The following is a 72,089-nucleotide window of genomic DNA, read 5'->3' as shown; positions in this document are numbered from 1 at the left end:
TGAAGTGACTCTGTCTGAAAAGATCCAGACCGAGGCAGTCAGTGCATTAACCCAAGACAGAGAGTGTAGCTCTTTGTCTCGTCTTGCACAGATGACCAAGCTCTGTTTGGGCAAAGCCCAGATCGAGTTGGTATGCTCCATGGCCTGAGACAGAGAGATTGGGCTCTCTGTCCCACCCGACAATGACTAGACTCGGTTTCAAAAACTTAGACTGAGTTGGTCTGCATACACTCATTGAGACAAGGTTTTTCTTCTTTTTTGGCTTGGCTCGATCTAGGCATGCCCAGACTGAGTTGGGCTCGATTTGAGCCCTGTCTTGCCCTCGACATGACTGAAGTTGGCATGGGTGATCTCAGATTGTATCGATCTTTTCTTAATCCCATGGTGTCACCAACCCTTTGCAGTTGTCGACCTTATCATCGTAACTACCGGTGCTGGCAACCACTATGGTTGCCAGTATCGTCAATCTTATCATAAAAAATGAAAGGAGCGAAAGAAAGAAACATAAGAGGAGGGAAGCTTACATCTTGACAATGCTCCCTAGGGCGGATAGCGCCAAATCTCTCTCTCTCTCTCATCTCTCCTTCTTCCTACCACTCTCTCTATCTCTCTCATTGCTAATATGAGATGGAGAGAGGAGACACATGAGCTTTTATAGGCTCATGAAAAGTGAGGAGGTTTCATTAAATCCTCAATAAGGAGGGACTTCTCCCTCTCTCGGACTACAGCATGAGTGGGGGAGGGGAAGGTCTCCTCGTTATTGCATTTTAAAATTTGGGGGCCTTTTCCCTCTCTACTACACAGTTATGTGGGAGTGGGAAAGGCACCTCTCTTGACCCAGTAGAGCCAGGTGGGCTCGAGCCTACTTGGCCAGCTAGGTCAGGTATTATAAAATGCCATCAAGTTAGCTAGATAAGTGTGTGCAAAATAAAAGTGTGTACTCCCCTATGAGCAAAGGACACCTCACGGATTTTGCCAACCAGAGGCCTGCCAAAGTGTGTGGTTGGTGATGAGAGGTTTTCTCTCAAATTACTTTACATCTTTACGGTCCATTGCTTCATCCCACAAGAACTTTATGGTCCTTGTGGACATTGTGGACGGTGAGGATGTCAAATCACATATCACTTGTCATTTTTCTAAGGTCAAAGCAAAAAAACATGTGTGTGTCAATTGCTTCTAATTATTGAACATAGTTTTGCACAATAGACAACCCTAGTTGAGCACATGCTTTTTTTTTTTTTTTAGATGATCAAGGAAAACCCTCTTTTGAAAATAAGTCAGTTAATGGGATCAGCCTCCCTGCTAAGTAAACCTCTGTCAAGAGGACACGACTACCGAGCCTTAAGTGTCCGCACATGATAACGCAATGTCAGCCTCCAATGCACCAGCCAGATTGTGCAATCAACTGGACACAGGACCTGCTGCCTAGTGGGGCACGTGTCAAAGAAGCCCCATTGAAGACAATAGTGCTGTCTAATAATTACTTAGATATCCAGACCAGATTTCACTCGAAGTTACTCTCATAACCCAATGGTACCTTGTACAACTGGTGGAGGTTCACCTAACCCCAGCTTGCCTATCAAAAAAAACAATCTATCTAGTATGATTCTATTTAGACCACGATACCATGTGATTGGTGTACACTATTGTTTGCATGTATTTAACATAAATTATTTATCATGTTTGATTGGTTGGTAACTGCTCACACTTTAGCTGCAAAATAATCATGCTAAAAGGTTTGGCCTTTTTTTTTAATTGTATTTTTAAATTCAGGCCCCCGCCTCACCCTTTTTGGATCGAGGTTAGAGGACATGAAACCGGGATAGAGGCAGGGATGAAGGTTAAAATCAAAACTCATGCAGGGATGGAGGTGAGGATGGACTTACGCCGACCCACCCCATCCACGTCCTAATCCCCGCCTTACCTTGCCCCATCCCATCCCGTCCCATTCTGTCCTCAATCCTTCTAAGGGATGGCAATGGATCGAGGGGAAAATGGGCCCCGCCCTGCCTTGCCCTATTTGAACTGAGGATGGAGGACATGAAGCGAGGATGGAGGTTAAAATCCAAACCTGTGCAGTGGTGGGGGACCAGATTTTGAGACCCGCCCCGGTCCACTGCCATCCCTAGTCATCTCTTGAAGAGTTTGATTCTGATACATGGGTGGGATTTTATAAGGTTCAAAAAATTAACGATCCAAAATCTTTGTAAAATTTTTAGGCTCCAAAAAGTATTTTTTTATCAAAAATACATGATCCAGGTGTGGATTCCTCATAAACCGACCATGTCCGACACAATTATGGTGTTGGAATTGCGGAAAAAAACATCAAAAGGGCAGAAAAGCCCATTTAACAAGTATTATTTCACACCTAACACATGAGCGGCTGCCAAGTTCTCTTACCATGTTAGTAAATTTGATCATCTTCAACATATAATAGTACTTACATTTCAAGATAATGGAAAAACAATGGCCTATAATTCATGAGAAAGAGAAATATTATAAATGACCAAAAACAATAGGATTTTTCATTGTCTTATATTTAGCAGCATAATTTTTTTTATGGCACATGAGGGCACGTTTGATATAGTTTATCCAGGATTGGACAAAATGAACAAAAAAGACCGAACAGAATGCAGGTTTTGTTCGTTCCATAACAACTGTACCAAGTCTAACGTTTGTTTGAACCATACTCGGATGATGAATTTCAAATGTCCGTTGTTTGATAATGATCTGCAAACAACTTAGACAACCATGAATAATGGGTCAGATTACTTCGTTTTGAATCGTATTACCCAATCCGCCCAACCATATGAGTGTTTTAACATGTTTATTATAGATTTTAACTTTAAATATTGGATTGGATCTAAATACTAAAAATTGTTTGAGACAACCCGAATTCACATATGCCTTAATATTTAACGCAACAAATGGTAAATTACATATGACAAGAAGTGTATTGCGACAAACAGTAGATATGGTAATATGTGCACAACTTGAGATTAAAAACATGCTACTTACGAAAGAACATACAAACGATAGATGATTTTAAATGGTGCAGGGCTTGTTCCGCGCAGCTGTTATTGTAACCGGAGCAGCTAAGATATCGTCTAGTTCCTATCAAGCACCAAAAGTCTGTTGCTGCACCATAAATCCAAGGTCTAAATTTAAATAATATCGTGCATGACACATTCCACCGATTTGAATCAATAATTCATTGTTGTTATATGGCAGGCTTGAGCACATGCCTATGACCTTCGTGGTGCACTTTTACGAGTGTAGTTGGTCTTTTTCAAATGCTGGTACGTGATATGCTAGTCTTGTTTATATTTCAAATAACGTTTTGAATCCTTGTCACGTGGATACGGATACGGACACGTGACACAGTTCAGGAGGATATATTTTACCAAAAGTAAAACATGAGTAAATGCATTTTTATTATTTAATATGTAAAAAAAGTATTTTTATTATACTTATAAAACATAAATGGTGTAGGACACATGTCATGGTGCATGTGTCACGTACGTCGTGCTATGTCCGCTTAGGACCCTAAACAATGTATCCGTGTGATTAAAGTATTTGTAAGTTGTTAATTTGGAACCACAGCTCACCAAAGATGGTTGTAACTAGGGGTGTCAATGGATTAGGATCTGACGTGGAACAAACCCTATAGGGTCAGGGTTTGGTGATAAATACAGAGGTCTGATTAGAATCAGGGTTGTTTGGTTAGATTATATGGAGTCAGGTATGATTTGTGAAGTTTCATACCAGACCCAACTTTCGATTAACATCTATGATTTTTCAATGTAAAAAAGATAAAAATACAATATTTTACTGGGTTCAGATCGGGTATGGTTCATGTGATCCCTATAGTACCTAGGTATGATTTTCCATATGGTAGACCCGATTGGACTCGGATTCCGGTCCAGTACAAGCACCTCAAAGTTAGATTCAGGTTTGAAGCCACCTTGATTCAAATCAGATCTGACCGGCTGACACCCTAGTTGTAACTAGAGAAAACTATATACCATGGCTAGAAGCTTAACAAAGTTAGGGTTATAATCATAATTCAGATTGTAGAGATGTAATCACTGTTTTCTTAAGAAAAATGCTTCATTCGTCTTTGCAATGCCTTGTGATTCTTGGATTCTATCATTATAAATCTGCGACCCTTCCCTCTATACACCTGATTATTCCTTTCCTTCTAGATGGCGCACCACATAGAAATAATCCAACACCTCTAAACGGAGGCTCATTGTTTGCTACTGGTGAGTGTGGGAGAGCCAATGAGGTCTCTACTCGGGTCACCTCTATCGAGACCCCACAAGAGTTATAGAGATTCACTACAAGAAAAAACTCTTTTACTGGTTCATCCCCACCTGGTGCGCCAGTAAAAGGGCATTTTAAACTATTTTATGTAGGGCCAATGAAAATGGCTGTTATATATAGTGACGCTAGATGTACCACACTAGTATAATGAACTTTTCCTGGCGCACACAAAAAGTGTGCTAGTAAAAGTATTTTTTTTCTGATGCAATAGAAATTTATGTCAGAAAAAAGGTTTTTATGGTGCAAATAAAATGTGCGCCAGTAAAAAAACATGTATAAAAAAATGCCATTTCCACTCATTTGCTCTCTCTCTCTCTATGTGGTGTTCGATCATCAAACACAGTCGACGACTCTCTCTCTCTACGACATCCAACTGTTTGTCTCTCTTTTTGTGAGATTTGACCAAAGGTGTTCGATCTCTCACCCATGCTAATCTTGTTTTTAATGTATGTTTTACGTTTTAGAAGTTTTGCATTTTAGTTCAAAGTTTTGTAATTTAGTATGTGAATGCATGCTAAATTTAATTTTTTCACGTAGGGTTTAGATTTTAGGAGTTTTGCATTTTAATCCATATTTTTGTAATTTATTGAGTGAATGCATGTTAAATTTACTTTTTTATGTATGCTTTATATTTTAAGGGTTTTGCATTTTAATCAATATTTTTTTAATTTATTGAGTGAATGCATATTAACTCCAATTTTTTTAAACATGTATCTTTAAATTTTAGGGGTTTTATATTTAAATCTATATTTTTTGTTATTTATTTAGTGAATGCATATTAAATCTGTTTTTTCAAACATGTATGCTTTAGATTTTAAAGGTTTTGCATTTTAATCCATATTTTTGTAATTTATTTAGTGAATGCATGCTAAATTCAAAATTTTCTCATTTATTATTTAGATTTTAAGGATTTTGTATTTTAATTATTATTTTTATAATTTATTTAGTGAATGCATGTTAAATCTATTGTTTTTATTTATTTATTATTTATAGTTTAGGGGTTTTGTATTTTAATTACCAATTTTGTTAATTATTATTTGAATGCATGCTAAATTTAAATTTTTTTGTTATATATGATTTAGATTTTAGGGGTTTTATATTTTAATTCATAATTATATAATTTATTCAGTGAATGCATGTTAAATATTTTTTTTTCTTACATATGATTTAGATTTTTGTGGTTTTATATTTTAATTATTGATTTTATAATCTATTTAGTAAATACAAGTTAATTTTTTTTCTTATATATGATTTAAATTTCAAGAGTTTTATATTTTAATTTTTTATTTTGTGTAATTTATTTAGTGAATGCATGCATATTCTATTTTTTATATATATGATTTAGATTTTAGGGTTTTTGCATTTTAATTACTAATTTTATTATTTATTAAGTGAATGCATGCTAATTCTAGTTTTTTTTTTCATGTATGATTTAGATTTTAAGGGTTTTGCATTTTAATTCTTAATTATATAATTTATTTTGTGAATGCATAATAATTCTATTTTTTTTCTCATGTATGATTTAAATGTTAAGAGTTTTGCTTTTTTTTAAATCTTTTTATTTATTTTGTGAATACATGTTAATTTTATTTTTTTCTCATTTATGTTTTAGATTTTAGGGGTTTTACATTTTAATTCTTAATTATATAATTTATTTTATGAATGCATGTTAATTCTATTTTTTTCTCATGTATGATTTAGATTTTAAGGGTTTTGCATTTTAATTCTTAATTATGTAATCTATTTAGTAAATACACGCCAAATCTGAATTTTGCATCTCATATATGATTTACAATTTAGGGGCTTTGCATTTTAGTCCATATGTTGGCAATTAATTTAATATATGTGTATATATTTATCTATATAACTAGATTATCAGGGTTTTCTAATTTTATAGTTATATATATATAACTATATATGTACATATTACTTTAACGTTTTTTACATAATAACCAGTTAGGCAATACTTTTTGAAACTGAGCATATATGAAGAAGTGTGTAGGTGTTATGGGTGAAAGAAGTTGGATCTAAATTAGAAGATAATTTTAAGTTTTGTTTTAGTTGCCTTCTATGTAAGTTAGGATTGTATTTGGATACAAAAGTTGATGATGATATGTCCTCGATAACCTTCATTTTATAGAAGCGACCTTAATCCCTATTTAAAAAGATATAAGAATTTCTTAGAAGTTGTCGAGAACAATAATGTTATTTGCAAGAAAGATCTTAAATACGGATGTCAAAAGTTTGTCAACATCTTGTGGCAATCAATGTAGGATGTATTCGATCATATAATATGCAACAGATTTCTAGAATGCTATGTCAACTGACATTTTCATGGCGAATCAATTAGATCACGTGCAAGTGATCCCCCAGTTGATAACAGATGGATTTGGAGTACATCTAAATCTGACAATCAGTGATAATGTAAAGATACTTGCTAGTGAAAGTCTAGAGAGAGATGCATGTTTCAAGTTGCTAAATGACAACACATAGAATTTATACCCTAGATGCTTAAAGTTTACTAAACTATCTAATCTCATGTGTGCAATCACCTAAGGATTATTACTAGACGAACAAAAGCATTGAAAATCTAGGATTGAGTTACGAAAAATAGACACCTGCCCCAGAAATTGCATGTTATATTGAAAAGAAGAAAAATAAAAAGAGAAATGTGTTCACTATGAAATTTTAAGAGAGAGAGAGAGAGAGTGAAGGTGATGTGACATGTCATAAAAAGGTTACCAATATTCATACGAAGACTTTGCAGTACTTTTCTTTTATTTTGAGGCTGCAGAGGTTGTTTATATTAACAAAGACTACTTCGAAAATTAGATAACATGATGAAGGTTGGGTCAAAGATGACACTTTAAAACATCATGAAAACTCATATATATATATATATATATATATAAACCTTTTGATCTTTTGTATTCATTATTTTCACCTGATAGTCGTAATGTTAGACTGGGATTGGCAAGTGATGGTTTCAAAACCTACAAAACTTTGAGTATCACTTATAACATATGGTCAATCATTGTCATTTCCTACAACTTGCCTCCATGGATGTGTAGGAAACAATCATACATAATGATGTCAATGCTTATTTTTGAACTACAATCTTTCGAGAAATACATCGATGTATTTTTGCAACCTCTTATTGAGGAGTTGGCATTGTGGGTCGTTGATGTTCACACTTATGATCCATCAAATAGCGTGTACTTTTAGTTACATGCTACTTTGATGTCGACTATCAATGATTTCTCTGTATACACAAATCTACCATGGTGAAATACAAAAGTAAAGTTATCATGCTCGTTATGCCACAAGGACATGTGTTTTATGCTGCTAAAAAACAAGAAAATGAGTTATATGGGGCATCACATGCACTTGCTTACAAATCATAGATATTGACGAGACAAACACGTATTTGATGACATAGTTGAAATGAATACAACTTCAGCTCTTCTTTTAGGCACAAATGTGTTGCAATAACTGACTAATGTATATATTTTAGTTGATGGTGAACTTAATCTTTCATGAAACTAAAATGAAGATTTTTTTTATTTTCCTAAATGGGAGCATGATTTGTTTCATCGTAACTTGAATGGCATGCACATCGAAAGATCATATGTGATAACATCATTGAAACATTATTGAACACTGATAAGAAGACAAATGATCATCGCAATGATCAACTCGATTTACAAGCAATGAATATAAGACATGCACCTCATTTATGAAGGCGTGTTAATTCTACTAGAGTGTCCATATCCGTTGCATGTTTTTCTATAAGCAAGAAGGATAAAATTACATTATGTAAAGTGTTGAAAATATAAAAGCTTCAAATGGTTATTCAACAAACATGTCACGATGTATACTCACGAAAGAACATAAGATTTTTGGTCTATAGAGTCATGATTGTCATGTGTTATTGCATCAATTTTTTCCTTTGATGCTAAGAAGGATGTTACCCAAGAAGGTCACTGCAATGCTTATTGAGTTCTGCATATTTTTCAAGAATGTGTGCTCCAAGGTTGTGAACGAGGATGAGTTGCGACAACGAAAATAGCATATTGTTTTGATATTGTGTCAACTAGAGAAGATTTTTGCACCCTTATTTTTTGATATCATGGTGCATTTACCAATTCATTTAGCATGAGAGGTTAGGTTGGGTGTGCCAGTTATATACCGATGGATGTATCTTATCGAAAGGTACATACAATAATATGTTATAAATGCAATACTATTATGATTTTTCAACCAATTATATCTTCTAAATGATTATAATTGATGTGTACATATTTCAGGTACTTATGTAAGTTGAAAGTATATGTGCACAACAAAAGTCAACCTGAAGCCCTAATCATTGAGGGATACCTAGCTGAAGAAAGTTTAAGATTTTGCTTTAGGTATTTACATGGCGTGGAGACCAGGTCCAATAGGCCAGAAAGAAATCATGAAAAAGATGTTGATGTTGCAGCTAATAGTAATTCAATGTTGCAAAGGTGACGTACATTGGGCACAAGTGAATTGTTTAATCTCTCGCCTCCAATATTGAACCAAGTACATACATACATTCTATTCAATCATGAATATGTATTGCCATGTCTTCAGTAAGATTATGATTATTTAATATTTAATTATTATTTATAATTAAAAAAAATAAGTTTATAATGTTTTGGCAAAATTTTAGACTTGTAGGCAACACTTAATATCGCTTCAGAGTCCATACTCAAGGGATTAGTGTGAACTTGAGCTCATTCAGAAGGAAAAATTTACAGATTAGGTTTAGGGTCACGTGAGAAACTATTACATTGTCCTCTCGTGCATATTTTTTATTATGTCCATGAAATAAGATATGTAATTACATTTTTAATATAATAGATTTGTCAACTACATGATGAAGTTACCAACAATGAAGTACAAAAATGAGATAATATGGCTTTCTCAGTATCATTAAAAAGTTATAAGAAGATACACAGATTTTTTCATAAATGGTTTCTGGTTTAATAAAAAATGACACAAAGAAAGAAAGAAGTCCCAAAATAGTGGTTTCGTTGTCAATGCTCAAACTTCAAGTTATTCAAGTGCAAGAGATAAAAATCTGACATTTGGTGATGTCATCTATTATGGATATGTTACTAACATCATTGAGGTTGAATATCCTAAAACTATTCAATTTATTCTATTCAAGTGTGAATAGTATGATGTTCTCAGTCCTCGTGCAAAAAGGATAAAGTTGGATGAATTTGGTTTCACATTTGTCAACATAAATTTACATTGTATGAAAGATGAACCCTATGTGTTTGCATCTCAAGTAGAACAATTCTTTTATGTGCAAGATCCTACTGCTGTAGATTAACATGTTGTCATTAAAACAAAACATCAAGATTTATTTGATATGTACAACAAACATTTAGGTTAATTGCATGACATTACGACGATGAGCCAAAATCATATTAGGTTGGTGAACCACATGCTATTGAAGTTGTCCAAAGTGTAAATGACGTTGTTGATATAGATTGGTTTATGATAGATATCCCTAGAACAAACATTGAAAACCAAATCGACATACTCATAGAAGAATGTCTACATGATTGTGATAAGTTTTTATTTATTTAGTGATATGTTTGTGGTTTATTGTGATATCCATATTTTTGTAATATATTATTGAATGCATGCTTATTTTGAATGTTTATTTTGTCATAAATGTTGTTAACTTATTGTTAAGTTTTTAACATATGCTTCTTAGTCATGTTTTATCAGAAGCATCAATGCATAAACAAAAGCATAAGGTTGACATTAATACGTATGACCAACTCATAGGGCGAGAGACACAAATGCTAAGTATCTTTATAGGAACAATTGCTCGAGATCCTGACCACATACCTTTATATTTTTTTGCTGACATGCATTACTAGATTCTTATAAGTTGGATGCTTGAACTTTAGTGTTGATATATATATATATATATATATATATATATATATATATATATATATAAATTTATTCATTCAATTATAGGTGAGATACATATATTGTTATTGCAGAAAAAGTTTGACATTCTTGAGATGATGAAAGCATGGGCATTTAAGGAATGCACAAAATCTTGAAAAAACTTCAAGTACATGTTTAGGAAGATCTTCAAGTAGTGTAGTATTTTCAATGAGCACCTGACAATGCATTCACCTTACATCTCTTATCATCAATGGTTATAATTGATGCATTATTTTTAACTATAAACCTTTAGGTTAAGAGATGCCATCATTTTCTTATTTCATGAACTATAAAATTGTTTATACATATTTGAAACAAAACTCGTTTCATTTTTTGTTAGTTGACATTGCCTAACATGTGAATTCATGATTTTTCTCTAATATACTAAGTTTTTAAGCTCAAATATGAATGTTTGAGTTATGAAGGGTTGAATGAAGAAATATATGTAGTTGTATATGTATGCTTAAAATGTTGTGTTTTTTATAGGGTTTTAAATATGAATATTAGAGTTATGGAGATCGTTGAAGGAAGAAATATATATAATTATGTATATGTATGCTTTAAATATTATATTTTTGCATGATTTCAAATGTAAATATTAAAGTTATGAATAGTTAAATAAATAAATATATATAGTTGTGTGCGTATGTATGCTTTAAATATTATATTTTTTGTAGGACTTAAAATATGAATGTTGAAGTTATAGAGAGTTGAAGAAAAAAAAACATATACTTATGTGTGTACGTATCCTTTGAATATTATGTTTCTTGTAAAGCTTCAAATACGAATATTGAAGCTATGAAGGGTTGAAGAAAGAAATATATATAGTTGTGTGTTTATATATGAGCATGTTTATTTTTGAATAAATGTATAAGTGAATGATTATAAGAGTTTGTTCATATTAAATACAAATATATATATATATATATATATATATATTTATGAGTTTATTTGTTTATAAATGAATAAAATGTATGACCCGATTCATTTAGAATGAATAAAATGAATGCATTTATGAGTATGTTTATTTTTTAATGTAAATATATAATGTTCATTTGGTGATGAATGAATGAATAAATGAATAAATGATTATAAGAGTTAGTTCACATTGAATGCAAAAAATAAATGTATGTATAAGCATGTTTATTTATGAATTGATGAAATAAATAAGTATATTCATTTTGAATAAATAAAATGAATGTATATATGACCAAATTCATTTTTGAATGAATGTATATATAAACATATTCATTTGGTGATAAATAAATAAATGAAAGACTTGGTTAATATTGAATTCAAAAAATAAATATATGTATGAGCATATTCATTTATGAATGAATGAAATGAATGAACAAGTTATATGACGAAAAAAATAAATTAACCAAAAAAAAATTATGCTAAAAACGGTAAAAAACAGACCTTTTCTAGTGCTAAAATAGCATCGAAAAAGAGCTTTCGAGCCATTCAATGACAGAAAAGACTTTTTTCTAGCACTAAAAGGCAGTACAACCTTTACCAGCAACACCACATACATACGGACACTATTTTAGCTCCAACAAAAGTCGGTTTTCTTGCAGTGATTTGAAGAATGTGCAACTTCAAAAGAAGTGAGAACCAGATAAAATGTGAGAACTGTACAGGCCACATATCATCATCACAAATACGTTGAGTTTTTGAAAATCTCATGATTGCAATTTATTTATAAAACACAATAATCATGATATTATTTTAAGATTTTCAAAATCTCTCCTATTTTTCAATATATTGTGATATTATCATGACTTATGTGTCAAGAAGACATTTTAAAAAACAACAGAAAAAGAGGTTGAGCGCACTTTTCAAAACAACATTTAAAAGTTGTAGATTTCCCAAAAAAAGAGTATGTTAATGAGCAAGCAGTTATCCACGTTGGCATGTTTTTTTCTAAATGAGTGAGGAACAGAAAGGGTATAACCTCCCAAATAGAGGCTGAAACCGACTATTTCTTGTTCGCTTGTTTTATTTATCCTCCTAAGTTCATACTAAAGTTTATCTTATTTACATTAAGATGATATTTCACTAATCCACATAACTTCATTCTAAGCATATTTTATTGACATTAAGGTAATGTTTCACCAATTCACATGTATTTATTATAATTTTTTTACTAATATTTTCTTCTTATATATTATTTACAATAATTTTTAACAACCGATATTTTTTTCAAGAAAATCAAGAATTTCAAAAATTTCCTGAGATATTTCATTGCCAAAAACACATTTGTAACTATGATAGAAACTTCGTTTCTCCAAGTTATCATGTGTTGGGGCTCAATCATGTAAGAGGAACCATGCGAACCGCTTAGCTCAGGGGAAGGTCCAGGAGCCCAAATGCACCTGCTGGGGAGGATTGCCATGCACGGATGCCAAAGGGAGAGGTAGCATCAAGTGGTGCTGAAAATGTTATCTTTTTTTTTAAAGGCAAGCCGGGGTTTGGCAGACCCTTAGCATTTATACAATTATACCATTGGGATTTGAACTTGAAACGTCCCATCACAGGTGACGTTCACAAGCTGCTCCTACCAGACAAACAGCAACAAACCAACCAACTTTTTGTGAATATCATGCTATGTTTGCTATTTTATTAACGGCTAGTGGGCTAGGCTAACAGTGAAGTGGGGAGCAAAGGGGGGTAGGGGGGCTCACAAAGCAAGAGTTGAGGGAAGCCCCCTTTTTTGTAATCCATCTTTGTGGTTTAGATAGTTTATTTTGGCTTGTTTTCTAAATATTGAAGCACTTTTCTAGATTATTATTAGAAAAAAGGTGATACTCAAAGCTATTTTTCTTATCACGTGTTTTTTACATTAATCAAAATTTTGAGATTTTTCCTTGTATTCCCTTTATATTAAAAAACAAAAATCCCAAGAAATTGCCTTAAAATGACCATATTTCATGCATAAATCCCTGCACATAAAATTAATTGGATTAGAGTTTAATACATATTCAATTGAATTTGATTTGGAGATGAGAACATCCTACTAGGTTAGATCTGAGTAGGGATGTCAAGGAGTCGGGTTTGTATAATGAATTGAACTAAACTGTTGTTTCATTAGGTTCAATCCAAAGGTTCCCACCTACAAAAAGACAGGACTACATCATGTGAAAAAGCAAAAAAATGTAAAATCCATAACAAATACAAATACAAATACAAATAACAATAATTACTAATCTTGAAATTGAGTCGTATATGAAATAACAATTTTTATTTCTTTGCTTTGCAAAGTCGTGAGATATTTTTTTTTCTTATTTTGAGATATATTATATTAAGTGAAAATAAGAAAGAGTCATTGTTTTTTGTTCCAAAATGAATTCAATTGAAAAGGAAAAGCAATGATCCAAGTTGGATTGATTTTGACATCCAATTCTTCTTTCTATATATCACATAGTTTTCCATAAAATAGAATTTCATCTATGAATGAAGTTACAAGACAGAGTTGGTGTTACTATACCAGTTGTTCAATTAATTTATTAGTTCATAATCACGAGATGAGTAGATGTCACAAATGATGAATTTATAGTAAGGTAAATTAACTATTTGTTTTTCCTTCGTTGCAACACATTTGTTAGTCATATTTGTAATGAAACAGCTGATCAATCAAAAGAAAAAATATTAAATTAAGATTAATTCTTTCAATTGGGATTTCTTATCATTTTGTCTTACAAAACAGAAACTTAGTCAAGTGTTTTATAAACATGTGTATAATATATACACGACAACAAAGAGTATTGAGAAGGATAGTATAGGGTAGCGACATGGTACTTTAGCCTTGTGAAAACCTTGCAGAGTATGGTATGGAAGAGGTAGCATCTCTCTCTCTCTCTCTCTCTCTCTCTCTCTCTCTATATATATATATATATATATATATATATATACTCCGCAAGTCGCTACCCTATACTATCATTCTCAATACTCTTTGTCGCTACCCTATACTATCATTCTCAATACTCTTTGTTATCGTGTATATATATATATATATATATATATATATATATATATATATATATATATATATATATATATATATATATCCGTATCCCTTTACCGGCGATCTCCCACTCCCTGGCTCTCGCAAACCGAGCGATGCTCCGCCGCTCCGCCTCCTCCAAGGCCATGCCTTCGCTGAGAATCTCCCTCCCTCTCCTGCTCCTCCTCCTCCTCGTTGCCATCTCCCTCCTCTCTCTGCCCCTCCCGGACCTCCGCCTCCTCCTCCTCCGACCCTCAAACCCTAACCAGAAAACATTAATCTCCCCAAACCCTAGCTTCGATCAAACCCAAAACCCTAATTCTAATTCTAAGCCTAATTTCAGATTCGTCGTGAAGGTGCTCGCCTACGACCGGCTCGATTCCCTCGCTCGTTGCCTCCGATCGCTCGCGAATGCCGACTACGGTGGAGATCGCGTCGATCTCCACGTCTTCGTCGACCATTTCAGGGCCTCCGGCACGGGGAACGATTCTAGGGTCTTGGATCAGAGGCTCGAGGATGCCAGTCGGATGCTCGGGTTCGTCGATGGGTTTGAGTGGAGGTTCGGGGACAAGCTGGTCCACTACCGGACCGCAAACGTCGGGCTCCAGGCGCAGTGGCTCGAGGCATGGTGGCCGAGCTCCGACGACGAGTTTGCCTTCGTTGTTGAGGACGATCTGGAGCTCTCGACGGTCTACTACAGGTACCTCAGGGGGCTGATCGCTACTTACTATTACGATCCGTCGAATTTCGATCCATCGATCTATGGTGCGTCTCTGCAACGCCCGAGGTTCGTTGCTGGTGAGCACATATTTTTCCCCTTCCCTTTTTATTTTCTGACATTCAATCTTTACGATTATCAGTTCGTTCATTACGTGATTCTCTCTTTTTCTTTCCACAACTTAGTTTTTACGAGTTTTAGATCGTTGTTTTTGCAATTCCATCTGGGAATCGTTTGATTGACAGATTTGATTTATTTCGGTGCTGTTTCCATTAGTCCAATAGACATTGTTTGAAAAATCCTCGAGACAAACTTTTACTTTAACAACTGGATATTTAGTTGAAGAAAATTTCCATTTGGTCGTTCATATGATTCAATTGCATTTTTTTTATTTAGTTCCTGTGAAATTTGTTACTAGATTTGTGATTTGTCTGTTAAGAAAATGGTGCTTTGAGAATTCAATCAACAATGTTGTTCCACATCTTTTGTCGTGGTGTTACCATGTGAGTTATCTAAATTGGCGATTTAGTTGACTAGATTAATTGAAAAAGTGGAAATTTAGTTGAATAAATTAACTGAATTTAGATAAGTACTTTATCTGTTTTTTTGGTCAGAGCATAGACAAATTGGATTAATATTTTGATTTTATTGAAAATTGTCGTAGAAGAATGCCACTATGTTTAAGACAGTTTTGTTACTGTGCCTGGGATTTAGAGAGCCTTTATCTTTTCCTGACTGGATTCAAGCTGGAGCCAGCTCCGCCAGAGTTTGGATGATCTGTTTGCCACTGGTGTGTGACCAGACAGACTACGGGGGGTGACCATGGTATGCCTCAGAACAGGACATGCCAAGAGTCATGTAGGTGAACACCTTGCACCAACACCATGGTTATGTCTGAGTCCAAAACATTCAACGCTAGGCCTACATGCAATAGGTTGTTTGTTGAGGGTTTGATAGGGATTTAAACATCTCATTTGTTTTGCATGGCATTGAATTTTTTCTTTAAGGTTGTGTTGAGACGCCTGATTCTTAGTGAGTTAAGTCACCAAGTTCTGACCTTATTGATGTAGATATGCTGGTCTGTATGTTGATCGACATTCAACTTCTAAACAGTTGAATTTCATGCTATCCCAGTCCAGACAGGTAGGCACGCCCTTAATCACTTTTTAAATGCTGTTATCACTGTATTATGTTGCCATTGTTGTGAGTTCTAGAAATTGAAGGGAACTGCCTAAGACTGAGCCGAAGAAATGATAATTTGAAGTGTTTGAAAACTTTGCCAATTCAACCTGATGCTCAGTTGACTCAGCCGGACTCAGTCCCTTACTGTGTTAGCCCAGTTAATGACCCGAGAACCCCTAAAACTCTCTCTCTCTCTCTCTCTCTCTATATATATATATATATATATATATGTACACACACACACATCTGTTAACAATGTTATATAATAAACATATTATAAAAAGTCACCTTGTATACATGTGTCTAACTGTATATTACGATGCATATTATGTATAATATATTAGTAATACAATATAAAACACATAGTATCTACATATTTTATATAAGATATTGTCTTGACCTGACAAAGTCATGAGTAAACCTATGCTGGGTCGTGTCACAAGTCATTGGGTTTTAAAAAACTATAATAATTTGCACCACTAATCTATATATCTAGGAGAAAGGAAGTCAGAGGCAGCCATATAAGATTTTGATATTCAAAAACTTGGCAGTGGTCATGCATTGTATGTGTCCTGTGCAAAACAAAGTTAAGATGAAAATACCAGGACAGCCATATCTAGGTTGGCAAGATCAATAGTGCCATGAATGTGCTGATTTAATGGAGAACCCTGTATGCACAGTTTTGTCCATTTCCAATAAGCTGTCAGTTATCTCCATGATTTGCTTGGCTTTCACTACTCATCCTGAGTCACTTACCAACTCATCTTGGTCATGCCATAAGGTGCTGGCTTGCATACAGGTGCCCTCATCACCTTATCTTAACCAGAGTTATCGGAAGCTTCTTACATAGGTGGGAAGTCTGCTTTCCGAAAACTCGCTTCGGAAGCGTGATACTCGTCGCTTCTAAAACTTGATGAGAATCTCGATTCCCCCACGCTTCTCCTATGCTTTCCACACACCTTATCTGTTCTTCTTATATTATATATTCTCTCATTCTACTTTTCATGTTTTTTATGTGTTTCCTCCCACTCTTCTCACTCACTTCCATGTGCTTTCTCTAAATTGGCAGTCATCATTTATAGATTTTGTTAAAACTTTATTTTTTACACTAAAAAATCATTAAATTTAAGAATAGTCACTTTTATTTTAGTTTTTATTTGTGTTCCATTTCAATTCTTATATTGATTTTTTGTTTTATTCCTCGCTTTCAGCTTTCCTTTTCCTGTACATTTAAAAATGCATCACTTCTCGCTTCTGCTTCCTGTATCATTTCCCACTTCCTCTTGATCTTAACATGTTTTGTGCGTGCTGAGGTGCATATAGGTCACACTATGTTGCCTGGTTATACATTGTATCTGGGCTCCACCTTTGCAAGTCAGCCAACACGGCTTTGACCAACCCAGCCTTGTTTCCTTGTCAAATTGAAGGCGTGGATGAGTCAAATGTAGCTTTACTTGTTTGGTGTTGTAATAGAATATTGGGTTCTTTAAAAACAGCATATCTTTCTTGGATTTTTTTTTGGGGTTTCTTCTGCAAAATGGTCCCTGCCTAATTGGCTTTTTGCAAAAACATCCCTGCCTTTGTCATCATTAGTGCAAATTGATCCTTCTGTTAGACTAACAATGGTCAGACATTAACCATGGTTAGATGGCTATGCTAAATTACTATTATATCCTCATGAATTAGAATCCCCAAACTCGACAGTGGCGTCTTCTACCAATAACCTTCTCTCTAACCCAGCATTCTTTGGTGGCTTCTCGGTAGCTCTCTCTCATGAAGTGAGAAAGCCTAACACCCCCCGTCTCTCTCTCATATCAAAGAGGCGTGGATTCTCTACAAATTGGATATTATCATCACTGCTTTTGGTTTTTATATGGAGTTTAGGTTTTTAAATTAGGGGTTGTTCGTTTCTGCAATACCAGAAACTAGTAGAGAAGAAATGCTTTAGTATGGGGTTTTCTTATCGACATTGCAATGGTGTCCCCAATGCTAGGGTACTGGTTTCCCTTGACCGGTAGTTACAGCCAATATGAGGAATGAAATATTTCTCCCACTGTTTGCCATGTTGTGCGGAAATTTGGTCCATTGATTGGATGAAGATCTGAGAGCTTGAAAACTCTCTTTAGATTGTGTTTGATAAGGTGCACATGAAGCAGGTGGATATTATGCTATAGAAATTTACAAATTGAGTACTTTTCTCTTTATGGTTCGTGTTTGGGTAATGACTTACATGAACCGACTTTTCTCTTCTATATTTTTTCAGTTAGAATTTTAAAGTTTAGCACATTGAGGAATTTATTCATAGGACTTGTATTTTTTCTTTTTGTGATTTTGGTAGGTTAACTTCAGCATGATATAGATCCTCTAACTGTTGAAGCTACCAGGGATTTAAGACCTGAGAACCAATTGACAACAGTCATTTTGCTGCAATATACAGCCATTTTCAAGTATTTCTAAATTAGTTCCTGTTTTGTTAGTTGTTTTCAAAATGGTCCTTCTATGAGGCAAAACCATCATTTTATCTACCTTTAACGGTTACCATCAGGGAACCAGACTGCTGTTAGCCTTAGGGACGTTGTTGCAAGGGTTAACAAAAAGTCAGGGTTGTTTTTGCCAAAACGTAAGGGAGGGACCTTTTTGCAAAAGGCCAGTAAGGCAGGGACCGTTTTGCAAAAAGCCTTTTGTTTTTTCCTCCTTTCTTTCTAATGCATGTCCTTTTCTGTGCTGCTGAAGTCCATTTCTTTAACAGTAAAGCTGTATGTCAAAATTCATAGTGAACATATAATGTCTTAATGTTCTATATTGCTATTTAGCTGATCCCCATTGTTATACAAGGTTTTATGTTTTGCATGGTATATGAATTACCTTGTTGCATGCCAGCCAACCTTCTATTACTTCACTGAGATCAGGAAAACATGGGAACAAACTGCAGTTGGATGACGGCACTCGCATATTCTTATATCAGATGGTTGGAACCTGGGGTCAGCTTCTCTTCCCTAAACCATGGAAAGAGTTCCGTCTATGGTATGACATTCACAAGGTGAAAAATATCCAGCCAATTCTGATGGGCATGGTAACAACAGGATGGTATAAGAGGATCGGCCAAAGAATATGGACTCCATGGTTCATAAAATTCATCCACACTCGTGGTTACTACAATATATATACCAACCTTTTGCAGGAAAGAGCCCTGAGCATCTCCCACAGAGAAGCTGGTGTAAATTATGGAAGAAAGGTTGGACCTGACTCAAACTTGATAAACGGCAGCAGTCTGGACATTGACCTATGGGACATGCGGCCTGTGAGATCTCTCAAGTGGTTTGATTTTTGCTTCAGAGAAGTACTTCCAGGGAGAACTGTAAAGACCCTTGATGAATTGGGTTCTCTTCTTCACTCTGTGCAGAGAGGCAGGACCATTATTTTCTTGAGTTTGTACAATGTTGCACCAGCAATCTCAAGGAACTTATTGTGCCAGTTTGAAAGTCTGAATATTCGAAACTACATCATATTAGGTGACGATTACAAGTTTCTAAATGATCTTGCAAGAAGGGGACACCCCGTCGTTAATACTGAGAAACTGATTCAAGATGTCAAAAAACATGTTTTGCCAGGATCTTGGAGTTCAATATCAGGACAAAGAAAAAAGGCTCTGGTTACAACCTATGCGATCAGGAAGTCTGTTGAGACTGGTTACAGTGCTTGGCTGATCACTGGAAATATGTTTCCTATTAACAATCTGTTTTCCAACTTCACTCGTAATGTGCACGAATTTGCTACTGCAAATGACCTGGAGCTATCATTTTTTGAGAGCTCAGCCTCGATCATGAAAATCTTGGGTGAGAAATTTGTCCATAAGCTGTCAACAATGCCAGATTCTTTGATAGGTGGTGAGCTACCTCCAAACAAACAACATTTTGGGTACTTGGCTGCTAGATTCTGGAAGGAAAATGGTCTAGCAATGCAAAGTATTGATGTTTTGGATTTTTCTCATCAAATAACCCACAATCATGAAAACCAAACCAATTTGGGAGCTGAAAGGAAGATGATATTTTGGTCTCCTGATGTGAATTTGAATGTCGTCAAAGGCCATCTCAAGGATTTGGGCTTGTGGGTGATTGATGAGGAGCTATCATGTACTTCAGTGGTGTGCCATCCATCATAATGGTTGATGAAAACACGCAGGTTGCACTCGTGGATGCATTTTGGTGCAGGTCATGACAATGGTCAATGGTTGGCAGGTGTACCCAAGCATGTCCTTGCAGATTGAGAATTGAGATCACCTCATGGCAATGGATGGGCGCATGCCTGTGTTTTTCTTTTTCCTGAGAGCCGATTAATCCAACTGGAGTGTCGCACAGAATAGCACAAAATGTTGCCTCTGTTGGCAGAAGATGGGCCCGAACATTTTTCCGGAATCCATATTTATGCTTGTTCAATGTCTTCCTTTTATTTGTTGTATTCTTCAGGAATAATTTATGCTGCACAGGTCCAGCAAAAAGAAAACAGAAGAAATCAGACGGTTCTTCATTGAATTTCAATGTCCATTGAGCTTTGATCGTCTTTGGAACCTTAACTTTGCCTGTAACATGGATGGACCAAGCCTGGACTTGAACCCACAACCTGATTTGATTAAATCCTGTAACACATGCTTATCAAGTTTAACTATGTTTGCCCTGTTTTAACTATATAATATCAATTCAATGCACCTTAAACCTTGATTTCTATTTAGCCAAGTTTGGGTACAATATGAGCTATTGATTTTCGATCATCCTGAACACACATTTAAACACAAAAAAAATGTTTAATCTAATACACATTTTCGACTAAGTAAGCTATAGAAAATATTATGAGTTTGTAAACACAAATAAAATGCTGCATATTGTGTGAAGACAAAGATAGGCTGTGTGAGAATGATAAGGTACGCTATGCAATGAAAAAAAAAACAAGGAGAAGAAGAAGAAACAATACTTTATTATTATTGTTTTTTTTTTAACACAATAAGATGTGCTTCATTGTTGTGTTTCTATTTTTTTCACGTATATCGAAGAGGTGAGCCAACCTCAAGTGTGATGCATATATATGTTTGTAAAGAGTACACATGGGATAAGTCTTGTGGTGCGGATATTATGCGCACCACAAAATAAGTATCGCTCAGTAGTATCTCATTACTATAGATTTATCATGATTCATTTGCTTGAGAATCTCATCATCATTTTAGAATATGCTTCAGAAGTTTTACAGCAACTTGCTTCCAAAAGGCAGAAAGACAGGCTCTCCCTTTAAAAAGAAATGAACGCTATTAATGCTGAGAATGTCTTTTTCATAATTCTCAAAATTTAAGCTTTCACTATGAATCCCACATAAATTTTTCTAATCAGTAGGCGTAGAATTCATTTCAAACCCCCCCAAAAAAAACATTCCAACTACATTTAAAAAAACACACACAATTCAACTACATCTTTACTGACAACGCATTTGGCTTCAGTCTGATCAACAGTTCTCAAATTTATTGACCAAAAAAATACAAAAATGATCATCATAAGAAATCCACCAATTCCATCCGGGCCACAATTTTGCGGCACCCAAAATGAACCCCCCAATCCACAATACATGGAGAGAGAGAGAGAGAGAGAGAGAGAGAGAGAGAGAGAGAGAGAGAGAGAGAGAGAGAGTTTATGCTAATATATACAGTACCGATCAAAAGAAGGTAATAAAACGGAGGAACTGGGACGGCCCTCTTGAGCAGAGGCAGTTGCATATATCAATTCAGTTCCCACTCATCCCCAAATTCATCCCTATTGGCATACCGTTCATTGGAATTTCATTGATGCAAGTTGTTTTGATCAAATCGGAGCAGGGTCTTTTTTTTTGCGTTTTAAAAATCAAATCGCTGTAAAAGCAGGAAATTTTGTTTCAACAAAAATACGATCCAATGGTCGATTTCTATTAAACGGAACATGCTGAATGGGGTCAGATTTGATCAAAACAACTCGCATCAATAAGCTCTCATAGGCGCACGACGGAGGAGATGGGGGATGAGTAAAACCGAATTGGCAGACACGTCGCTGTGTGCTGGAGAAGAAGATCACAGCCGGATGCGCTGTAGTTGTAGGTCAGGAGGATGTGCGTGAGAGAGGTTGAAGCTCCGACTCGGTCGATTTCATGATGTAGGGTGAGCGTGCTCCAGGGCTTCGCTAGCTAGTCCATCCTCGCTAGTTGCGTTAGCGATGTGGAGCGACATTGTAACTTTGCTGAGCAGACACCACCACCTTCCCTTATAAAAATTTCAAAAGAAAAACACCCTCGACGAAGTTTCGTGTGGGTCTTAATGACTTTCCCCGGTAAAAAACGAAAAAGCTGGTCAGCATTAAAGGTCCAAGAAACTTCCCAGCACCTTCGACCCATTGCTGCCACGTGATTGGTGGGGACTGAGACCAGATACAAACTTTATTGAGGTCGATTGGGATAGCAGATCTGATCCAAGGTACCTTGGATGCCATTCATCTTTAAAAAAAAAAGGGACGGTAATCATCAAAAGCTTTTTATTTTGGATGAATTTCAGCCGTTCATTTTAAAAATTTTTTTTGAACCGGTTCATCTAGAACGTGCAGGACACCCAAAATTATTTTGGTGTGACTCATATAGGTGAGAACCATCCTTTTTTGAGAACCTTTGGGTGTCATCGGCGTGAGACGGCACGCAAGGTTGTTTTGGACAATTTTCTGTCCATGGTTCCAACTTTGGATTGGACATGATCTCCTCAGGTCGGGAGGGGCCCAATCAAGGGAGATCCGGGCTCATGTCATTCACCGGGCCTTGTATGTTAAATTACCAAAATCTACAGCAACGGTCTCTCCCTCTCTATCACACCCCTTTCTCCTTTGTATTTACACTAAACCATGAATTTGACAGCTACCAGTACCACCTGCCACTTTAAATCCATAAACTCTATAAACGCCCGTCCCAACTACATATCTACGAATTAGGGTATGCACAAATCTCTCTCTCTCTCTCTCTCTATATATATATATATATATATATATATATATATATATATATATATATAAGAGAAAGAGAAAGAGAAAGGGTTTGAAGTGGGTGAGGCACAACATTCTGGATAGGGTGGGCACTGCCCACCCAAATCCAAACCCTTTTATTGAGGATTCCTGGATCAGGGTAGTCCCTTGCCCCAGCCTCCTCGATATGTAGCTCCGCCACTGGTTTGAGTGGTGCCCACCAAGGGTTAGGGGCAGAGCTGTACCTGTGTTTTATGGGGCCCGAGGCGGAGGGAAAAAATGGGCCCCCTATTAATAGTAGGAGTTCGGGGGCAGTGCTTTCGATTTTTTTTGTAAAGAATCAAAATAACAATAAAGTTTGCATTCACACTAAACAAATATAATATTCTAAATATTTATATTATATTAAATAAAAATATATAAAATATTTATGTAAACTACCTAAACAATGGGCCCATAAAAAAAAATTTTTGGGCCAGGGGCCCTGAGGCCCAAGCCTCAATGGCCTCTTTACAGGTCCACTGGCTAGGGAGGGCACTGTCTATCCTGACCCAACCTTTCACAAGATCCGGGGGCACAGACCACCCGACGAGTGCATGCTGGACAGGACCGACTCATAGGTAGTGGGTACCTGAGCCTCAGCTTCCCTCTTTTTTTCCTGCTAGCAGGGTTGACCCACCAAGGAGTTGTTGGACGGCGGGGCTCTGCAGGATGGGGCAGGCCAATGAGGGGCCGCCTACAGAGGCATAGCTAGGATTCATGTGAGGGGAGGGGGGACCGGGGCAGCGCCCCCCAAATTTTTTTTTGAGATAAAATAAAAAATGGCTACAATTATTAATAAAAATCTATTTCATATGAACAAATCAAACTATTTGTTGCAGTCTTTCTCAACCTCAACGAAAAGTTCTTAAACATTATCTAATGTCAATATATAACACTGGTGTGATAATTTGAAGTTCATAACAATGCATAAATTTTATTTATGATAAAATAAATCAAAATACAAAAGTAGCAACTAAAATGGACCTCGACGGTTACCCGTAACATAAAATTCATCTATAAGAGAATCTATAACTAAAGTCATAGTATATTCTCGTTGGATGTACAATGTCATACAGTCAACAAGAAAACCGTCGTCCATTTTATTACAAATTTTCGTCTTCACATGCTTCATCACTGAAAATGCTCGTTCTGTAGTGGTCGTAGAAACTGGTAATGTCAATACAAGATAAAATAATCTACTTAGCATGACATAACTTTCTGACCTTCCACTTGCAACCAACTTTTGATACAAATCAGGCAGAGTAGGTACTTGAAATCGAGGACCAGAAACCACATCAATCTGATACAATTACTAATTGATGATAAAATTATTAATCAAACACGTAAACTATCAATAATCTACACAATTAATCATTACAATTCTACATAAGTACACTGAATCAGATACAGTTACTAATTGATAATAAATGACAGAAAAATACCAATATAACACTATAAGTCTATACCAATTAACAAATTAACACTATAACAATTAACACTTAACAACTATAACAAACTAATAATCATTCATAGGGTATAGACCAGGACAAATAACAGTAATAAATTTATAAATTGCAACTAGATAAGAGTTAAACATATACTCACAAGTCACTAGGAGAGTAACTAGATAAGAGTTAGCACCGCTGAAACGATATTCACAACCTTCAAATATATCTTCTTGTCCTTCAAATAAATTCACCGATTCACAACCTTCTCCTACTGTCCAAAGATAATTAATTTGGATACCAGAACATTAAAACCCAAGTTAGAAGTCAGGATTTTTCTATAATTCTATATAATTTTAGTAGATAAAGTAGATAATTGATTCTATAATTCAGAAATCATGCCTTATTCTAAAATTCAGAAGTCACTGATTCACAAGCTTCTCTTAGCTCTGTTCCAACTAAAATGAGTAGATAAAGTAGAATTATTGCACCAAAAAACATAAATTACCATCAACAGTCAACATTCATCTTCCACTTTAATTTAATTTGTAAGTCAAATAATTAACATGAGATAAAAGACAGAGAGACATCTGCATATATGTATATAATATATACATATGAATATATGCATAGGTGCTCATTCAAGAACAAAAAATAGGATTTATCCCCAAAATGGGTAAATTGTTTTTTTATTTTAAATAAAATTTGATAAAAAATAAATGCAGTGAATTGTTTCAGGTCAGGATCAACCCTACTTCAGAGTTGATTTGATTAAATCCACTCCAGTCCACTCTAATCCACCTATAATTTGATTAAATCAAACTAGCACATATTTGATTAGTTAAATTACCCAAAAGATCGATCTCGTCGTTGTGCTTGATCGGTGTCTCGTCATCTTGCTCACTCAGGAGCACGGGAGCAACGCCGGAGGCTTGGAGAAGAAGCGTGGGCGACCGACGTCGGAGGAGAAGCTCGGCCGACGTCGAAGAAAAAGTTGGGTGGTTGGGCGACGTTGGATCGGTCGTCGGGAGTCGGGGGATTTGTGGAAGACAAGGGCAAGGGCAAGGTCACTCAAAATCAAGATCGAAGAAGAAGAGGGGCTAAGGGGTAATAAGTTAAATGGGTCGGATCCAGCACGGATGGGTCCCCGCCCTCGCCAGGTGATGGATCCGACCCGAGAATCAAGGCTGGGCTAGGACTGGGCTTTTAAAAAAAATTTTAACTGGGCCGGGAGGCAGGACTGCCCCACCCCCGCTCCGCCTTTGCCGACCCGAGAATCAGGGCTGGGCTAGGACTGGGCTTTTGAAATATATATATATATATATATATATATATATATATATATATATATATATATATATATATATATATATATATATATATATATATATATATATATATATATATATATATATATATTTAACTGGACCTGGAGGCAAGCCCAGTCCTGCTGCCCCCCCCCCCCCCCCCCCCCCCCCCGCCTTTGGCCTCCTATGCCTAGGATGGTCAAGGTGCGAACAACAGTGGACAGGAACCACTGTTCGTTGGAGTCCCCCTTGATGAACAGCCCCTGTTTAGCAGGTTATCGCCAAACGTGGTAGGCCGAATGGGACCAACCCCACTGTCAACAGTGGCCAGTGAGGTGCCTGGGATCATTGCCACACCCATTGTGGGATGGGTGAGGGAGCCAACAGTGGGGATCCCCACCATCAACCAACAACCGTCCAACATAAGGACAGTCACTGGGGTGCAGATCCTGGCGGACGCTCAGCCGTCGGCAGGATCTTGCCAGCCGACACTCCCCTGCCTGCCGAGCGGGAGCAATGGCCAATGCCTCCACCATTGGGTTCCCTCTGATTTGGTATCAAGAGCGTTGTCCATATGCAGGATTGAACCATTGCTAGGTGTATTGGCATTTGTTAGTGTCGAAGGTGATGGTTTTCCCAGAAAACCTGAGTTCTACCTTGTGAAAAAATAAAAAGATGGCTTGAATAAAAATAACATAAAAACAAAGAAAGGAAAATAACAAGACACGTGGTTCAACCAAAGGCCTACATCCACAGAAAAAAACCCAGAAATCTTCTGTTTATCCAGATAAAAAAAACTTTTTTTTTCAACAGAGAAAGCTGGGGTTAGGCAAACCCCTACCAGTTATACAACCATACCATTTAGGGTTCGAACTTGCAATGACCCAACAGAAGGTGACTGTACTAACTGCTCCTGCCAGACAAAGAGAGCCCCCCCCCCCCCCCCCCCCCCCACACACACACACACACACACCACAATGGTCCAGAAAAAGAAACTTTATCAACAACAAATATGAAATACAACCTAAATAAGATAAGGATGGATGAGATCTCATCTAATCCATTAAATCTATCAAATCTCGAAAAGAGTATAACTAAAGATCTTGATTCAGATTTGGGTAGAATCATTTTCATATTAGAAATAAGTTCAATCATGAAATTTTGCCTATTTTGAACATCACATATTTAATTTACTGTTATTCAAAAGATCACGACGCTTACCTGGAAGGAGAAGTTTGTGCACGTCACCTTATCTGGAGACTTGACAAGTGAAAATCCCAATAGTATGGTTGTATAACTGGTGGGGTCTGCCTAAACCCAGCTAGATTATCTAAAAATAATAATGATTTTAAGGACTTTATTTTAAGCTTCACTGTGCACCTAATTTTTATTTGTTAATTGCCAAGTTCCGGGTCTTCTTTCACATTTTTTAAAATGGATCTTTTAACGCCCCCAATGGGGGTTCGCACAGTAGAGTGGGGCTTTGGAGGATAAACAGGCCAAGGTTCAATTCCCATGGGCATCACCGCTATGCACAAACCGACACCCGGCATAAGCCCAGAGAGCAGGGGTCCTAATCTCCATCAGCACAAAGACCGTAGGTATGATAGGGTGAACTAGCGCAACCAGGCCTTTGTGCTGGGTGCAGTTTCTTCAGGTTATAAATAAATAAAAACTTTTAACCAGTCCAACTAATTTTTTGACCCAATTCCGATGATTGCAAAAATTAGCAGGGAGAACAACATTTTAAATTCCGCCACTCATCAAAGACACGATTAGTATTACCGGCCTGGTTTTCACATTTAGGAACCGAAGCTCAAGCCTGTTAACATGTTTTCCTCCTGCCTAATCCAGCTAATTTTGCAAGGAACAAGAGTTGAATAATTTCCTTGCTCATCTGTGCTCCGTTATACCGAGCATACATAGAATAATTTTTTAACCTAAAGAGAAAAAAGAAACTTTCAAACACCGTTGGAAAATTTGATGCATTTCACTACCCAAGAACTTTCTGCTTCTTTGCAGCATTCATATATGGCCTGATAACCCATTCATTTTGGGCTTCACTCTGATCAACGGTTCCCAATTTGATCTGCCAAAAAAGAGAAAAGATCAGAAGAAAAAAACAATACACATGGATTTTGGCAAATCTGACCATATGGATGTGATCTCCATGAATTAAAGCATATGAATAGACCCTTGGATAAAAAAAAAATTGTGTAACTAGGATTTTACAAGGATTCAAAAATCAACGGTTTTGAAATTTCTAAAATTTTCTATGTTATAAAATCTTATCTACGCATAAAAAAAGTTTGATCCAAAAAGTCTATTCGTATGTTTTAAACCACGGAGATAACATCCATAAGGTCAGATTGACCAAAAACCACATATAACATAAGATATTTTGAAGGGGAGGACAAGGGGTGGGTCATTTAGTGTGTGTGTGTGTGTGTATATATATATATATATATATATATATATATATATATATATATATATATATATATATATATATATATATATATATATGAATGAAAAAGTCCAATCCCCTTGACTAGAAGATGAATTTATGACAAATACAGGTAACATCCAAATTGTCAAGCTCAAGCGTAAGCCAGCAGGGTATAACATCATTGTGTCAGCAATCCACCGGATAACTTCTAGTTCTTACCCCAACAGTTTCAGCAAATCACAGTCCAACACCCCAATATCATCCCCCATTGTCTCACATTCTCGTAGTCTCGCTGGCTAACCTTGATCCTGTTTTTCTGCTTTCGGTCATATCTAGAATTCGAGTTTTTGATTTGGTACCAGCCTTGTGGTCCGCATAGATCAAAATAATATTTTTCAACTAAGCATCTGCAACATTCAGCTTATGAAAAACACTAAACCCAAATTGTGAAACTTAACCCAGTCCAGCTATTTTATTCGACCATTTGTCTTATCAATTTAAATGCCAAAGTTGCAGAGAGCAACAAACACTTTAGAAACGTTTGAGTATGCAATAAAACCAAACACAATGATGTTACAATAATTGCAGAGAAACACACAGAATGGAGGTTTCGAAGGATGGCGTATCAGAATAACAAACTACTGACCTGATAAAGCCGCAGCTCAAACCGAGGTCCAATTTCCCTCAGCTCAATTGACTTGGGACCACCAGATTTTTCATAGATATGATGCCTGCATGTCAAACAAAAACTCAGAGGGAGAATACCTCTTCTCATGCAGCCAACAGAACAATGTTGACCAAACCTAGAATCTAGATTCTAGACCCATGTGAATGAACAGCAAGATGCACGCTGAAAAAATATGTACAGAAATTGTATCTTAACGATAGACCAGCCATGGCACTGAACAATACAAGTAATTTGTCTCACTTGAGAAAGAAATGCAGCCATTATCATAATTTAGCTTAACTAGATCATTCCAACAATGCCAAAAACGAAGCAATAACAGCAATCAATTAGAAAAAAAATAAACATAGTTAAATAATTGAGGATTCCAAAAACCATGCATGTACAAGGCACAGATGTTGTCCCCTTCTTCTGAGACAAATCAATCCTTAAAGCTTTGTCTGTGCCAGTGTACCATATAAATTATAATATATACGTAAAACTACTGAAATTCTTTCTCCAAAAGTAACTAATATACTAAATTACTTCTTAAACTTACTATGCCTATCAAAACAAGATTACAATTGTGAACTTGGTCCTATTCACCATATGCCATGAAAATGCATAAAACATGCTCGCGTACCTGAGTGCATGCCTGTATTTGTACATTTGTGAATGTGTCTTGTCAAAGGCATGCAAGCTCGGTATCCAACCATGGAGTTTAATCATGGTTAGTTTTGATGGTAGACAATATTTTTAATCAGTGAGTTAAAGATTAATGATTATTGGGATATAAATGTACTTAATCATTATTCTGTCACAAGATCAAGCACATCTACTAGAAGAAAACTTTACACAATAAATAACAGTGACGCAATAAATCTCACTGTTTGTGAGAATCCATCCATTACATCGCAACAAATGGATTAGGTTTTGCCGGACAGTTGGGAAAAAAGAAACAAATCATCCATTCAGCTTCTAACAAAACTAGCCTCTGAAAGGTTAATGTTTTACTATTGTCTAGTGGGAAAAGTACACCAAAAGCTACCACGGTCTACAAGAACGAAAATAAATAAGAAAATAAATAAGAAAATAAATTAAAAGATACAATACCTGAATGAGATATAGTCAGATTGGTTTGAAAAGGTCATGATGCGCTTTGAGTCTGGTTTCGGAGCTGGAAACAAGTGCTTTAAAATGTTTGCAGTCCTCTCACCAAGCTGGTTCAATCAAATAAATCATGACAAAATCACTGTTACAAGTCGTCAACCACCCGAATACAAAGCAAAAACATCAATGTTTACAAGAAGCATCAAAGAGACAAGACCAAGAAGAATAAGGACCCAAACTCATGGGAAAAAATACACCTATCAGAAGTGCACTAGTTTCAGTTGTTTCAACTTGGTACCAACTACTAACATAACGCAAATGTTCTTGCACTCTCAGAGAGAAATATAAGCAGCCACCTTAATCCAACAAAACGCAGGATTTTTTTCAACCTATGGCTGAAGAGAAGATTAAACCAAGTTAGACAGTACTCATATGAGGAAGTCCATTATCTTCTTTTCAACTCTTTTGTGAAGCCACAATCTTAACAAACCCCCATCCCCTTCCCCTTCTTTTCCCCTCACCCATCCTCTTGCAAAAATATAGAAGAAAAGGAATAGATAGCAGAAAGGCAGGAAATTTTGTCGGGTTGTGCTTGCGTACTCAGATGCAAGACTGGGCCAACGATCCATCCACCAGGAGATCAGTCACAGGGTATGCAGTCTTTTTGGGGCCACATATGGTGTCTTGGGCTAGCAAAAAGCAAATGACTGTAGCCCACTCAAGCACAGAGGCCGAATACAGGGCAATGGCAGCATTGATAGCTGAAGTGTTGTGGACTAGATATTTGTTGGTCACTCTTCATCAAAAGATTTTAAAATCACTTTTACTATGTGATAACAAAAGTGCAGTAGCCATTGCCATCAACTCAGTACAACACAGAAAAATGAAGTATGAGGAGCTGGAACAGCATTTCGTTAGAGAGGGTTGAAAATCAGGAGATTCATCCATTATTCCTCAAAGGCGAATATCAAGTGGCAGACCTTTTTACCAAACCATTGTCCTCATTGAGATACTCGTTTTTAAAAGGCAAACTGTCCATGGTTGTCCAAGGTCCATGCACAGTTTGAGGGGGAGTGTTAAAAGTCGTAATGTAATATAAGGGTACTTTTGTCTTTCCAAGTTCAGTGTTGTATTTTATTATTGTCTAAGGGCAGTGTTGTAATTTCTGCCATTCACCTTTTATATTAAAAGAAGGGGCGGCCCTAGATTGGGTATCGCCCTTATCAGTTCTCCGATATTCTTTTCTTTCTCGAGTTGCAGGGCATGCATTCCGAGGGATGCAGATTCGCACTCTTCTGTATGGATCGGATTAGGATCCAGTATCTTCACAGATTCAACTAATTCTTTAGAGGACAAGACCCAACTTTGGTTACTATACTTTTGTGGGAATTTATTCAGTGTCTTACAAGAGTAAGAAATTGTGGTGTCTAAATCTAGTGCAGAATTTAAATATAAAGCCCTAGCACATGTATTTGTAAAGGTCTATGACAGAAGATATTTGTAGTGATTCTGAGGAAATATAAGGCTCCTAATTGATTTATATTATCATAAAAAATCAGTTATTTAGATAGCTTCTAATCTAACATATCACGAAAAGGAAAAACATGTCATGTACATAAAAACTAGGATTTCGATAAGGAAAAGATAGAAGCAAAAATATTTCATGGCAGGTACGGAGATGGTTTCAAGCATCTAGAGGGCATTTGAGAGCCTCAGATCTCAGATTATCTCTTGTGACACGTGGCATGCTGATGTGGTGCAGCCCCACTGCAAGATCCAGGGCATCTCAAACACTAGACCTCAGATCAGAGATCTAAGATCTCTCATATAAAGGGAGAGAGAGATCCAAGGATCTCTAGAATGCTCCCTTACTGAAAACTAAGGAAGACAAAACTAACACAATACTCTCCTAGCATATTACTATCATGCAAAGATGTAACCAATGCAACATATTCAACCATTCTTATCCCATTAACTGATAATAACTTTAGATCAGTTAAGCATATCTTCCATCCCTTTGGGAGTCAAAATCAAACCGTACAAACTACATTAAGCAAACAAAAGAAAGTATGTATACTTCCCAGAAAATCCATGCATCCAATCCAACATGCCATTATTGAAAAGCTTAGACACCCTAAAAAAGGTGTAGCTAAAAAAGAATGTAGTTAAATGTGAAATAATCAAATAACAAAAATTAAAGCTGAGAAACAGAGGTTCTTGAAACTTTTCAAAGAACAGATGACTAATTTGAAGATTTTGATGGGGCAAATTTTTTGCAGTAGGGCCACGTTTTGTACCTTAGTTGAGAAGTTATGAATAATCAGATGGGGAAAAGCCTCAGACATTGTTCCCATAGATTTCTTGTCTTTAATATCATGTCTTGTTACCTGAAAATCATCTAGAGGTGAAATTTAACATGCAGGATATACTTTGCTTCACAAGACATTAAAACCAGCAAGCAGCAATATTGACACATGCAAAATTAAAGACAGCTTACCATACCACATTCAGTAATCCAAAGTATGCGGTGGGACCGAAAGGCAAATGGCATACAACAAGGCCATCTGGCTCACCACGATGTTCATGTACCATAATGATATCTGTAAAATCATACGCGCGACAAGTCTGAACAATTTCTGACACAACCTACAGAAGAATGAATTTTCAAAAAATATTTCAGTTAAAAATGTCATACTTCATAGATCCAGATTTTTGGGATCAATCCATTCAGATTCAGTATACGAGATGGTCTCATAAGAAAACCATGTTCTAACTGATTGTTATAATATCTACTACAGATGATCAAATTTATATAGGGAAAGGAAAACAAACCACAAACATGATAAAGGAAATCTAACATTTGAATCCATTAAAACAATACATGTTATGCACGAAATCAAAGGTCATATGATCGCTACATTGTAGCAGCCTATGTCACATACGTACAGGCGCTGCATGGGATATGACATGGAAACACCCAAAAAGATAGGTATGTGGTTACAGATACACAATATATACATAAATGTGAACGATTATGCTTTAATTTACAAAATGTTGTACATATGAAGTTATAGACTACTAAAAGTCTAAAGCAAGTCAAAGGTATATAGATAATTAACAGATAATGATCCACAGATGTGTGTGTGTGCGCGTGTGTATATATATACAGAGAGAGAGAGAGAGAGAGAGATTGGTAGGAGGGCCTGATAGAAGTACCCATGTTACATGGGTAGCAGCACTTGCAGTGCAATCTTTACGTATGTTTTCCTGCAATCTTTCAGTTGATAACTAACAAGCTCCATCTTTTCCTGCTGAACACACATTTGTTCACCATGTGAACTTATTCTTATCTAAAAACCTTTCCCCAATTGCATGACCTTTTACACAAGCTTCTTTTTTAAATGATGTATTTAGTGCAACAAGATACTATCATAATCTAAATTGCAAGATGACACTACGATACAAAGAAATGAACAAATAAAGATGGAAATAAAACCAAACAAGAAGTCACAGATTGTGGGGGTTGGGATTGTCAAACATAAACTGATTTAATTACATACATATTGACCTATCAAATACACGCAAAATGTGGAATCCAAGACATCCAAGAGCAATTACAAAAGGAGCAATCATATGATGCCACCTAGAGCAAATAAGCTACATGAGGCACAGAACTTGCAGAAGTGCACCACCAGCATGTATCCAGATAGTAAGTGTTTTGACTATGATAGCATGAACCACATTTTATTAAACCATATGATATGAATAAAGAAAATCGATCCATAATCCATATTTGCAGAAACTCTTTAAATCCACAGGAAATACAACAATTTCAGAAAGGCCAACTATAAGATTGTTAAAACTGATTCTTACAAGTATAGACTTCAAAACATGCAAAAGTTCAAAACTAACCTGACTGCCACGGTTTATTCTTTGTGCATTCGGAAAGATGAATTTAAGCTCCTGCGGCAATAATAATGACAAAATCATAATTAATATGACCCATTAAGCTCTCTGATTCAAACAGAGTAAACATCAAGAAACAGAGACTAACCTTTACAAACTGAACAAGGCGACTACTGGGATCACGAGAAGTCGTCAACAAAATCTTTGGATCCCTTTCAGAAGCATTAGCATACTCATCATCAATGTGAGTTCTTGGCACTGATTCCAGTAATGAAAGTACAACAGTTCAAATTAAGATCCACAAACACAAATTTCAGAATACAAACACAGGCAGCCCGCAGGATGAAAGGACTGGAGCATACAGGTATTATTTAATATTATGCAACATCTCCAACTCTACAATAGTAATCCACAAATACCAAAAAGCTGTTTGGGAGCTCCTTTTGGTTTTCATATGGTTTTAGCATTTCAAGGAACTGGTTTTGACTAGGGGTGGCAATCGTGTCGGGTTGGCGGGTCAGCATACCTCAACCCGAACCCGACCCGTTTATTAAACGGATCGGCTGTGGCAAACACGAACCCGGCCCGTTTAATAAACGGGTAACCCGACACGACCCGCCAACCCATTTAATAAATGGGTTGGGTCGGGTAAACGGGTTCTCAGGTTCGCGGGTCAGGTTGGCGGGTTGACCCGCCCGCCTAACCCGTTTATTAAACGGGTCAGTCGGGTTGGCGGGTTGGCATACCCCCAACCCGAACCCGGCCCGTTTAATAAACGGGTTAGGCGGGTCGACCCGTTTATTAAACAGGTTGGCTTAAGCCCAACCCGAACCCGCCTAAGAGGCGGGTTGGCGGGTCGGGTCAGAAATTGCCACCCCTAGTTTTGACTCCCAAACAAGTGTACCTTTTTGGAGTCAAAGCAGTCCAAAGTATTTGCACACTTGTTCATGCATGTCAAAGCATATGTGTTCATGCATGTCCATGCATGTATTTGTTCATGCATATGCATATTTGCATGTATTTGTCCATGCATGTCATGCATGTATTTTCTATATGCGGCCATGCATGGTCACATATGCATGGCATGCATAGACATGTGTGTTTGCATGTATGTGTCCATGCATGTCAATGAATATGTGCCTATGCATGTATTTGCATATATTTGTTAATGCATGTATCCATTCATGATATTGCATGTATTTGTCCATGCATGTGTCCATGTATATATGCCCATACATGTATTTGCCCAAGAATATATCTCCATGTGTGTATATTTGTTTGTGAATATGTGTCAATGCATGTATATTTGTCGTGCATATTTCGTGCATGCATTTGGCAGTGAATCTATTCTGATGCATGTATATTTCATGCATACATAAGTATTCATGCATCCATATATTGTATCATTGTTGGGTTAGTGAGGCATTGGGGTAGGCAACACAATAAGGATGGTATTCATTGTTGGATTCGACAAAACCCACCTCAGCAGGTGGATTTATGCATTGGGGAAGGTGTTGGAGGTGTCAACACCCTCCACATTGCCATTTTCTGGTAAGACAACTCCCAAACAAACCTGTGCATCACGGTTTCCGTGACACAGCTTCAAATGCATGGCTCCTAAACACAGCCTAAAACACAAAACACGGACAAACTCAAGTGATAAAGTAGTTTAAAAGATACAAAGAACAAACTGAAAAGGGTAAAGAGCTAATTGACACAGGATCAAAATTGTTCATCAACAACTGAAAGAGGAAGCATGGATCATCCAAAATATAAATGCCATTGAATGAACTTTCAGAGAAGCATGTGAAAAGTATCATGACAAACATATAAAAGCATCTATTCTAAGAATTTTCGTAAGGAGAAATGTTTGAGCCCACCTTTGCATGAACATATATACATTTTGTGGACATGTGCATGTGGATATACTTTCCCCTGACAGATTACTCATCAGCTGAGTTTTGTGGGATCATAAAAGAGGCCTTTTCCTATGACAAACAAGCAAATATAAAAACAAAAATTCTGCAGCAAATAAAACTTCATCTCTTATCTTGAAATAAAAGCATGATATTGTAAAATCTCCATCTTTAAATTTATCACCAAGAAAATACTACATATTCAAAACAGAAGATATATTTGTTAAATAGGGTTTTACTTCATCTTGACTTAAAATCGCACTTGGTGTTACTTAATCTTCAGATAGTAATGTGATGAAGCATAAAGAAATGAACTTTTACAAGCAACCTATCAAATAGATAAGAAATTTAAGTTTTTAATCCCAACAGGTTGTGCAGTTGTTACATGGAATAGTTCCACACCTATTGAAATGCATATTTACTCCCACAATGTGGTGTATCACCACATGGACCATTTATACACCTGCTGACAAATCCACGTATGGACTTTAATGAACCAACCATAGAAAAATGTACTTAAACACCTATAAAAGCCATTTCAAGGTGATTGTGTGTTCACTGTTTTCTTATTTACTAATAAACTCACTTGAATCAAGGACCCCAAAATGTTAACTGCCCAAAGCATAAAACTATAAACTACAGAAATCATGCTGAACAATGAAAATCACTTACATAAATTGCATTGATATCCTAATCAAAGTAACAAAAAAGGATACATATTTTTTTATTTTGAATGCAAAGGACAAGTATCTTGTACTAAATCATCGATAGACCCCCTAAAGAAACACAGTTCAAGTGATAAACTTCCATCTATGAAGATTAACAATGATCATTATTAGCCAACAGTAACAGGTAAAAAGCTGAGACGAAGAGAGAGACACCTGCAGTCTGTTCATCTTCAAGATCAATTTCTTGACGCAATGCAGCTTCTTCATTCCGAAGCTCTGTTGGGATTGACTTTCCCTCTGCAACAAGGACATTCAAAAAAATAAATAAATAATAAAAAACTGAAGAAGTCTTTAAGAAGAAATGGAAAGAAATCTAAAGCAAGAAAGGTTTTAAAGTTTTGAAACTAAAACTTGTCACATATATAATTTTCATTATTGAACACCTTCCACATTTAACTGCTGAATAGGAAAAAAATGAGATAATGACAAAATTTCAAAAGAACACTTTTCTACCAAACAGATTTTAATTATTAATTATTTATTCCCAACAGATACCTTACATGTAACACAGTTCGTGAGTTATCTAAATACAATTTTTTATTCTTCACTTATTTTTGGCCTTCCAATATCTTCCCTAATGGGCAATTTTCAACCATTAATTGTATTCTTAATTAAACAAATGACGAGAGGACCTGTTTCTCCATGTATGGGGCGATATGATTCTATTGCTCCCCCGTGATTTCCAACCTGGTGGAAAATCATCAAGAACAAAAATAAAGGATACCACCAACTACTATATGAGGGGGAATAAAAAGGATTCTTCGTATGATGAATCTTAATAACCAGCAACTTCAAATGTCCCGTTATATCCCATCATTTTGAACACATTCCACTGCAAAAAAACACAGCTATCTATCGTATACCAAACACATGATATTGCTGCAAAGTCAACTTCCGTTCTCCCATCACCGTCATCTACAAGAAAAACTATAAACTCAAATTTTTAGATGACAGAAATTCCGTGCAATTCACTAACATTTCCCTTTCACTTTCGGACCTATCCCCAAATTTACATTTCCCCACTATATGTTCGTCTCATTGACACAGAAAAAAGGCAGCAGTAGAAAAGGTTTATATCCGCGGCATCATAAACCGCTCAATCAATTTCTTCACTGCGCCAAATCCATTCTTTAAGGAGCCGCACCAACAAAGGCCATGATTTTCCACTCCTTGAATCTTTCCACAACATAATAATAGCAAACGCATGTTCTTTTCACCATTTCCCTCAAATTATCTAAGAGAATTGCAATTCCTATTCACTTTCTATGTCCGACGGGGAGAAAAAACAGATGATTTTCCCTTGATTCGTCCATACAGCATACTAGACCCTAACAAGTATGTTGGCTCATCGTCATTCTCTCCCGACATAAAACTTCCTCAACCACCAGAAACACAAGAATAGACATGAAAGAGAAAAAAATAACCAACAAAAGAAAAAACAATTCGACGCCGTCCACGACACAAGAAACGGGACTTCAAAGCCAGGGAACAACAAGAAACCCACGTAATCGATAGAATTTGAGGTCTCGGAACAATCGAGAAGAAGAAATGAATCAATAGGGAATATGAACAATTTAGAGAAGGCACCTTCTAGGGCTTCCTTGATCTTGCGCTTCTTCTCGTAGAGCAGCCTCTCCTTTCCCTCCAAACTCTTCCTGTAGAGGTATTCCCTCCTCAGCCGGATGTTTCGCCTCAGCATCCTCCCTGTCCCAACGGTACAAACCCCTAAAATCCCTCGCGATTTGGGGAGTTCCCTCACCGAAGATCTCCAAAACCTTAAAAATTGAGGAGGGCGACGGAAAAGCGCGGGTTTTTGTCGCGAGGGTTTTAGGGCACAAGAAAAAGAAGAAGCAAGCAAGCGGAAATTACAGAAATATCCATTCCAGATATTCGGATCTGGGTCGAACCTGCCGAGTAAGGTGTTGTTTACCCAAGACCCAAGTCCAATGAAAAAGTCGACAGTGGGTCCTAAACTATATGTGCCCATTGGAACGCAGTTGAATGGGTCTGGGTCCATGCCTTAGCAGAACAGGAGTGCAGGGCCGAGTCGGATTCCAGCGACCAAGGAACATAAAGGCATCAGAACACCGTGGTGTAAGGAATGGGGGTGGGTGGTTCGGGTGGAGATCCGATCCAATACCTGATGCCTTGATCGAGCACTCAACTTGAGATGGCCCCAATTCGGACAGCCTGTGCCACCCCGAAAAGCTGAAAATATCGCGCCTAATAGTTTAACGTATGTGAGCCGGTGTTGGAGAGAAGATGAGAAGGGTGTGGAGGTGTAAATGGGAGATGAGTATGGAGTTAACAACATCCAACGGGGGCCTCAGCTTGTCTGGTAGGAGCATCTAGCGCTGCGACACCTTGTGTTGGGTGGGACGTTGCAGGTTCAAAACCCAATGGTATATGGTTGTATAACTGGTAGGGGCCTGCCTAATCCCAACTTTCCTCTAAAAAAAAACATCCTTGTTAAGATATAGTTGAAAATGACCCATCTTCGCTCTCAACATCGTTCTCATCTCCCAAAACAGATCGTCAAATGATGCCTGTTCGCTGATGTAAAATCTGTTGTAATTGTGTAAAAGTGATCACACTCTTGGTTGGCATGGTTCTAGCCACAAATGGTTGGACCTAAATGTAGAGATGTCTTTAGCAGAATTTATGTGCATTGTCAGTAAATTTAATCATCTCTAATATTTCATTAGATTCAATTTTTCCAGGTAATGAAAAAATCAAAACCTTACAATTCGTGAATATGATGACTGTTTTAAGAAAGCCCAAAAACATTGGGGTCAATTTTAATGTACGAAAACAGTAAGCAAATCATGCTAAGCACGATCCAAATGTTAGCTTTTAATTTTAGATATTAGATCTATGCAAATCAAGAGTGTACCATTATAAATGATGGTGGTTTAGAACCAGAATATTATACATAAACTAAAACTAGTGCAATGCAACCATTACTACTTGATTGTAAGTTTAAGACAAACTAAGGAGCTTCTCATTTTGTTGTTCCTGATAAAGTCATCACATAAACAACATTTAATACACATAATCAGATAAGCTCTTATAGTTTTATGCAAGAATCATGGGTACACACTTGAATCTTTTATTATATTTACACGAATAACCCGTCCACAGGATCAGAGACCTAACCGTGCTGACTTCGTTATCCTAACAATGTAAAACTCCATGGGCTTACCACAGGATCAGAGACCAGTCGGGTTTGGTTCGGGCACGGGTCTAATCAGGTCAGCTATAAGAAAAATCATACCCGGACCTGATAAATACTACATGAACCAAACCTGGACCATACCTGATAAAACCATATTTTTTTATCATTTTTACATTGAAAATTTGAGGATCTTAATCAGAACTCAGGTCGGGTCTAAGTTTGGTATAAACTTTCACAAACTATACCCGGGTCCAGACCCAGGTCTTTTTATTTATCACCATACCCGGACCCTATATATAGGGTTTGGTTTGGGTCGGGTCCAGGTCCAGGTCCAAGTAAATCAGGCCGGTTGACACCCGGACCATGCTGCCTCACGTGACCCCAACTCTCTGAGTCACAAAGGGCGAGGTGACAGCCTGTTAAGCCTTTTTTTTTTTCTTTTCTCTTTCACATATCCCTGAATGATAAAGTGCCCAATACAGCCTCATAGTGGGGCACCACACATATCTTTTGCCTTTTCATGAAAACAATATTGCATTGCCCTAAGACCCAGAATCGAATCTCACTGGCACATGGGGTGTTATTTTAAAACGGCTGTGGTAAGTAAGGCTGGGTGGTCGTGTCCTCTTAACCCGGAGTTTTACCTGGAAGGCAGGCGAGCTCATTAAGTGACTGGTTTTTTCAGTGAGGGTTCCTTCATCGTCAAAAATATTGCATTGCCCTAAAAGTTTGGTTGCTGTCTAATATGGAAGGCTGGAAGCTGAGGTGCATGTAAGAAAACTGAAGGTGCCTTATTGAGCAAACAAATGCCATTAATTCATATGATTGGAGAAGGGCACTCCAATCAGCTTTAGGGGGTTCCCCTATCTCAGTAGGGATAGGGTTAGTACTAAGGCAACGCTCTTCAAATTATCAGAGACCTCACTTCTTACCATGTCATGTATTGTAGCCATGCTGTTTTCTTTTTTCCTTTTTCTTGTTTTTTTCTTCTTCTGTTATTTCGATAAGAATGATGGGGTTAGGTAGACCCCTACCTGTGTACAGAAGGATAATTGATAAAATTTATATTTGTTGTACAATTGGATGCCAATCTCCGTATGCCATGCTGTTTTATATAGTTGGAATCTGGTGATGTAAAATGTCTTGAATTAATTTGATATTGTAGATGGGTTCAGCATGCTTTGATTTAGTAGGGATCTACCTTTGGATTGTCTTTTTCGACGAAATAAAAAATGCATTTTTCTAAGTTGAGAAATTTTTATACATTTATGACATTGATTTTTTTTCTTCAATCGTTGGAACAACCTACTTTGGTGTCGAAATCAAACAATCTCAATGGAGTGTGTAGATTACATCTATGGGGTTAGATGATTAAAAAACTACATTTTGTATATATATAGAAACGATTAAACATGTAAAATGAAATATGCTAAATGAGTTTTCAGTGTTTTCTTCACAATTCTAGCCCCCACAGAATCCAGGTGTTTTTATGAAAAAAAATGACATTTGGCACCTCAAAAATCTATGAAGATGTTAGGCACTGATTTTTTTTCAAACCTTATAAAAACCTGATTCCTACTGTTTTGTTCAATGGAGGTTAACTCAAAATCCTTATTTGACAGTTTTGGGGAATCGTTGCGTCAGTATATAAAATTTAGAAATGGTTGGTAGCTGACATGGAATATCAGATAAAATTAGGTTTCAATCAAATAACTTTCAAGAAAAAAAAAAAGGTGTTTCTTCATCACCCATGTTGACAGTTTTTTTTTTTTTATGATGAAGAACCCTCGCCAAAGCGATGAAAACCCTAGGTGGGGCCCATGACCACAAATGGTCCACCTTTGAAAGCTAAAGACACACCCTTACACCAACGGTGCTTGATCTGGTGCCTTCATCTCATCACCCTGCTGGCGACGATGGGTACCCAACACCTACCATTTTCTCTCTCTCTATCTCTCACATCATTAAGCAATGATGATTACCAATCATTTTTCTTTTGATAATTGGCTAAAACCACCTCCACCTCACTCATGCTGGAGCTGATTGGTGTAAAAAGCTCAGGTCTCCATTGTCCACCAGTAAAGTATATTCAACTTAGGGACACCCATGGGTTTCAATCTCACAGTGTCCTTTCCAATGTTGTCAGCTCAGGTCTGCATTGTCCACCAGTACGTATATTCAACTTAGGGACAGCCATGGGTTTCAATCTCATAGTGTCCTTTCCAATGTTGTCACTATCGGTATCGGCCCTGAATGGTTGGGACACTGATTCAGCTGTATGAGCTGATACCTATACTCATCTGAATTGTTTTGTATCAGCCTAAAAATAATAAAAAATAATAACGTGTCAATCACAATGTGACACATGTTAAAACAGTAAAATAAATTTAAAATAATACAATATATATATATATATATATAATTTATAATTATTAAAGAATAGCTGATTCAGGCCTGCAGCTAACCGAATTTCTGCCGATACACACAGATATTGATAACATTGGTGGTTTCATCTTGGTGACATTTACATGTCGACCTACCAGATGAGTGGAGCCCTCATGGGCATCACAAGGCAGTCATCCTCGTGTTTTTATATTTTATTTATAGTAAAAAAAAGGAGGGCTCGTTTCTCAACCATCCATCTGGCAGGATGTATGGTTCCCAAGGTTGGCATGCTGACATATGAGACCACCAAAATTAAGCAGTGTTTGTAAATAAGATAATATGCATCCAATACGGTACATGATCAAGTGAAATCTATGGTAGGACATCAATGCTTTGTCCACAAGTGCCTGCTGCTCATGACTGTGATTGGAGAGGCCAAGTATGCTAGCTGTTCCACGCTATACTAGTCTATAAAATATTCAAATGTCAATGTCTATGTAAAAGAAAATATTAGGGTGGATCAATGAATAGATGCCTTATACTTGTTCTAATCACTTGTGAACAAAAAACTTGGTACGGGCACAGGTTGTGCTTGATTTTCTTGCAAGAAAATATGATTGTCATGAAAATAGTTGTATGAAGGTCATGTTATATCGAGTTTAGGTTCAAATTTAAATGGTTTCCTCAAAGGGTTTACCGCCCAATTGAAATTGATAGACAACAATGATGGATTATATATCGAGTCTTATCTTGAAAGAAGTGGGAGTTTGATTACATTTGAATAGGGATGGCAGTGAAAGGGAGGAGGGTATGCCTGCCCATTTGGGGTCGGGGAAGGATGATATGAAATGGAGAATGAATTGGGGATGGAGGTGAAAATCAAAACCCGTGCACGGATGGAGATGGAGATAGACTTACTCTTGCCCCAGTCCCGTCCTGACCCGCCCTACCCAGACCCATCCCCGATCTCCGATCTCCGATCTCTATTAATGAAATTACTAATAAACCCTTATTATATTATGGAATAATATTTAAATCTTATATATATTATATTTCTCAAGGACCTGTTCGTTCCATGCCTTCTGTGCCAAAGCGACCTTTTCGCATAAAAGTGGCGCGCATAGATTGGCACCTTTCGAGCACCCCAGCTTGCTTTTTTAAAAAAAAAAAAGGAGATTCCGGGCAGCTGCCGTTTCTACTGAGTGAAACCAATGTCGTCAGTATCGGTATCGACCCTGAATCGTTTGGCCAACTATATATTTAGGTGTATCCGGCCCATATTGATACTCAAGTGAATTGTTCTGTATCGCCCAGAAAACAATAAAAAAACATTACTTGTTAATCATGAAACGTGTTAAAATCAATAAATTTTTTTTATTTTTTCAGTTTTTTAATATTTATTTAAAAGTAACTGATCACAGTGAGTGAAACAAATCCACCCTAACAAAGCTGTGTTAGTAGTGTAATATTTGTAAATGCCCATAATACCACCAGCTTGTACACAAAATTTAGGTCAGATGCATCCAAAAGGACATTGGCAATACCCCGAGTTATATTTCATTTCTCTCATATGGGCACGATATGAAAAAAATGAGCTGCTTATATATCATGTTTGATTTGTGGATTTGGATGCATATTCCATGGATTGGAGATCTCTACTTACATATATCCATATTTCCATGCAACTCGACGAGACACCATTCTTAGTTTATTAAATCAAGTGCCCAACGAAATCATCCGATCTCAAATCCAAGGATCTGATATTTGAGATCCATGTATTATAGGTACTCCCGGCTCTTAGAATTAAGATATGTGCATCTCAAGTTCTCAACTAAAATAAGAATATCATATCCTCATTTAGGGTGAAATTCAACATTACATTTGATTACTTCCAATATTACCATGTGTCCCATGTCAAGTCAAATCCATGGACCCGAGACCCGAAGTAACCGAAAGCACCGTTTTTTATCACAAGGATTCATGAAGCATCTACGCCATACGACCAAAAAATGCAGACCGTCAGATCTCACCGATCCAACGGATGTATGACGTCAAATCCCACAGCGGTCTAGGCAACTCATGCAAACTACATGAACACCGCTCTCACGCTACCAGCCTCCGCCAGAAACCACACCGACTAATTCTGGTCAGGTTAAATAACCGAACGCCATTTTGGTCCGTGACCAAACAATTCCGTTAGATATTATCCCAAGAAAGAAACTCCAACCTGAACCTTCGGACCAAACCAAAATCTACCGTCCGATCAAATCGAAAAGAAGCGAGGGAACGGATCTCCACCGTCCGATCTCCTCCCAACACTATATATAAAACCCTCGTCCCCCCTCGGTCTTCCCCGTCTCTCCATTTTCACCGTAACCCGTGCGAGAGCTTCTCTCCTCTATAGCTCTCGTTCTCTGCGTCTTCTTCGTCCTTGGATCTCCGAAGAAAGGGGGAAAACCAGAGGAAAAATGAGGGAAATCCTTCACATTCAGGGAGGGCAATGCGGGAACCAGATCGGTTCTAAGTTCTGGGAGGTCGTCTGCGACGAGCACGGCATCGATCCGACGGGGCGCTACATCGGGACGTCCGATCTGCAGCTCGAGCGCGTCAATGTCTACTACAACGAGGCGTCCTGCGGGAGGTTCGTGCCGCGCGCCGTGCTCATGGACCTTGAGCCGGGCACCATGGACGCCGTCCGCACCGGCCCCTACGGCCAGATCTTCCGGCCGGACAACTTCGTCTTCGGCCAGTCCGGCGCCGGAAACAACTGGGCCAAGGGGCACTACACCGAGGGCGCCGAGCTCATCGACTCCGTGCTTGATGTTGTGCGTAAGGAGGCCGAGAACTGCGATTGCCTCCAAGGTATGCGTAGATCGTGCATTAGAGTCATCTATTCTCTATTGTTTAGGGCCACATTTACGGGGAATTTTTGCCGATTATGCGTAATAATGATTAGATCTGGTATTTCTGGCTTTGGATTAGTGTATTTTCCATCTTTGCTGAGAGATTTCTGGGCTGTAACCTAAGCAACGAAAAACATAGATCGCTTGTTTAGCTATTTTGAATCAAATCTACGGTCTCGGCACTGGTCTTGGGCTTTTGCGAGATGATCGGATGAAGCTTTGCATTTGTTTTTTCAATCGGAAAAGGAAAAATCCGAAATTTGCTGCCTTTCTTCATTTTAAGGCATTTCTTCCCATGTTTCTTGAATGTGAAATAAAGATAATCATGTTCGCTTTGTTTTTTGCGTTTGATCTGGAGTTTGATTGCGACGGTGATGAGTTATGTTTCCTTTTTTGTCTCGGATTCGTGTATGCGATATTGTATAGATTAGATGGTCAAGATTTCCCTAGTTTGGTATTTTAATATCCTTCTTCTGTCTCTCTGCTTAGGATTTTCCTTCATTCTTCTTCTTTCTAAATTTTATTTATGCATTGATTGGAATATCTGTAAAAATACTGTTTATCATGAATCTGCCGGGCTATTTTCATCAAGGAAAAAAACTCGGCCAAATTCTTGTAGATTGTCTTGTTAGCCTGCATGAATCTGTTGTTTTTGTTCATGATGTTAAGTTTTCTCTGCTGCAGCCTCGAGATGAAGCTTTGTATTTTCTTTTTCAATCGAAAAAGGAAAAATCCGACATTTGCTGCCTTTCTTCATTTTAAGGCATTTTTCAGTGTTTCTTGAATGTGAAATGAAGATAATCATCTTCGCTTTTGTTTTTGCGTTTGATCTGGAGTTTGATTGCGACGGTGATGAGTTCTGTTTCCCTTTTTGTCTCGGATTCGTGCATGCGTTATCTTATAGATTAGATGGTGAAGATTTCCCTAGTTTGGTATTTTAATATCCTTCTTCTATCTCTCTGCTTAGTTTTTTCCTTCATATTTCTTCTTTCTAAATTTTACGTACGCATTGATTGGAATATCTGTAAAAATACTGTTTATCATGAATCTGCCGGGCCATTTTCCTTAAGAAAAAAAAAACTCGGCCAAATTATTGTAGATTTTGTCTTGTTATCCTGCATGAATCTGTTAATTTTATTCATGATTGTTAAGTTTTCTCTGGCTGCATCCTTGATTGTAAACCCTTTTAATCTTCTTCCTTGGATCTTCGAAGATTTCCTCTGGATCTTGATATTGATTTTTGTTTTTGTTTTTTGATTATCAGGGTTTCAGGTCTGTCACTCTCTCGGTGGTGGAACTGGGTCGGGGATGGGGACCCTGTTGATATCGAAGATCAGGGAGGAGTATCCCGATCGCATGATGCTCACTTTCTCTGTGTTTCCGTCACCAAAGGTTTCTGATACTGTGGTTGAACCTTACAATGCAACTCTTTCTGTTCACCAGTTGGTGGAAAACGCAGATGAGTGCATGGTTTTGGACAATGAGGCTCTCTATGACATCTGCTTCAGGACTCTGAAGCTTACAACTCCTAGCTGTAAGCTACTTCTTCTTCCACACTTTTTTATCCGTCTTATCTTTATGTTCACTTTAATTTCTGCTTGGATCTTTTATCATCTTCTGCTGTACCTCTGGATTTGTGTTTTACTTCATTTGAATTTGATACCATCACACCTTTTATCAGCTAGAGTTTGTTTATATCTCCCAGCGTATTGCATGTTACCTGTAGTGTAAAGCAGAGCTAATTTTGGATGTTTGAAAGCGGAAGTTGGCTTGTTTATCCATATGAAAGTTAGGTCAGAAATAGTGTAAAGCAGAGCTGTGGGGTCTTTTGCATTTGTTTGAAATTAAGTTTCCAACACCTTGATGATGCTTATTGTGGATGACTGGCTCTGACACTGGGATGATTGGTTCGTTTATAGATTTGGCTTGCTTACTATTATTTTTTATTTTGGTCATTTTCTATGTCAGACTATTATCCAATGTTGTTTGGTATTGTACGATATGGTATGATACATATCGTATTGATGCAAGAGATCGATATGATACATACCTTTATCTCGATACAGGTGTGTATCATAGGTGTATCACATGTATTGTACAATACGGTGCTTGTAGACTTAAAATAGGCAAAAATGTGTTTTTATGTTTTTGGGTTTTAAAGAGCTTTTGAGGGCTGAAACCTTCATTTGTGAGAGTTTCCCATGTACCCCAGGGGCTGTGAGACTGTTTTGGGGTTCGATCTTTGTGTCGGAGAGAGGGCTTTCATGATTTCATCAAGTAAGTGTGCATTTTCACTCTTTTCACCTAAAGAAGTGGGTTAAGGTAAAAAAAAGTGGATTTCCACAATTTGTTCACTCAAAAAAATGAGTTTAAGGTAAAAAAACTTTATTATGAGTAAAATTACAAAGCTACTCCAATTTTTTTTTTGTTCAAATGGTGCTGTCCTCCTAAAATACCTCGCCAAGTTGGACTTGCGAAAATTAAAGATTTATATCAAGGTAGAAATCGGGCTTCGCACTTCAACAACAAAGATGGCATCAAATGATCCACCATGGCTATGGGAACCTCAAGTAATGAGTGAACTGATTCAAAATCTTGTGCAACTATTGTAATAATATTTTTGTTTATGTAATATGAAAGAATGAGTCTTGTGGTATGTTCTTAATTGTAAGATATTTAATAATTGTTCTTGTGAGATAATTGATGTTTGATGATGTCTTATGCATCTTATAGAGATATAAATATTTCACATGTGTTTTTATGGTTGTATTTTGTGCATTTCATCATTGTTTCATTGTTTCATGCGTTATGATTTTTTATAATTTTTGCTATTTTTTCTGATTTTTTATAAATTTTTTTAAATTTAATATTTTTTACTAAACGATTTGATGCTTATCTTATTTTGGGAAATGATTTGATGCTTATCTTGATATGGGTTACGATACCATACTTACAACCTTGCAATATTATCTTCCAATGGTTGAAGAACTTGGAGATTTGAATTTCACGCTTCTTTTTATAGTTATTTGCCATGCTTGTATGTTATATGACTCCTTATGGTACCTATGCTCCTTTTTTTCTTTGTTTAGTTGTCCATCTAAATTATTTCATTTCTGCTTATGATATCTATTCTGTTTTTTTTTTCTTTGTATAGTTGGTGATCTAAATCATTTGATCTCTGCCACAATGAGTGGGGTGACCTGCTGCTTGAGGTTCCCTGGCCAACTGAACTCTGACCTGCGTAAGCTTGCTGTGAACCTCATCCCCTTCCCACGTCTGCATTTCTTCATGGTGGGGTTTGCTCCCCTTACCTCAAGGGGCTCACAGCAGTACAGGGCGCTCACTGTCCCTGAGCTGACACAGCAGATGTGGGATGCCAAGAACATGATGTGTGCAGCTGATCCTCGCCATGGACGCTACCTCACTGCTTCAGCCATGTTCAGGGGCAAAATGAGCACAAAAGAGGTGGATGAACAGATTATCAATGTCCAGAACAAGAACTCATCCTACTTTGTGGAATGGATTCCCAACAATGTGAAATCTAGCGTCTGCGACATTCCACCTAAAGGTTTATCCATGTCTTCCACCTTCATTGGCAATTCGACTTCAATCCAGGAAATGTTCAGGAGGGTAAGCGAGCAGTTCACTGCCATGTTCCGGAGAAAGGCTTTTCTCCATTGGTACACTGGCGAGGGTATGGATGAGATGGAGTTCACCGAGGCAGAGAGCAATATGAATGACTTGGTCTCTGAATACCAGCAGTATCAGGATGCCACTGCTGATGAGGAGGAGTATGAAGACGAGGAAGAAGCGGAGGCAGAAATGTGAGCGGAAAGCGAGCCTGAGATGATGGGTGGGAAAGCGAGCCTGAGATGATGGGTGGCCTATAGTATCTGAAGTTCTTCCTTGTGTTCATCATGTTATACGCTACGGTGCGGTAATAGATTCCCTGGCCCTGACTGCGGAATCAATAACCAGTATTTCCTTTTCTTTCTGTAGATCTGCATTTCCTTTTTGTGTGTTTCGTTTGAATGGTAGACGTGGTATTTTCTAGATTACAGATCTGAGACTGGTACCGATGTTGTTTTGTTAGTATCTCAAAGTGTTTGAACTATTGCTAAGCGTATATAAGATACATTGGGGATTATTAAACAAGGGCATCGTTTATCATCTCGCATTGTTATTCGCAATTCATATATGGGTGGATATTAGACGCTAGTTTTTGTTCGTATTCTCATGCACTTGTGCTCTCACTCATATGACCGCCACGTGGGGGTGCATCAAGAGAGAGAGAGAGCCTGCCGTCGCAGACTCAGACTTGATAGGGCTGCCTGCATGCCAACATGCATAAACTTTGGGGTGTGAGCCTCTGTTGAGCATGAGGGCTTGGACAAATTTCTCCAAAATTTAGTTAGACCACGAGCCAGTCGTCACCCGGAGAGCACCGAAGTTCGAACGATATGATTGGTGCATATGTCATCGGCTTAGATGCTTGTTCTGACAATTCTTAATCGCAGTGCTCTTGATTCCTGTTATCTCAGCCCAGTCAACCCAGTCGTCCCTATTGAGATTATGACCAAGAACTTGCTCACAAATTACTTCCATGTGCTCTGTTCTTTTGAGTGTAGGTTTGCGTGCGTCGACGGGAAATTCCGAAGTTTATATTTATAGGGTCATCCGTGCCATTGGAATCTTTAAATCGGCTGGCTCTGCCTTTTGTCCGTATGTCCAAATTAGTTATTCTTGTCGGCCTGTGTTCGGCGGTGCTGCACGTGCTTGGCCGACATACATCCTCTCCCCCATCACGTCGACTGACTAGGCTCCCTATGAAGGGTTTGACCACTTTTAACACTTGTCACGGCGAGTCTCAGTAGAGTTCTTCGAAATTTGGGCTTTGCAGCCGCGACTACGCCGACTAGGGCACTTGGTTCGGGGGAATGCCTTCGCATAGCTGCGGAAGATGCGCGTACGAGTCCGAAGATCACGTTCATCGTGTTGCTAAACCTATAAGAATCTCTTAAATTCGCTCCTAGAAGCGTGGGCTCATAGTTAAAAAATTGCATTACGTATTCCATCGGCTCAATTCAGTTTTTATTTTCCCCTCAGAACCAAAATTTTATAATTAATCTCTTAGATTTGCTCCTAGAAGTGTAGGCACATAGTTAGAAAATTGCATACTTGTTCTACCGGCTCAATTCAGTTTTTTTTCCTCCCTCATATAGTCAAGCTGAGGGCAGCCCCGTGGATTCTAACCGAGTCCCGTTGGTTACGATGGTGTGACATAATCATATTGGGATGTTAAAAAAAAGGGCTTTTTAATAAAATATGATGGATGACTAGAACCAATGAACCTAGATTTTTATAGGTTTTTTTACAAATTTAACCCTGCAGATGATGCTGTTCATTTGCTTGGAATCGAGTATTGGATCATCAAGAAATATAATTTTGTATGCTTAAATATTTACACACATTTTGAGTCATTGATTTTCAAGTCTTAAAAGATCCTTCTTATACATCTTAATTGGATCGTGTCTATAAAATCAAGTATCTAGATCCCATCCGTGTAGTGAAAATTTTAAAAACAATAAAATAAAATAAAAAAACCTATGAAAATATCGGTACATTGTTTAACAAATGATCAAGAATGTGACTGGTTGGCTCAAAATAATCATTTTATTTTTCACCTCCTGGATCATAGACTTATTAACTCTGGCTAAGCCTGCCTGCCTTATGATGGCTTTCCTGGCGGTGTGAACCCGTGGCATACCCTTAGCACTTGGGGAATAGCCTTGCTTCAATACAAGCAAGGACATAATGCACTTTCCCTTTCTTACATGCAAAGGGCTGATTACCCACAGTAATGGAATCCTGACTACCCGTCCAGTGGCCAAGGCTTCCCTCCCACTACGTCAAACGCCTTGTTAATGGATCTTGTGACACAAAAGCAACTTAACAAAAGGCCTGTCTAGTGGATCTTGTGACAGAAATTAAGCAGCACCACCCCATTGTTAAGTTGCTTTTGTGAAATAAAGTAGTTTATCCTGCCTTGTTCTTGTCTGAATGATTGGCTTTTTATATTTGTGAATTGTGCTAAGAACTAGGCCCAAGCATCCCAGAGACCGCTCCGTTATGATGGTCCCATCTGATCACTGGTCTCAACTTGGTCTCATACTTGATAAAACAGCTAAGCATTTACATTGCTTAGCTCGCGTGCATAGGGCTGTCAATGGGTCGGGTATCTGACTCATCAGGGTATACCCGAACACACCCAAATAGCGAATTGTTGAGATCGAGTTTAGTTGGGTAACAAAAATGAAATCTCAAACCCAGATCCATACAAGTTCAGACGTTTATTTTTATTGAAAATACATATTCCTGGCAAAAAAAGCATGTTTTTTTAAGTTTCAATTTAGATGCCTTGATCTAGCTTGAGCATAGTAAATAGCTCCACTGACCGATGCGGTATGGGTTTGGACTTTAAGGGCCCATTTATTGCACGGGAAAATGATCCCTGTTCACGAGATGTGAATCAAACTGGTCCCACGGAAAAGTGGTCAGTCCACGTGGCAACATAGTGAGATTTTTGCCTTTCCCACCAAAAGGCTTTCCTGTGGTCGCCTGTGAAACAAATGATTCACCAAGTCTAAAATCACCACACATACCTTTAGAGTCAGTTTGGATCCGTTTGTCTTTGATTTGGTGACCACAAAGTTCATTTTGATTAGCCTTGTCCTAGTTAGCTTCGGTTTGATCAAGTTTTCATTAGAACCAATTGGTTCTTGTGGTTGTGGGTTAAGCATTTAACTTGTAGAGAAGGCTTTATTACCTGTAGTCCACTGGAGTCATTTGGATCCGAGACACAACATGAATTCCACAGGAAATCCATAGGACTCGGACACAGGACTACATATCCCCCTAAAAAAAAGGGGGTTGAGATCTCTTTGTCAGTTTTAAACTTTGGATTAGGTTTGGGGAGTGGGGGAGAGCAGAGGGCCGTTGGCTTCATGATTATTGAAACTAAGATCCAAACCAGCTCTAAGCAATCTGATCTGAGTCCAGGTCTGTGTTTGGATATGTACCAATGACATGGGTTTGAATTGGGGCTGTTAAATGAGCTGAACGAGCCGAGCTCAAGCTGTTTGGGAATGGCTTGTCTAGATTCAGGCCCTGCTTGAGCTCAAATTCGAGCTGGAGCCATTTGTGGGAATCAAACCCAAATCCATTCAGTTTCAAGTGTACAACTCAATCAACTTTCTTAAGACGGCGTTGTTAAGATCATGTGCGTGTTTTAACGAGCCTACATGAGCTGAGTTGATCGGTTGGCTCCTGTAAGTCTAGGTTTGGCTTTGTCAAATCTGCATAGAGTTCCCAAACTTGATCCGGATCTAGTCCCCAGTGCGGGGTAAGATCTCAAAAGGTCAGACTTGGGAGTGCCAAAACCACATCTGCTCCAAATTTCAATTTAGATGGGCCAAATCTGTTTAAGGTTAATTAGAATCATAGGCACCCAATTTCAACGCAAAACTGGTCCAGTATCCATATCCTAGAAACCTCGGATTCGAGGGTGCATCAACCCCATAATGAAAGTATCTGTTTTTTTTTTTTTTGCATATTTTTGAATTTTTCTTGCATATTTGACCCTCCAAATGTGATGCGCATGTTTGGTTTAGTAGAAGCTGTTTTTTGGATCGCGCTTTTTCAATGTCTATGGATTATGGGGAGGCTGAAAAAATCAGCAGCCTACAATGCATAAAAATTTTAATCTTCAAAAAATCATATTTTTATATTGAGAAATACGATCTTGAGGTTTGATCCCTACTACTTTGTTCATGTCTAACACATCCATAGTGTTTGATTTGTTTAAAACAACTTCCACTATGAGTCTCAACTAGGGGGTGTTGGGAACCCGTAGGGTAGCCAATATTTTTACAAATATGGGTAGGGTTTGTAAAGATTAGGACTTGGGCAATTTCTGCAGCCCTTCCCCAGCCCCCTCACATTATGAGGAGTGGATCTGGTGTTGGCTCCATGGACATCAAACGTGCTTGTACCTCTAGGTTCTTTAGTCTTGCCAAAAAGGAGCTGTTCTTTAAGAATGCAAATCTTATATATTTTGTTGGGCAAGTGTCAAACACCCGATTGACTGCCCCAAACCCGTTATAACATGTTTGGGGCCAGCACCAGATCACCTACTTTTGAAGTTCTTAAATTGGATCCTGGTTCTTTGATTGGTCTGAGTTTTAATCAACCATGTAAGGATCTTAGTTTCAGTTCACATGCATGATCATTGTAACTTGAGGTTATGCATTACTATGTAACTTATACATCCATACTGGAGTTTAAGGACATCTTGTGTTGGGATGTTGCAGGTTCAAAACCCAATGGTATAGTTGTATAACTGGTAGGGGTCAGCCTAACCCTAGCTTGCCCTTAACAAAAAAATACATGCATAGTGGACTTTAAGGACACCATGTTCCCATGCATCCAGTAAGAAATTTTAAGGGTCCAATTATGCGAGTTAGATGCTGAATGGGGTAAGTCAGTTACCTACTTAACACTACAAGTTACTCTTGCAACCTATTAAGTTGCTTATAAATAACCCAGGGGTGCCATCCCTTGCCGCAAGGTCGAAGCTGGGTGTACTCCCTGGTGGGCTGGGGACCTCAAGGTTTTTACCAACCGGATGCCAGCCAATGCGCGGTTGGTGATGGAGGGGTTTTTCCATTGAATTATCTAAAAAAAAGTAAGCGACTCTATGAGATGTATATTCATAAACTCATAATATTTAGACTTCATTTCAGATTCTGCCAATCTCTCCTACTCTCTCATGGTAGTCTACTCATACCCACTTGCAAACAAGATTGATCTGGTTCACGTCTTCAACCTAAAATGGGGTGTTCAATCTTCATTCAGATGAGCGTTAAGGCTGGCTTGGTTCTATCTTGAAGATGAGTTTTCCTTAGCTCTCTTCTGCACCTAGAGATGCAATGGATCGGGTTTGGGTTGCTTATCTGACCTAATCTGAATCCAATTAGCCAAATTAGGTAAATCTGGTACCATCTGATTAGTGATCAGCTTTGGATTCAGTATGCAGCTTTCCATCAAATCTCATTATGATGGATAATCCAACTGAATTACATATAAAATGTATCTGATTATCTGATCGGATTTGGATTTGGTAATACCTTTTCACATCTGACTTCAATATCAAATCCTATTAGGTAAGCTTCATTAATGCCTAGTTCCAATCCAGTCCGACCCATTTACATCCCTGTCTGCATCATTCATGTTCAATGAGTGGGAAGTAAATGAACCGATCAGCTCGTGATTCATCTCGGTTCAGCTCATTGCAAACTCATTCCTATAACTGGCAAGCTGAGCCTGAACACAGTGTTTTTGGCTTGGGAGAGCTCATATTGATAAATAAATAAATAAATAAATAAATAAATAAATAAATAAATAAATATATATATATATATATATATTAAGTGTGATATATAAAAAGAATGCATAAAATATATATACAAAGAGAGGACTCGTGTAATATATATATATATAAAGGATGAATAAAAAATATATGCATAAAATATGAAATATTAAGTGTAATATATATTTCATATATAAATAACATGATATGTTTTTAGATCAAGCACAAGCTCAAGCTTGGCTAAGCTAAACACGAACACAAGCCGAGTCACGAGCTCAATCCACTGGTAAGATTTTGCTTTGGTTTTACATTACAACTAATCTTTGGTTTAATATTCTAAACAAATTTCAAAAAGTGGATTAGGGTATTATTAGATCTTTTATCTTTGTAAAATAAGCCACTTTCTCCATTTGATGATTGACTTGGCAGGTGCAATGCTTGTGCTTACCAGGTTCTGTGTTGTCTTTTGTCTCATATTATGGCAAGTAATTATATATCACTCTAAGAAACAGCACCCCATGTTGCATGTGATATTGTGTGGGCTGAAAGAGACCATTGAAGGTGATGGAAATGAAAGTCCACTGGCCTTATTGTACAAGCTAATAAATGAAACCAAAGTTTCAACTATTTCAATAAGATGAGGTGCTGTGAGAATCAACAAACTGACAAGGGCTCTCTGTTGGTGTTGCAATCTTGTCGTGCTGGCATGGCATGATTTTCATAAGATGTGAAGGATCAAATTAAAAAAAAAAAAATGCACTTGCCATTAGAGGTGGGCACTGGGCTGGCCCATCCCATACCGCCATGGACCAGGCTTATTTTTTTTTTGATATTGACACGGAGAGACCATCCCCAGGATCAAAGACCTAGCCATGCTGGCTTTGCCTGCCATATTTACGGTCACGGTCACGGTCACGGTCATGGCAGTGTAAAACTTCGTGGGCTTACCCTTTACCCTCAGAGAGTCACACTGCACAAGGGGTGACACCCATGAGATTTAAACCTAGACCACCTGCCTAATAGCCTAGGTCCCATCCCACTATGCCAAACCCCTTTAGGGCCTGAGCTTTTAAATTTTTCCCTAGCTCGGCTTGAACCTAGCCGATCGGCCAAATTTGGCCCACGGCTCTTACCCAAAGGTTTTTCAATGGGTCGGGCTTTGATCGGGCCACCCCAGTCAGCCCAGTCCATTAACATGCTGGGCCCGTTGCCCACCCCTACTTACCAAACATCTAACAACCAGTACTCCAAGACACTTGATTTAGTGTGATTGTTTTCATTCTCACAAGTCACATCACTCTCATCCACTCATGCAGTTAGTTAACAAATAAACTTATAGTTGTATCTTAAATGAAGTTAAAAATAAGACCCCCATGCCTTAACTAAGGATATGATTTTATCACCTAGGCTAGCCTTGAGGCCTCTGTCCAACCAAACATGGGTCAACATGCTGAATGGCAGGTTAGTTCTTGGTTGAAATTCTAGGCCCATCTACCAAAAAAGGACTCTGCAATCTCGGCTACCCAGATTTTTCTTGTACCCAAGCTGATATAGTTTGTGAGACAGTTGGGTTGGTCTGGTCTGGTCTTAGATGGAATAATTAAGCTTATTGTGCACATTTCATCGCCTAAACTAGCACCTAGGCCTCTATTTGAATGAGCTGAAGTAATTTTGCCACCGAGTATTACACTGACAGAACAGCGACCGTAAGTATGACCGGCAGAGCCACTGCGGCTAGGTCTCTGATCCTGTGGGCTGTTTTCTGTGTAAATAAAAAAAAAATAATGTATTTTCCACCATTGATTAAATGTGAACCCTCCCATCAAATGATGGTATTTGGCAATCAACAACATAGTCATAAATCTCGTTATTCAAGATTTTCTCAGCAAAGAGATTATTTCAATAAATTCAAAATAGTTTTTTTCTCAGGAACATATAGGTATCTTCAAAATTTAAGTATATATAAAATTATATAAAAGCATTAAACTATATAAATATAAGTGTCGTGTTGATAATATGGCAATAAAAAAATGCAATATTCAGAAACTAGCCTGGAAAAATATCTTTTTTTTTTTTTTTGGGATTATGTCAGTTTTTTGAAAATCTCATGATAAAATCGCAAGCTTTTAAGAAAATGGCCGATACTTGTGAATATGCTCAAGACCTGAAAACCAACAGGACCTAAGTTGGTTTTGGACGATGTTGCAGGACACGCCATTATTGGCCTTGTGTCTATTGACACGACACGACATGACGTGGCACACGGACAATATCTTATTATGTTTAATACTTTTGATAATCTTCAGTAATATTTACAATGATAAAATATATTTTCATATATTAAAACACAAAAATATATTTAAGCAATTAGATAACGAAAGAAAAATCCTTGCCTTCTTGTCCCGTTTCTGAAAAAAATTGCAGCATCTGGAACTTTTTATCGAGTCACGGTTCTTATTGGTGTCATTGTGACATAGGTTCTAGACATACTGAGCTGGATACATTTGATTGTCTGCAGTGCCATAAATGACTACGATTTCGGCAGTTTTGGATCATGACTTGTGATTAGGGGTGTCAATGGGTCGGGTTTGACCCGGACCCGACTAGTACCAAACCCTATAGGGTCATGGCCGGGTTTGGTGACAAATAAGAAGGTCCGATTAAAAATCTTGGTCAAAACAGAAGGGTCCCATTAATATTTCATACCAGATCCAGGCTCAAACCGAGTTCCAACTAAGATCCAAAAATTTTCAATGTAGGAAGATAAAAAAATATTCTTTTACAGGATATTGTCCAGGACTGGTTCGTGTCATCCTTATAAGATCTGGGTATGGTTTCTCTTATGGGCGATCCGATTGGACCTGAGTTCGTACCTGACACCATCATCTCAAATCAGTTCTGTGTTTGGTTCCACCTGGGTCCAAACCCAACGCAACCCAACCAGAATCTCTTGGATCTTATGCTATTTATATCCATTCGAATAGCAGACATACCTTGCAGAGCTTTTTCTTAAACCTAAATCGAGTTGATGGGCATTCTTCTTTGTTCCATGCACTATAAATGAATTGGGGATATGTATGTGTGTGTCAAGGTCCGGATCCTATAAATCTTATTAGTCTGATCCGGATCTTGACAGAATTGGGCTATTAATGTGCATTCATATCCAGATCTTGTCAGCCTGGTTCTGGAGGATACAGGACCACAAATATCCAGTCCATTTGCAACTGCCATATTTCCATCCTACAGGAAAACTCAAGGCAGGATTTCAGAAGGTTGGTCTGGACTCTGGCTGTTTGAATGCAAGATGAATTTGACTCAAAGGCATCGCCCTCATCCAGCCAATATAAGTATGTGATTGGTCAGGTCTAAGCAAATCCTTTTATATAATGGAAATACCCCTTAGGTCTATACCTTGACACACACACATTGCCCAGCTAGCCCTCATTATTCTTGGTCAGCGACCTTAATAAAGGGTTAAAAAATAGGAGATAAATAAAATTTTTTTATTAAATGGTTTATGTGTTTGACTTGGCGAGCTGTCAAAACATATTAACTGATTGTTTATAATGACAATAAATAATAGGAAAATTTTCAAATACCCCTCAAAAGTTTGGGTCTAATTCATACACAAGAAACGTTTGAGTTTTTACCTGAGTTAATCAAATCACTCCAGTTTAATTACCTTTAATAAACTCTTTTAAATTTATTAAAATGATCATGATCTCACATGAGGAGGCCTAGTTTTTAAGTTTTTTTTTTTTGCATCAAGACTTCTCATCTTCCTAAGCTCTCTCCCCCCCTCTCTCTTTCTCATCCGTCAACCTATCGTCGGACCCAGGTGGAACCAGACTTGGACCAGAAAATCGGGTATAGACACATGTCTAATCAGGTCCATTATAAAAAAAAGCCATACCCAAACCCAATAAGAACTACATGAACAAACCCGGACCATACCCGGTAAAACCATATATTTTTTTTATCATTTTTACATTGAAAAATTGTGGGTCTTAATCATAACTATGGTCGGGTCCGGATCTGGTATAAAGCTTCACAAATTATACCCAAGTCCATATATTAATCAGACCTTCAAATCCAAACCCAGGTCTTAATTGAGTCTTCTTATTTATCACCATACCCGGACCCTATAGGGTTTGGTTCGTGTCGGATCAGAGTAAACTAGGCCCGTTGACACCCCTATTCTCTCATATGCATAGTGACAAACGTTTTTATAGGCGAAATTTCATTTTTCAAAAACTTGCAAGAAATTGAATTTTTTTCATAAATCTTGCACTTTTTCGGCAAAATCTCGGTAATAAAAAATAATTTTAAAAAATATATAAATTATTAATAAAACTTATTTAAAAATAAAAATACACTTTTTTCACGATAAATAGCCGTTTAAAACGTAAATCTCCCAAGAAATTGCCGTTTTAAACTTTCAAGCAAGAGATTTTCATAAATCTCGCGATATGTGTTATGCTCATACGATAAGAACTAGTTTTTAGGTAACAGACTGTACTTGCTTACTAATCTTGCTTAACCTTCACAATGATTTCACCTAGTATGACAGCGAGGACCTTATATGCTCTTGCTAACAACCTAACCTGTCAAATATCGTAACAGTCAACCCAACTAATAGGTGTTGTGTGACCCATCAATTCATGAGCCTAGCTACTGTGAGATGGGGTTCCATAGTTTACACCACATTGGGTAGTCTGATAAGCCGCATTTTGGTGTTTTTAATTTAAAAGTTGTCAAATATTTGTTATTTGTTGATTGGCTTATTGCAATTTAAACTTAATTGTAAATTTTTGTTTCTAAAATTTGCCAACAACAAGTTGTGAAGTGTAGTTCTTAGTGTCTTGTTTCTTGTTAGGGAGGTCAAGAGTTCAAGTATCAGTGTAGTTAATAAACTTTTTACATTAAATAAATTTTGTTGACAGCCTTATACGTTACTGTCAAACTAACTTTGTTCATACTTCTAGAATTGCTGCAAACTAGTAATTCTATTTCACCAGTAATAGAGGTAAAATGATAACTTCAAAATATGAGTTTGTGTTAACCCAAGAACAATGACCCGGGCAGGGGGTAATTTGATTAAAGAATAAAAAAACTTTGCTGGGCATTTACAAACTGTCAAACCTTTGGCGTGGCATGAATTAGACCCAAATGTTTGGAGGATATTTGAAATTTTTTCCTAAATAATATAATTAGAAAGATGGGACTAGGCATCTTCATTTATTTCACCATAAATATTCCGTTAGAAAAGGATGTCAACATGGGGTGAGCCTTTCCAATTCAATTTTGACCCAACTGCCTAGTGGATCCAATAAGATGTTGATTGGCCAGGTTGGATATGCTCCTATAAATAGGTGCAATATAATTAATCTAAATAGGTGCAATATGAGAAAAAGAAGCCGATCAATTAGGTCTAAATCAGATTATGCCTTATCAGATTTGGATCAAGATCCATAAATGGACCCATAGATTTGGATCTGGCCTATTTGCCATAGTATGTCAACTTCATTGTGGGACCTATTGAAAAATGGCTTAGCATGAGGCATTCAAGGTGCAGATCAGAAAGCGAGTGAGAAGCGACAATGAAAATGAGTGAAAGGTGGCATAATAAAGTTAATGTGATTGTGGTACATACATGGCTTACATAGCCTAATCTCCAGAAGCAAAGTCTAACCTCATATCTTGCATGTTCTATTTATTATTATCATGTGTTAAAATCGACTCCAACATGATTATAGTAGTTTTAAACTACCCTCATCTTTATGAATTGTGAGTCATAATAAATCAAATCTTTTTATTATATTAAACATGATAAAACCTCCTAACATATAGTAAATAAACCATGTTAAACACATCTGTAAGATAGATATAGTATTTGGTCAATACAACTATACAAACAAGGGTGTGTGCCACCGTAATAGTGTTATGGTACAAAACCACCATATATTTTCTCTTACTTAAATACATCTTTTTAGTTTTCTTAATTAAAAAATCCATCATTGTTGTAAGCACTTTAACAAAAATATAAATTTTTAAATGAGTGTAAATTTTCTAGTATAGGCAATGCATTTTCAAATATCAATAAAATTCAACTTAATAATGAAAGAAGCAAGCTTTTCAATTAAAAAAGCAAGCTTCTTACAAAGTTTAAAAAATGTTAAAAAAAAGTATGGTTCATACTAGGGATGCAAATGGGTGTGATTCAGGATTGGGGTTTTGCAATTTTTAGTTCTTTGCGTCTGATTAGCTGTTTTGCATCCCTAGTTCATACTCCTGAAGCGGATTTCTTAGGAAGCAAGCTTTGGAGACATGGGTTTGGATTGGACATTGAACTGAAACATTTAATCAGGCCTCGTAAGCCCCAATTGGATAACTTGTCGAATTGGGCTTTTAAAACCGAAATCCAATGAATATATCTAGATCAAATTGCATCCAGCTGGCTCGAATGTTTAAGCTAATCTTGTAAGTACTAATTCCATAAATGGATGGATTGGGCTCTTAAATCCAAACCCGATGATGATGTCCGGATCAAATTATTTGTTTCTACATGTAACTCCAGATCAGATGAGCATAGCACGGTAACATATTTGGATACGGTTTAGAGGTCCAGAACTAATGATACATATTTCAAAGATCCATGCCCATTACATCATGGCTTATTCCACATAAATGAGCTTGGTGCTTATGTAATTATAACTCCTCCATTAATTTAATATTATTTTTTGTCACAGAATTTATTTATTCCATTGAATCCTTCAATCTTTATTGATTGCATTGAAAAGGCTACCTTGCATTTTCACCCTTTTCACTTGTCAAAAAGGGTGAGCGTTAGAAAGCACTAGAAAATAAAGAAATGCAACAGGAAAAAAGTATTGGAGAAAATAGTGGGACATTAAAATATAAGGAATAAGAAAAAGTAAAATATGGGTCTCACCCAGCAACGATGAGGGATTGAGGGTGGTGGGTGGTGGGTGGGTCAAAGCCGCGTGAGCCCAACGCTTGTTTGAGAGGTTGGGTGTCAGTTAACTACCCAACTTCACCAAACACCCCCAACCCCCTCCAACATTAATATGATTAGTTGCTTCAAGAGTATAAATGCGGCCTAACAAGATGACCAGTTTTAAGCTCCTTGATCTTTTAACCATTTTGACCTTGTTAGCTCATGGATCTTGAGAGTCAACTGAGGCCATATATCCATGTTTATCTAGGCAAACCAAAGTTTATCTAGATAAAGGGGATAAACTGGGATATTGCATTTTGGAGCTATCTCTCTCTCTAAAATCTTCTCAACTACCACTTTTCTCTGCAGAATCTTGATTTCATTTTTGTCAAGGCAAGAGGATTCTCAAGCGTTTTTTCCTCCCAATCTGTGAAGAAAGTGGCTTTAAGACAAAGCAACCAATCATAAAGAGGGATGATAATTTTGTTCCTTCTGATTAGGGCATCTGCACCATGAATTTCTTGAATTCATGGGTAGGATATGATTTATATTAAACCTTCCAGAATCCTCTTCGAACAAACCATGATTTGAGACTAGGGAATGCCAATGTCCAAAAGAAATTTGCACCAAAATATCTGTAGGGATAAGACACTGCACCATGTTTAGTTATGGGCTCGTGGATCACATGAGCAACACCACCGCTTGGACGGACTCATTAGAACTTGGGCTGAACCAAGTGCAAGATACCTAATTAGAAGGGTTGTAGATTTGGGTTTGTCCTGGATCAACTCTTCTTAGCCAAATGAACCAGACACGCCATAAAACAGGACCCCACTGAATGGACTACAAACAATATGCAAATGAAAATTATATTATAGAAGAATGGGTCCAATACCTTCAACCAAAATCCTCAGTATTTATTATATATACAGTGGCCCACGTTTCCCTAAACGGGTGTGCCCACCACCAGCCTTTGTGGTTGTGGATAGCTTTGAGCCTTTGACATTGAGAATGACAAACTTTTTTGGCCCTTTACATCTCTCTAGTGAAAATAACAGGAGTGACAGGCTGACAGCCATATATGCGGCCAATAACACCATAGTTTCACTTGAGGTAAAATTCCAAAAGATTGGGCACAGAATACAATTGGAAGATATCTAGATATAGATTGAAACAAGTTAAAAAATTATGAAACCTGCTAAAAGAATCTGTTCTCACCCTCCCACTTCGAATGTGGAACAGAGAATCAGTTAACTTATGAAAGAAGAATTGCCTCAAAAAACAATATGAAAGAAAAAAAACATTTTATCAAAATTAGGAAATCCCATGGGTTAAACAGTTTTAACACCAACTGCCAGCTTTATTGAGCCTTGAGTAGCTAATGATTTAGTAGCTACTCATCCTCTCTCTCTCTTTCTCTCTCTCTCTCTCTCTCTATATATATATATATATATATATATATATATATATATATATATATATTGCTGTTTATGTCTTACATTTTTATACTTCACCACACATTGAGGATTTCATGTCTTCTCCCCTTTCCGTTTCTCTACATATATTTGTTTTAGTGTTTCTACCTTTTAATGAATCTACAGATCTTGTTTTGCAGCTGATGTCTGCCCCAACATAGAGAGAATACATTGCTATTATTACTAATACTTGAACCGCAATGTAGAATTCTACAAACAGCACTCGTTGATGCGGGCACTCCTTACATTTCCGAGTAATTCCCATCTATGAAAATAAGAATCTTCACCCAAAGGTCAAATCCTAGCATGATCCTCCCCCGATGATACAATCATACAAGTGATGCCCTCTCCTACCATGATTTAGGAATAACCCATTTTATCATTTCTCTCCATGTGTTGGCCACTAGAAAATGCAGAACGACATGCATACGCCCCCATGCATTCGTAGTTGCCAATGTAAGTACACCAAACTCAAAATAATTCAATCAACAGAAAGCAAATTGCATCTTCTTGGAAGATTATGAAACAAATAGCCGCAGAATAAGATTTTCTAATAAATTTATCTCGGAAATGAGCTGACAAATTAGAGTTCCGACTCATGTGGAGTTCAAGACAGTCCCATAGTTGTGATTGAAATGTCATAAAATTTTAATTCTCCATATACACAATTCTATTGTAATTTTGATTTTTACCTCCCGTAACCTTGATTTTGAAAAAGAAGGGTCGCGGTCCGGGCATTCTCTGGATAGAAATCTATCACGCAGAGGTGAAGAGGAGCTGCACTTTCATGCAGAGCTTGACTGTAATGGATGACATGCATCTGTCAATCTCATAGCTGCAAACAAGCAGATTTAGGCTTCCCTTCATTATTTGTTTGAAGATGGAAGCTATCAGTTGGAGTATACAGTTCAAGACAACTGCAATTGTTTAGCGCCGCCCGTTGTTCCAATGCCGATTGTGAAAACCAGGTTTCATGTGGGGATGTCTCTGTATCAACCCCTGTTTGGGCAGATCATGCAACTCCATGACTTGAATTGTTCGTTGCTTCTTTGCTGTCACAAAAAAAAGACCAGCAATTATACAACAATTTAATAAATCTGATTGGTCAACAAAAGTCCAACGCTAGATCATAAATCTAGACGCCCACTATAACTTGAATAGACTAATGCAAATAGGCATCATTTTCTAAAAGCCAACTACATATATTGAACAGCAATTTTATCAAAACAATCGTGAATGCAATCCAGAACTGCAACTTGGATACAACAATATTAAGTAGATGAAATTAAAGAACGAACCATTTTCAGCTTGTTGGTACCCTTCATGAAGCTTTCTCTTGGCGGCCTCGAGCTTCACTCTGACCGACATGTCATCTGAACAGTTGGGATTCTAGAATCCAGAGATAATAAGTACGATTAAATCCTCGATATCTAATTTAGTGACAAATACAATTTTGAATTTTACTTACATCAGGAAGGCTGGCCGATGCTGTCGTTTGGACAGACTCTGGCCTTTGCTGTAGCTTCGGTTTAGTAACGAGTTGATTGTCTGTCAAAGGCTTTGGAGGCCTCCCTGGAGCTGAAACTGAATTGCTCGCCAGAGTATGGGAATTCGCTACCTTCGTTTGCCTGTTGCCTACAATGGGCTCTTCTTTTCTAACCACCCCCTTTTCTTCCCTGCCAACGTTCTCCTCGGGCACATTCACTTTCCTCTTCTGAATACTGTTTTCTACATCATATTTTCTCCCATTTTCCTTGACCTTGTCACGATCGCCACCATTCCGTGGATCTGCAATATAATATACAAAAAGATATTAGTACCGAGAAAGCTACAAAAACCATGGCAAAAACTAAGAATTTTATGAAAGTGGGAACTCACTTCCATCATCATCCATCCCGTCGAAGAACTTGAAGAATAAAAAATCCAAAAAACAGACACAAAATCAGATTCAGCATAAAGAAGAATCAAAGCTTCAACTTGAATCACAAAGGGAGAAAGAGAGGAATACCAAAAGAGTGCTAACATGATGCGTGAGAATGATCAAGTCTACCTGAGAGAGTTCAATTGAAGTAGTCTGTGTAGCCAGGAAAAATCCTTCATCCAGTGGAGGAGAAGGTAGTCCTTCTTCTTCATCCAAGGTGGAAGGATTAACAGAGTCTGGCGAGTCACCTAGGATTAACCAAAAGAAAGGGGATTGCTTCATAACTGCCTTACTGGAACTCACAAACACTTAATTTAGGAACAAAAGAAGAAAAAATTTACCGGTCACAGTAGACGCGGTTCGAACCCACTCATCAACCATATCCTTCCAAAAACTGCAACAACGAAAAATAAGAAATTGATTGATTTGTTAGCGAATGGAGGTCTTCTCAATCCCCAGCATCAGCACAGAAACGAGGTGGGAATTACTCGAAATATAGCAAACGAAAAGAATAACTGGTTTTACCCGATAAGCGTCTTTGCTAGATTTCGTATCTGCTTAGACCCATGCTTCTTTAATCTGCTAACAGCTCTTCCAATCTCTGTGGCCTGAGAAAAGGACACAGAATTCACCAAAGTTCCACTTCAATCATGGTTGCCAAAGCAAACTAATAGGAAGAAAAGGACCAAAAGATCATGCCATGTCCACCTTCAAAGTGTCAACAGAGAGCTCCATCAATTGCAGCCTCCTCAACGAGTCGAACAAGGAAGCATCAGACTATCAAAACAGAAACACCAACATCATGACAAAATACTCATTTATCAGAGAGAACAAGAACAACCATCTCCTCAGCACAGAAAAGTTTTGCAGAGTACCATGCTCAAGAAACAAAGCAAATCATCCATCACAAGCGCATAAGAGAAAACAATTTTAGCTCACCGTCTGATTTTCCTCCCAATTGACAGAAAAAAACTATACACAACATACATCATGAATCAAGAATTGCAACGTCGTTTGAAGCTAAAAAACCTTTAACTCATCCCTTCAAACTAAAACAATGAAACCAACAGGAAATTCATCTCTCCGACCACCAGTAACAGTAAAAGACAAGATAATTCACTGTGCATTTGCAGAGACCCATTGATCAAAACATGTACACCATCAAGACTAATAAATAAACAAGCAGAGTCAAGCACCAATTTCTTCATTGCCCAAAACCACTCATCCAAAACTCAGGAAATTTTCACCAACGCAACAAAGAAAGGACTAATCCTTATACCTCATCAGGACTCTCCAGCACCACTCTAATCCTGAGGACCTCACCCACAATCTGAGACTCCTCCTCAATCTCCTCCGTGAGAGCCTCTGCCTCATCGTAACTGTAATTGCTGATCCTGTTCCTCTCATTATCGTCGCTGCTGCTCTGGACCTTGCTCTCCTTCATATGGCACCTCTCTGAGCCACCATCTCCGTCGTCCGCCGGCTCCGCCAGCGCCGCCGAGAGGCATTCGATGCAGCGGATCAATTTGCAGGCGAAGAGCTTCTGGGCGATCTCGTCCCTCCTGATCCTGAACTCCTTCGGGCAATCCGACGCCGCAACGAGGATCGCGTACTCCAGAACGTCGAAGATGTCGCCATCCGCTCCCCGGAAGAACTTCCGCCACCGGTCGATGATGCCGGATTTAGGATTCATGCTGTGGAAAAGGACGACACACCGGAAAATTTCGACGTGGGCGCCGAGATTTCCTCCGGAAGGATCAATTTCCGGTGTAATCGGGGATCATTTCGCTCGGAAGAACGATATGGGTGAAGATTATTTTGCCTAAAAAAAGACGTTTTCTGGCCGGAAGAAACAGATGGATGAGCGAGTTGCTTGCCGGACAATGGTGCACTAGTCTACACAAAATTAATCACCAAAAAAACAGATGGGCACCCGGATTTTTTATGGAAAGGCCCAAAATTGTCCGAGATTAGGCCGGAAGAAGTCGTAATCGATGTTACGTCAGATTTTCCAATGAAACCTTCCGTGAATCCCGGATTTTGGCCGGAGAAATGGCGAGCGTCACAGCAAAGTCACAAAACAATCTAGAGACGATCTGGAAAGAAGAAGAAAGTCCCGATTCTTATTCTCTCTCTCTCTCGCTTCTTCTTTAGTTCTTTGTTATTTGTTTAGAGGGAGAGAGAGAGAGAAGAGGTGGGCAAGCGAAGGGGAAAAGGCCGGTGATCAGAAGGGAAGCCAAACCGGTTCCTAAAGATGAGTGGTCAATATCGGAGAGAGGACGGGGTGGGTGGTGGGGCTCCCTGGTTTGCGATATGAGAAGCTGTTTCACAAATCCGCCCCCTCGGCGGCGGACCCCTCCCTTCCTGTTTGTTGACTTGCCCCTTCCCCTCCCCTCCCCCGCCCCCCCAAGAAATTCGTTCGAAGCAACCTAAAGAGAGTTTCTTACTTTCTTTCTTTCCTCTAATTTTTTTTTTATCTATTAAAAAATAATTTCTTTCTTTCCACTTAGAAAAAACTAAAACAAAATATAACTCTCTCTCTCTCTCTCCAATTTTATCTCATGATACCGACTCTCCTCTCGTTTTAATTTCTTTATCTTTGACTATCCCTATTTTTTTAAGCTCTCTCTCCAAATTTATCTCCCTTTCCTCCTTTTTTTTAATATTTTTTTTATCTATCTAATTTTTAAGCTCTCTCACTCCAATTTTATTTCACAATAAACCCTCTCTCCTCTCCGGTTTTAATATATTTTTGTTTATTTCTTCTTCTTATTACCGATTGGGATGCTAATATTAATAAAGAATTCTAAAGGGGAGGAAGTGAAAGAAGGGTGTGATATCATGTGGATAAGTGGGGTTTTCATGAATGAGAAGAGAGAGAGAGAAACAAGGGGTGACTGGTGGCTTCTTTTCACGTGTCCAAACTACTCCTCGGCGACGATTTCGCCGTGTCGGCTCACGACTAATCGGCATCTCCTCGCATCTTAATCACAAGGTTTCGTACTCTTGTTACAAAAGATGAGGGTTAAAATTGTCAATAACTTTCCTACTCGGCGATGTTTTGTCTCGACTTGAGCTTGGAACTTCCACGAAGCTCAAAATACTCGGCGAGTTTTTTTAGGACGTCTCCGGGATTAAGGAAAGGAATACGTGGCGATCTGCAGGGAGCGAGGACAGTTTTTAACCTCGGGTTAATCTTCTCTTAACCACGGTTAAGGCCTAATTTTACAGCGCCGAACGAGTGCATTTAGGTTTGCAAGTGCGCGCGGAAACGCACGTTTTAGACATGTTAAAATTTTATTGACATAAATACTGCCTTGACCCTTGAATCCTTATATTGGAATGACAAAATTGCCCTTAAGCAGTCAATCTGGCTTAGGTTTGGCAGTGGACCGGGGTAAGGGCGGGGGACAAAGTCTCCACCCCCGCCCAGCCTCAAAATCCTGCCCTCCATCCTAGCACGGGTCTGGATTTAACCTTCATCCTCGTTTCATGTCCTCCATCAATGGTTCAAATGGGGGTGAGGTGAGGCGGGGCGGGGCGGGCCGGGCCGTGGCGTGGCTCCATTTTTCGTCGCTTCATTATTTTTCCTAAAGAAGGATTAGGGTTGGGGAAAAGCATAAGTTCATCTTGCCTTCATCCTCACACTGGTTTTGATTTTAACCTCCATTCCTGGTCCAAATGAGGCAAGGCAGGCATCTCGCACATCTGCTACTCACAGTCACAAACACCATTAGGGGGGCGCAATGGGCCAAGATTTTAGGTTGAAGCTGGTTAGGTACAGGGACAGAACCGGGCCTGTTATATATGTGGTCAGACTCAGGCCAGCTCGATAGGCCTGAGTTATTTATTAAATTATTTATAATATAAAATTTTAAAAAATTAACTATTGCATAATAACTTGGTAACTACTATTACTTAATTAATTGCATTAATTTTATGAAAACTAAAAAGATAATTACTTAGATACATGAAAGTTGAAAACTTGTTAATTATTACTATATATAAATAGATTTGGGTAGGGCCAAGCTAGACCCAGCCCGCTTCACATTGACCCATTGAACCAATGGGCTGGGTCATGGGCTGCTATTTAAACCTAATCCTGTTAAGAATCGGGCCAAAATCCGACAGACCAGGACACATTTAATTAAAGCCCGACGGGCCAAGCTCTAAACAGGCCCGATGCCCATTGCCCACCCATAAACACCACTGTCTGTGCAATCTAAACTTATTATTACTATATATAAATAGATTACGAAGGGTTTGGACTTCAAATCCTCGGATCTGAGATCCAATTGGTATTCAAACGCACACTAATGTTCACAAAAGCGTGTCTGAGAGTCACGAAGTCAATGTTGCAAACCATTTGACTGCTTCCACGAAGGAGGGTGAGAGGGTCTCATTGGCATTGACCTAAAAGAGAGGGATGCTTTGGTATTTAAATATATATATATATATATAAAGAAATAATTAGAAAAAACTGAGGGCGGCAAAGCGTCAACGAAATTTTGTTTTGGCGCCGATTTTGAACACGTGTGAGGGAAGTTCTACTACTTCCACCCTATCCGTTGTCCACGTCAGACTCAACTGAGTATGATTTCTTCCTTTCGTGCTTCTCCATTTTCCAAATCTGCCCCCATACCTCACACAGAATGACGCTACTGTCCTTACATTTTTAACTGCTGATCAGTGTGATGATATCTTACTTATATTTTTTGAGGGAAGCAACTGCGTGAGTTTATTAAATCTTATTTTTTATTTTATTTTTTTAAAACTTTTATTTTTATATATATCTGATCCGGTGAAGACAAGCTCCTAGGTCATGTTTTCTTGATGTGTATGTCAGATGTTCTAGGACTAGAATATTAATAGTATGTAATTTACCAACATTTTAACCTTCAAATAATTACGACGAAGAAAAATACAATATGAAAATCGATTTTTAATATTTTGATTGGGACCTTACCTTATTTTTAATATAAGAAAAATACAATATTTTTAATATAAGAAAAATACAATATTTTTAATATTTTAATAATAGTATGTCAGATGTTCATGCCACCTTACCTTATCAGTATCAGTATCAATTAGAAGGTTTAGAACATAGTTACAGGAAGCTTTTTGCTATATTGGGAAGCTCACGTTTTGGAAGTTTGCTTGTTTTCAAAACATGGTAAACTTGATTCCTTTTAGTGAGAATTTTATTTTCTCTTTGTTTCTGGTTTTGATTCCTTTTCATTTCTTTAACATTTTTCTTTTACTTTTTTTTTTCACATTTTACTCGTTTTTTTCTTGTTTTTTATATTGAAAACTTATAATTTTGTATAACAAGCTTACATATTGGTTTTATATTATTTTATATTTGTGTTCATGTAATTTATTATTTACTTTTATATGCGTTTTATATTGTTTTTTTATGTTTCATTTTTATTTTTTATGCACCAGCATAATTGCTTCATAAGTATCTCTGGCTTCCTGCTTTCATATTTACTTTTTTGTAACTATCTCCCGTCCCTCTTTCCCGCTTCTGCTTTATCCATCACTTCTCATATCTCTGGCTTTCTGAACAGGAACGCTCGACACAGCTTGGTCAGTAGGCTAACTAAAAATATGTGATGCTTGACTTATTGATGCAACAAATTGTTATAGTTGAGAAGCTATTTTTAGTGCTTGTATTTTTTTTTTTTTTGGTAAGCTAAAAAAAAATCCAAACATGGGTAAGCCCACGGAGTTTTATGTTGTCAGGACTAAGTAGGACAGAAAAAGGCAGGTCTCTAATGCTCTTGGGGCGGTTTCTCTGTGTAAATATCAATAGCAGAAAGAAAACCAGTCCTAGTTTTGAGCCCTTTAAAAATACTACAACAATAAAAGGTTAGGCATGTAACTTACAACAGCCTAAGACCAGTGATACCAGTAGGGGTGGCAAAACCTGACACGACCCGCCAACCCGCCTATTAGGCGGGTTCGGGTTTGAAAAAAATGAACCCGTTTAATAAACGGGTCGACCCGCCTAACCCATTTATTAAACGGGTCGGGTTTGTGTTAGGGGTATGCCAACCCGCCAACCCACCTGACCCGTTTAATAAACGGGTTAGGTGGGTGGGTCAACCCGCGAACCTGAGAACCCATTTACCCGACCCAACCCATTTATTAAATGGGTTGGCGGGTCGTGTCGGGTTACCCGTTTATTAAACGGGCCGGGTTTGTGTTTGCCACAGCCAACCCGTTTAATAAACGGGTTGGGTTCGGGTTGAGGTATGCTGACCCGCCAACCCATTTAATAAATGGGTTGGGTTGGCCGGTGTGGATTCTCCATGTAATGAACAAAAAAGTGGTGCATTCACATTATTCGCATGGTTAAAAGTTTGCTTAAAATATATATGTTCCTATTTTTTATATTTATATGGAAAAATTACGAGTTCAAATCCTCTGCAATATATATGATTGCGCAAAAATTGTGCATTAAGCACACGGTCGCCCTCCGTCAGGTCTTGGGTCGCACCACCTGACAGTAGGGATGGCAGTGGGGCGGGGGACAAGGTCTCCACCCCCTCCCCGCCTCAAGATTTTATCCTCCACCCCCGCCTTGCCTCCCTGGCGGGGATGGATTTTATCCTCCACCCCCGCCTTCATCCCTGTTTCATGTCCTCCATCCCTGGTTCAAACGGGGATGAGGCAGGGCGGGGTGGGGATATTGCGTGGAAAAGTGGTCGGGGCGGGGATGAGGCGGGGACGGGGCGGGGCGGTGAAAAGTGCACGTCCATCCCCGCCTCCACCCCCGGACGGGGATGGATTTTAACCTTTGTCCCCGCCTCCATCCCCGTTTCATACCCTTCATCCCTGGTCCAAACGGGGCGAGGCGGGGTGGGGCCCTGCTTTCTCCCGGTCCACTGCCATCCCTACCTGACAGGCCTGTCCCTAAGATGGAGGGTGATACAAGTGCTTAATGCACAAATATTTGTGCAATCATATTGATCTTTTTCACAAAAACTACTCCCAGAATTAGAGACCTAGCCCCACTGGCTCTGCAATATTT

At 37.9% G+C, this 72,089-nt stretch overlaps 4 protein-coding genes across 4 annotated transcripts; 2 read left to right on the top strand and 2 right to left on the bottom strand.

Annotated features, from left to right (window-relative positions):
• The first annotated feature begins 14,414 nt into the window (after positions 1-14,414).
• Positions 14,415-20,948, top strand: LOC149814171 (uncharacterized). The gene is made up of 2 exons (XM_089989937.1): positions 14,415-15,124; positions 19,136-20,948. The coding sequence occupies exons 1-2, from the start codon at positions 14,443-14,445 to the stop codon at positions 20,386-20,388; spliced, it is 1,935 nt and encodes a 644-aa protein (XP_089846063.1). The 5' UTR covers positions 14,415-14,442; the 3' UTR covers positions 20,389-20,948.
• A 6,861-nt stretch (positions 20,949-27,809) lies between these two features.
• On the bottom strand, positions 27,810-38,566 carry LOC149814170 (uncharacterized). Its single transcript, XM_089989189.1, has 9 exons — positions 38,397-38,566; positions 36,963-37,046; positions 34,314-34,423; positions 34,172-34,222; positions 32,762-32,905; positions 32,557-32,646; positions 30,263-30,369; positions 29,132-29,216; positions 27,810-28,125 (listed from the first exon to the last, which is right to left on the bottom strand). Exons 1-9 carry the CDS (start codon positions 38,506-38,508, stop codon positions 28,030-28,032), a joined length of 879 nt encoding a protein of 292 aa, XP_089845315.1. The 5' UTR covers positions 38,509-38,566; the 3' UTR covers positions 27,810-28,029.
• A 6,160-nt stretch (positions 38,567-44,726) lies between these two features.
• Positions 44,727-49,442, top strand: LOC149814169 (tubulin beta-6 chain). The gene is made up of 3 exons (XM_089988368.1): positions 44,727-45,231; positions 46,537-46,806; positions 48,427-49,442. The coding sequence occupies exons 1-3, from the start codon at positions 44,838-44,840 to the stop codon at positions 49,098-49,100; spliced, it is 1,338 nt and encodes a 445-aa protein (XP_089844494.1). The 5' UTR covers positions 44,727-44,837; the 3' UTR covers positions 49,101-49,442.
• A 14,224-nt stretch (positions 49,443-63,666) lies between these two features.
• Positions 63,667-67,463, bottom strand: LOC149814168 (putative mediator of RNA polymerase II transcription subunit 26b). Its single transcript, XM_089990319.1, has 9 exons — positions 66,333-67,463; positions 65,762-65,830; positions 65,579-65,661; positions 65,395-65,447; positions 65,183-65,301; positions 65,011-65,038; positions 64,601-64,920; positions 64,431-64,521; positions 63,667-64,184 (listed from the first exon to the last, which is right to left on the bottom strand). The coding sequence occupies exons 1-9, from the start codon at positions 66,744-66,746 to the stop codon at positions 64,060-64,062; spliced, it is 1,302 nt and encodes a 433-aa protein (XP_089846445.1). The 5' UTR covers positions 66,747-67,463; the 3' UTR covers positions 63,667-64,059.
• Between the last annotated feature and the right edge of the window lie 4,626 nt (positions 67,464-72,089).

The sequence above is a fragment of the Nuphar pumila genome, chromosome 15 (genome assembly GCF_984573655.1).
Source record: "Nuphar pumila chromosome 15, dmNupPumi1.hap1.1, whole genome shotgun sequence".
NCBI classification, from domain to species: Eukaryota; Viridiplantae; Streptophyta; class Magnoliopsida; order Nymphaeales; family Nymphaeaceae; genus Nuphar; species Nuphar pumila.
This window is presented reverse-complemented; position numbering and strand designations above follow the sequence as displayed.

Bases quoted from the DNA above. Each gene is read 5' to 3' on its own strand.
- LOC149814170 (XM_089989189.1), bottom strand. From the start codon at position 38,508: ATGCTGAGGCGAAACATCCGGCTGAGGAGGGAATACCTCTACAGGAAG. The intron at 37,047-38,396 runs GTGCCTTCTCTA...TCCTTGTTGCAG, and splicing joins GATCAAGGAAGCCCTAGAAG to AGGGAAAGTCAATCCCAACA. The intron at 28,126-29,131 runs GTCAGTAGTTTG...CTTTTTTGGCAG, and splicing joins TTGAGCTGCGGCTTTATCAG to ATCAAATTGGGAACCGTTGA.
- LOC149814168 (XM_089990319.1), bottom strand. From the start codon at position 66,746: ATGAATCCTAAATCCGGCATCATCGACCGGTGGCGGAAGTTCTTCCGG. The intron at 65,831-66,332 runs GTATAAGGATTA...CTGTTTTGATAG, and splicing joins TGCTGGAGAGTCCTGATGAG to TCTGATGCTTCCTTGTTCGA. The intron at 64,185-64,430 runs GTTCGTTCTTTA...TTTTTGTGACAG, and splicing joins GTACCAACAAGCTGAAAATG to CAAAGAAGCAACGAACAATT.
- LOC149814169 (XM_089988368.1), top strand. From the start codon at position 44,838: ATGAGGGAAATCCTTCACATTCAGGGAGGGCAATGCGGGAACCAGATC. The intron at 45,232-46,536 runs GTATGCGTAGAT...TTTGATTATCAG, and splicing joins GAACTGCGATTGCCTCCAAG to GGTTTCAGGTCTGTCACTCT. The intron at 46,807-48,426 runs GTAAGCTACTTC...TTCTTTGTATAG, and splicing joins GAAGCTTACAACTCCTAGCT to TTGGTGATCTAAATCATTTG.
- LOC149814171 (XM_089989937.1), top strand. From the start codon at position 14,443: ATGCTCCGCCGCTCCGCCTCCTCCAAGGCCATGCCTTCGCTGAGAATC. The intron at 15,125-19,135 runs GTGAGCACATAT...CACTGAGATCAG, and splicing joins ACGCCCGAGGTTCGTTGCTG to GAAAACATGGGAACAAACTG.